Source organism: Syzygium oleosum, unplaced genomic scaffold (genome assembly GCF_021117445.2).
Source record: "Syzygium oleosum isolate NSW1041296 unplaced genomic scaffold, Sole_v2.1 Sole_v2.13, whole genome shotgun sequence".
NCBI classification, from domain to species: domain Eukaryota; kingdom Viridiplantae; phylum Streptophyta; class Magnoliopsida; order Myrtales; family Myrtaceae; genus Syzygium; species Syzygium oleosum.
The window spans coordinates 10,056,734-10,128,822 of record NW_026607497.1 but is presented as its reverse complement, the minus strand read 5'-3'; the positions used below and the strand labels follow the sequence as shown (position 1 = coordinate 10,128,822).

Below are 72,089 nucleotides of genomic sequence, written 5' to 3'. Positions count from 1 at the left end.
ATAAACCCAATAGTCGGCGAGAACGATTCCTACGAATCTCAATGCCAAGGACAAAAGACGCCTCACCAAGGTCTTTCATATCAAAGTTCTTTGACAACATCCGCTTTGTCTCATGCAGTAAACCAAGGTCACTGCTTGCAAGCAGAATATCATCAACATAGAGTATAAGGAAAATGAATTTCCTCCCACTGACCTTGAAGTATATACACTGATCTACTTTGTTCTCAACAAAACCAAATGAAGCGACAACACTATGAAACTTCAAGTACCATTGTCTAGAAGCTTGCTTGAGACCATAAATAGACTTTTTCAGTCTACATACAAGCGTACCTGAATCATCTGCCGCAAAACCTTCGGGCTGCATCATATAGACTTCTTCATTAAGGTCTCCATTGAGAAAGGCAGTTTTAACATCCATCTGGTGTAACTCCATATCGAAATGAGCTACCAATGCCATGATCACTCTCAAAGAATCTTTCGAAGAGACTGGAGAAAAAGTTGCTTCATAGTCTACTTCTTCTCTCTGAGTGAAACCCTTGGCTACCAGTCTGGCTTTAAACTTCTCAATCTTTCCTTTGGAGTCCCTTTTAGTCTTATACACCCATTTGCAGCCAATGGGTCTATGACCTTCAGGTAATTCAACAAGTTCCCAAACTCCATTATGCTTCATAGACTGCATTTCATCTCTCATTGCATCCAACCACGGTTCCGACTGAGGACAAGAAACAGCTTCCGTGTAAGTCACTGGATCAGCTACAGAACCAATATCGTAGTCTTGCTCTCCTATATATACTATATAGTCTGGTGGTATAGCTGATCGTCTCTCCCTAATGGATCTCCTTACTGGAACAACAACAGCCTCATCCTGTACCTGAGAGCCTTGAGGAACTTCATTAGGAGCTGTCTCAACAACAGGATCCTGAGCCTCAACAGGTTCAGTCTGTGGTGTGGGAGTCTCCACAATTATCTGTATGGGAGGAGATAAAGATACAACATTACCCACCGTACTATTATCCTCAATAGTCTGTGAGCAGCTACTTTCTTCGGCCACATCAAACTCCAGAAACTTGGCTGTCTGTGATTCCACAATTCTTGTGCCTCCATTGGGATTATAGAACCGATATCCCTTCGAATGATCAGGGTAAGATACAAAGTAACACCGAGTGGTTCTGGAGTCCAACTTACTTAATGTTGGATTGTATAACTTCACTTCTGCAGGACATCCCCAAACCTTAAGATGGTTTAAGCTAGGCTTACGTCCATTCCATAACTCAAAAGGAGTCAATGGAACAGCTTTAGTAGGTACACGATTCAGAATGTACAAAGCTGTTTTCAAAGCTTCACCCCACAGAAAAACAGGTAAATTTGTCCTACTTATCATACTCCTCACCATTTCCATAAGGGTGCGATTGCGCCTTTCGGCTACACCATTTTGCTCAGGACTTCCGGGCATAGTAAACTGAGCCACTATCCCAGAATCCTCTAAGTATTTGGCAAATGGCCCCTTAAGCTGTCCGGCATCGCCATGTTTGCCATAATACTCTCCACCTCGGTCAGATCTAACAACCTTTATGACCTTTCCCAACTGTTTCTCTACTTCAGTCCGAAAAATCTTGAACTTGTCAAGAGACTCAGACTTTTCTTTAATCAAGTACAGATAGCCATATCGAGAATAGTCATCAATAAATGTAATGAAATAAAAATTTCTACATAAGGTTGCCGTATAGGGTCCACTTATATCAGTGTGAATGACCTCCAACAGGTCAGAACTTCGGACTGCAGTTTTCTTCCTTATCTTGGTCATTTTACCTCTACAACAGTCTACGCATATCTCTAGGTCATCTTTAAGAGCAGGCAGGATGTTAGTCTTTATCAGCCTTTCTACTCTATCCTTAGAGATATGACCAAGCCTTTTATGCCACAATGCATAAGACTGTTCCTTAGGTAGTGGTCTTTTGGAAACAACCTTTTCAGCCGTATAAGCGACGTATATGTCATTGGGAGACAAACACAATCTGTACAATCCGTTGGACATATAACAGCACCCAACCTTATTTGAATTAAGAAACAAAGAAATAACATTGTTCTTGATTTCAAAAGAGTAGCCATACATGTCCAAACACGATACGGAAACTAAGTTCCGTCTAAAAGAAGGTACATAAAAAGTGTCTTTCAACATTAATCTAAAACCAGAGTCTAGAATCAAGATTACATCTCCCACAAACACAACATCAGCTTTCTCGTTATTTCCCACAGTGAGTCTTGACTCATCCTGATTTGGCTTCCTCCGGTTTATGAATCCCTGTATGGTAAACGCAACATGATTAGTTGCACCGCTATCGAGCCACCAAGAACTGGATGGTGCTTCGATAGGTTGGATTCACAAACAAGTGCCAAAGAATCATTACCAGTAGGCTCACGTTTGGACAACCAAGCTTTAAACTTTCCACAGTCCTTCTTTATGTGACCTTTCTTCTTACAAAAGAAGCAGTGGCCACCATCCCTTTTGAAGGATGTTTTCTTTGGACCCATATTGTCAGATTGACCGGTAGTTTCATGAGTACCTTTATGAGTACGATTTCGAACTTCTTATCCTTCTTTTGTGGGAACCGAAACATATAAGGCTAGATGCCCTTTTTCCTTCTTAAGTTTCTCTTCCTCTGCCACCACCCTTGCTATCAAGTCATTCACTGACCAAGTCTCATCTTGGGAATTATAATTTGTCTTTATAATCCCAAAATCAGATGGAAGGGTGTTCAAGGCTTGATGCACAATACAAGCATCAGGAATGGAAACATTAAGAGCTTGAAGCTTCGTCTTTAGGTCTACCATCCTAAGGACATAATCTCTAACCCCAGCAGTACCATCATACTTCATATTGAAGAGCTTTTGAAGAAGTGTACCAACCTCAGCATTAGATGAAATGCGGTTTCTAGCCTCTAAGGCTGCCATCATTTCCTTAGCAGTACAGTCAGCTGGCAAACCACTTTTCAAGTGTTCTTGAATGGATTTCTTCATTGTCAATAAGCAAATCCGATTGCTCTTTTCCCAGGCAGCATAGTCCGTTTTCTCGGCTTGATCTTGGTGGCCATGATATCTCGCTTATCCTTTGTAAGAGCAATGTGAACATCCGCCAGCTCCATTCCAAATAGAAAATCCTCTTTCCATTTCTTAAAGTTCAAACCAGTAAGGACCTCAATGGAAATGGAATTGCCGTTTACAGAAAAGGTGACTGGAAAACAAACAAACAATACAATCAGCATCATGTGAGTACTTATACAGAGAGTTACATACATCATCACATAATCACCTTTGGGCAGAAAATATGACATGCAGTTGTACACTCTCCACATGACAGCGGCCATGAGAACATATTCTAATCTTTCGTGAAATCACCACCTTTGGGTGTATGAACCACTAAGATCAGTCATTTCTCAAGCACATGCTATACATGTACCCCTCCATGAACTAGTACGAGATCACCTCCTTTGGGAGTATGATCACGCAATAGAACAGGAGACATCCCACCACAATATGAGACCGATATTTCTCAAACCCAATCAAGTGTGCCACTTTGGCGGTCACAACCCAACTGAATTCTTGAAAATCTCTCATACCAGGGATATGAGCTTTATGTATCACATTTACTATATGCATGTAATGCCAGACGTAAAGACAGGGGCGTATGTCTTTGAAATTACATGCCATGCTAATTATACTGTTCCATTCATTGATAGATAATGAATTACACTCTACACAGTCCTTATGTGGTGATATATATGTGAGCTACCATATGTATTTCCGAAACCATAGAGAAATACAAGAAAATACGCAAAAATACCCTAAAAATACGCGTATATAGGGTTCTATACGTATTTTCACATCTGTAAAAGCTTCAAACATGCAAAATAAATACACCACAATGTAGAGCATCTCGATACGAGCGCGTCGGTACCAAGATCGTCCAAAACGGACATCGGACACGCCCGCACGCGCCGTCGGAAGACGCGGCGCGTGCGCGCGTGTCAAAACCGGTCAAACCGGTCAGCAAGCCGGTCCGACCGGGCGACCGGTCCAACCGGTCAACGGTCAACGTACCGGTCCGACCGGTCACGGTCAACGGAGATCCGACCGGTTGACCGGTCGGGTCAGGATCCGGGTCGGGTCAACGGTCGGGTCGGGACCGGGTCAAGCCGGATCCGCGCCTCGGCGACGTCATGCGGCGTCGGCATGCGGTTTACGGCGGAAAGACCGCGCCGGTTGGCACGACGCGCGTGTCCGTCACGCGCCGCCGCGCCTAGGGCGCGTGAAGGCGCGTGAAGGCGCGTCCGGCCTCCTCCGGCGACGTTCCGCCCACCATTTTTCTCGTCTCAACGAGTAGATTCCAAATATATAATAAAATTTAAATTTCATCCGACAAAAATTTTCGAAACTGGGCAAAAACCTCTCGGACAAAACGAAAACGGTCCTAATCCGCATGTTTCAGTTCTAATCTATGGCAGGCTCTGATACCACATGTAGGCCACGAAAATGGCACGCCCAGGATCACCATAATCAGAAACCGAAACTCGATAATGGAGAAATTGTCGATTCGCGTACCTGGTTTGGAATCCATCGGACTTAAAGCGGAATTGGCGACGGTTTCAGAACACGAACTCAAGATCTTCTCCCCTATACCCTTCGTTAGAACACTGGCCTAATGAGATTGCCACTCACGAGAAGAAAGTTCTCTCTAGATCCGTATGTGAGTCAAATTGTGCATCATCAGGTTAGGGGAGGGACTTGAGCGCTATTTATAGAGTCTTCGACCACGGGCCCTCTCATTACGGGCCGGGCCGTACTCGGCCCACACCAGCCAGTCCCATATTAGACTTATTAAGAACCCATATATCTTACCTTTATTAGACCAAACTAATTCAGTTAATTTCAATTAATGAAGCCCACATTAGGAAATTCTTACATCCACAAGCTCCCGCAGTTTCTCAGAGATAGGGTCTGAAGATTCTCCAGCAATCCGATAGAATCAGGGAGCTCGCTGGGCTCTCTCTCTCTCTCTGCCGAGCTAAGCTCTTGCCCAGCTTGGAGAGCACTAAGTTCCATCTGGTCGAGAAATAAAGTGGAGATGGATAAAGAAAGCTTTGTCGAATCTGAGAGTCACGACATTGACTCGATCGAGCTGGTCTCTCTCTCTCTCGGCCGAGCTAAGCTCTTGTCCAGCTTGTAGAGCACTAAGTTCGATCTGGCTGGGAAATAAAGTGGAGATGGATAAAGAAAGCTTTGTCGAATACGAGAGTCACGATATTGACTCGATCGAGCTGGTCTCTCTCTCTCTCGGCCAAGCTAAGCTCTTGCCGAGCTTAGAGAGCACTAAGTTCCATCTGGCCAAGAAATAAAGTGGAGATGGATAAAGAAAGCTGTGTCAAATCCGAGAGTCACGACATTGACTTGATCTCGATCGAGTTGGTGAGCGAGTGTGAGTCGGGTTGTCGCCGTGTGGAACTGGTTGTGTTCTCCAAGAAATGGTAGGATAAGATTTGAATTATTACCGAAAATAAAGGATTAAAGTTTGAACATCCACACCAAACATTGATAGAATCTACTAAAAGCTGTATGCTTCTCTCTCTCTCTCTGTCGGCCGAGCTAAGCTCTGGCCCAGCTTGGAGAGCACCATCTGGCCGAGGAATAAAGTGGAGATGGATAAAGAAAGCTTTGTCGAATCCGAGAATCACGACATTAGCTCGATTGAGCTAGTGAGCGAGCGCGGTCCTCGCCGTTGGTTGCTGAGGCACTTCTGTCACTCCTCATCGATCTTCCACGCGTCCCAAGATAAGTCCCATGATGTTTACGCTGTTCGCATAGCTCGGCCCCAACGAGCCCACCACATTTTGCAGATCCAAAGGCCACACAATGCCACTAACTTTTTCATTCACTCTCTGCGATTTAACCCCACTTGCACGCAATTACTCTTAACTCGAGGATTCGATTACAATGTATGATTTGATTTCCCGTGCACACCCCTTCATGAATTCTGACGGGTTTTGAAGAAAAAACAAGGTACACGAGCTCACCACGGGCAACTTAACAACTGCAAGTGGAGATGGTGTCATCTTATTTGTCGGCCAAGTTCATGTAACATTTTTGTAGCAGCTGCTAGTTTATAGCAGAGAAAACACGATATATGTTGTGGTAATCCTTCCATGACCCATGTACATTAAACAAAACTTTAACTGGTGGTCCAAAAGATGTAGACAAACTGATGTCTATTGAGCACATAAAGATTAGGGAATGCAGAGTAGTCTTCTCCGTCTGCAACGAGAGGTGGAGGCCAACTTTTTTGGCCTTTTCTCCTGAGATGAAAGTGGAGACTGGATTAGTCTTTTATCGCATGCTCTTCGTGAAAGCAATCACGAGCAAAGCGGAATGAAAAGCAAACAAGCCTGGTGCTGGTATAGTCAAAGTTGCCTCTTGGAAAGATTCCCGGTTTGGTGCTTGATAGGAGGTAGGCAGGGAGCCCCACCTCCTCTTGGAAAAATGGATTTATATAACTCTTTGACTGGAACTAGAATTCAACCCGTGCTATGCACGAGATATCATAGAATAAATAAAATTATTAGATTTCATGCTTTTAACATATAAGTTAAGTATATGAAGGAGGGGTAATTAGGGATAAATGTACTTGAAGTCTTAAAACTTTCAAAAAGTGTAATAAAGTCCTAAAACTTATCACAAAAGTGCAATTGAGTCTTAAAACTTTTAAAAAGTGCAATCAAATATTAAAACTTGTCAAGTTGGTGCAATCAAGTCCTTCAATTAACTCTGTCCAACTTGACAAACGAAAAATACTAATAAGTTTTAGGACTTGATTGCATCAACTTTACAAGTTTTAGGACTTGATTGCACTAACTTGACAAGTTTTAGAACTCGATTGCACTTTTATGATAAGTTTTAGGACTTGAATGCACTTTTTGAAAGTTTTAGGACTCAATTGCATTTTTGTGACAAGATTTATGACTTTCAATGTACTTATCACAAGTAATTAACAAGTGCATTGGGACTTCCGATTAAAGTCAATACTAGTTATTTTTATTCAATTTTATATCACTTCAAAGCAATCAAAAAATGGGGCTCAACCAATTAAAAATGAAATTGCTTAGGTCACATGAATAAACCGAGCTTACTCATATCATTTCACACTTGAAAGAATTAGATATATACTTCACTGATCTTATTTTCCTTTTAAAATATATTAGTTTCTCACTAGTGCTTGAGGATCCGATAGTTAGATACCGACAACATAGCATACATATACGTGAGTCAAATTATCAAAAGATATATAGTCCTTCAAATCTCATTAGAGAAGATTAAAAATGTTGAAAAAAAGTCAGCATATTAATTCTTGTAGTAGATATTTCATTGTTTATAAGCATCATTGACAGAATTGCATTTAAAATCTTGATAATAAAGTACATTAAACGCTTGTTAGTCAAATCGACCACAATACTACCCTAAAAAAGTTAGGGCGTACATGATAAGCATTATGTTTTTCTGTTTTTTTGTTCCTATGTTTTTCTCTTCCCGAGAATAGGTTTGGAACAGAAATCCGTTTAGTAACACAATTTCATTTTTTTATTTTCCAAACAAATTTTTAGTCTAGAAATAGGTTTGGAACCGAAATGAAAAGTAAAAATTTTCTACTTTTTTGATTCTGAAACAAAAGGAGAAATAAAAACTCTTATCATCACTTGCCCTCGCCTCCTGCCGCTGTTTGTGGACCACTGCCACCCCCGCTGGCCACCGCCACCCCTCGCCGACGGCCGCCCATTGATAAATGGAAAAGAGTGTAATAGGGAGAAATTTTATGTTATTATCAAATGAATTTTTGTTTCGGGAAGATAAATTTTATATCGTTATCAAACGTATATTTTTATTCAGAAACCCATCCAGAGAATGGAAATAGAAAAATTTATTTGTGGCTAGAAATCAATTCCAAAAACAGAATGGTTATCATTCGCGTCCTTAGCTCTTTTCTATGTTGCGAGTAAACTTAAACTTTCATACGAGAAAAACTTTTGAACGACCCAACGCATATCGATTTACAATTAGATAATTACATATATAGTTTTCGTATTTAGTTAAGTTAAATCACATATTGGAAGATTACAAGTAATAATCATTTTCATGTTTATTTGAAAAAGCAAATTGCCACTTTTTGGTAATTTAGGTGTGATAACAATCACAGATTATACCTTCGAAGATTTTTTGTTGCATGGTCAAATTCAAAACTTTTAATTATAGTATTAAAATTGACTAAAAATGAACAATACTAAGACTAGTCTTTCCTATTGATCAAGGATTACTATAAGACAAAACTAGTCTTAAAACCACCTTTTAACTCTAATATAAAAATGAAAGCAAAAGATAAAAATAACAAAAAAGAACTTATCCGCCAACTCTCCACCAAAATGAAAACATAAAAGAATAGAAAAATGAAAAATTTACGAGTTACGTCACATCATCCTTTCACTAATCCCACCCCGTCTATTTCAATATATTGATATCCTTAACCTGGAAAATTCCTACTCAGCGAGTAAACTTTTTTGTGGTCCTATTTCTGATAATCGAAAACCATAAACAAGCGTCAATTTGATAATTTGATAGTAATCAACTTCGGCAAATTGGAGAATAGAAGCCAATGGCAATGCTTAATTGCTTATGCAATGAATAGACAATGGAGGATCGAGAAAGGTATCACACCCCAAATATAGAAGAAATGACAAGGCCTTCCTTATATTCGAAGGATGCAGCCTCATACACATAATCGATCCGAACTTGTTACCAAAATATATATCCATCTATATATTTAATAAAACAATGATTTTGTTACAAGATAAGAGTTCTAAAATCCACTTACACGGATATATACATTTCTGGTAACTAACAAACTGTCACGCCCCGTACCCCACGAAGCGCGAGCATCCTACCTCCAGTCAATTATGATGCAACATCCCAGGAAGCGTCGCCGACCCACGTTCAGAACATGCAGAGATCAAACACATGCGGAAGCAATACATAACAAACCCTGACTAATATAAAATACGAGCCAAGGATAGCCAAGCAATAAACAACTATCAACGCAGAAAATATGTACATACTTATATTACTATTTTAAAACTCTTTTTACAGTGTTCACTACAACCAAAAAAGAAACACCAACAGCTGGGAATAACCAAATAGCCACTTCTCCGTTCTGTTCCGTGCCCACCGGGGTGTATGCTCGACGACCGCCGGATAAAATGCGGTATTCCAAAAAGAGGTGGTGACCTCGGCATCCTACTGCTGGGAGTCTGAAAAGTTTCGGTTTACACAACCGTGAGACGAATCTCAGTAAGTTCAACCCCTAAACCTAGGCTAGGCTAGCATGCAATCTCCTGACCGGAAACAAATACTTAAAACAATAACACAACAACAATCGAATAGCTCTCTAACCCTGCAGGTTAGACAGTTCAATATATAATAATCACGACACATACGTGGCACACCTAGTCACACGTACGCCAATCACATGCTCATGCATCGAGTCTCACACACTCGCATGCCAGTCCACGCATGTTCATGTATGCAAATGTCGTCGACATGTCACGTTCATTTCCCGGCCCATTGGCCCACACTGGCACACTGGCAATCGCCTAATTTATTATTTATTACGACTCGAGTCAACAATATTCACGGCCCGGTACGTCTAGCCTGCTTCAAAGTACATGAGGCGCAGCAACCGATCTGGCCTAGTGTCTCTAGCCTGCTTCGAAGTGCATGAGGCGCAACACTGTTCTCCTTGCGAACCAGAGCCTGCTTCAAAGTGCATGAGGATGGTCGCCTTCCGGACGTACCAGGCATCGTCCTGCTTCAAAGTGCATGAGGACGGTATCGACTCGAAGGTTCTTAGGTGATCACACAACTCATTATTATCTGAACCCACCGTATAACGCTTCAGGGTATTTTAGGTGATCACCTGCTCATGGCAGACATGCATTCTCGCACAATTTCATCACATGCCTCACTCTTGGCATACGCAATGCGTGTCCATGTTATGCAATGCAATGTACCACCAGTACCAACATAATTCAGACACCCAATGTCACAACACGTGCTTAATTGGCCCAATTAATACCTCGTGGCCTAACGTGCGATTCACAAATCAGTAACTAATTTCAAACCAATCATTGGCCAATCACACTCCACATAATTCAACCACACGACATGTGACATGGCAGTACGAAGTCAATCACAATTAAGCACAAATTACGTACAACCAGTCAACCCGGATATACCCGGTAATTTTCCAATGGGCTCCTAAATTGGTCATTTAATCCAATTAATCTCCCCAAATAATTCTCATTAATCCATTAAATTTTCCCAATAATAATTTCTACCAATCAATCCTCATCCCAATTTGAAATACGCACTGATATTACCTAAGCCAGTCCAAAAATGCACCAATAATACCTAAACCAGTCCAGAAAAATGCACTATCAGTCCTAATCCGGGTTTAGGAATTTTACTCACCTAATCCAAGGTCACGACGACGGGGAACGGCGGCCGATCACTGGTGAACAGTGAAACCGGCGGCGGAATTACCGGCGACGGCGTACGGACGGCGTGAACAGTGACCTGTACGGACGTGGTGAACAGTAACCCCTGTACGGGGACACTGCACGGACAGGCTGGGAACGGTGGCCGGCGAGGTGCCAGTGGCCGGCGCGACGGTCGTACGGACGGCGACCGTACGGCGCTACAGTACCGTCCGTACGGACGCTGTACGGACGGGTACGGTCGGCATCGTACAGCGTGGCTGGACGGCTGGGTGGCGATAGAACAGCGATCGAAGCTCCGGCGAAGCTCCGACGAGGCTCCGACGCGGCGGCGGTGCTAACCCGTGAGAGAAAAAGAGAGAAAAAGATAGGGAAAGAGAGAGAGAAATGGGTCGGACAGGGGCTAGACCGTGGCTGGGGGCTGTGGTGGTTGACGGGGAGGCACGGCGGCCAGCGGCGGCGCTCCGACGGCCGGCGGCGAGCTCCGGCGAGGCAAACCGAGAGAGGAAATGAGAGGGAGAAAGCTGGAGAGGGGCTGCTGGGGGTGTTCTGGCCGTGAGTGAGGGTGAGAGGAGAGAGAGAGTCTTATCTGGTCAAACATGGCAGCCTAGGGGCGACACGTGTCGCAAATCCGACGGTTTTGACCAAAATATCCCTAATCTAACGGTTCTAATTTAATCTTATCCAAAAATGAGGGGCAAAAGGGTCAATAGGGCCAATAATTGAGCTGATAACCCTCCATAAATATCCTGAAATTTTCCCAAAATAATTCGGAACTGAAAACGGCCCAGGAGCAAAACCGTTATTTTTCCGGTCCCGGGGCGAAATTCCAATTTTCGCACATACGCGTTCCATATGTGTGTGGCCAACATAATATGGCGTCGGATTCGCGAAATTCACTTTCTAAGCCCTCGAAAATCGACTGCGAAGTTTCGGGAATAAAATAATATTATTTTTCCAATTTTTGTCGAAATTCCCATTTTTGGCCAAAACCACTCTAAATGTGCGTGGCCACCCCAAAATGACCTTGGCCGCGAAAAATAACCTCAAACGGCCTCCGAATCCAGCCTCGGTGCCTACAGGGGCAAAACCGTAATTTTTCGCCCCGGACCGAAATTCCACTTTTTAACCATGCTAACTCAAATTATGCGTGGCCAGCATAATATGACGTCAGATTCCCAAAAATAGTCTCTTAAGCCATCGAAAATCAACATCGAAATCCGGGCCCAATTTCGTGATCAAAACTCGCTCAATTTCCAATTTCAGGGTCTCTCACTAACGGGGGCTGTTTAGAGGTTACGCGTATCGATCTAGGGTTATCCGAATCATGACGGTCCTGATCATTGAGAGAATGAGAAATTATCACTAGTCTCAGAGGTCACGATCGTCCGGTTTAAGTTCAGGACTGGTTGGCCACATGCACTCTCGGTCATGCAGAATCACCTGCGAATCCGATTGTACATCGTTAGCCTTGGCCAAACCAAATCCGTTACCTTTTCTAAGATCGATCCACATTGATTCATAATATTCTCTCATTATTTCTCGTGATCGGTGTCCGCTTCGCGATCGGATCCTTGGTCCACGTACCGCTTTCTAATTAGCCATATCCTATTGGTTAGTATCCCGAGAGTGATCAGCTCTGGGTGAGACTTACTAAAATGAAATGCGAAATATTGACAATTTTATTGATCCCGAAATTACATCGAAATTCGGGCTGTTATAACTCTTCCCCCCTTACAAAAATTTCGTCCTCGAAATTTGTAGTCTACACTTACTCCTCAAACAAGTGGGGGTGCTGACGTCTCATAGCTTCTTCGCTCTCCCAAGTGGCACCTTCCGTTCCGTGATGCTCCCAAACAACCTTGACCATTGGGATCGTCTTATTCCTTAGCACACGGTCCTTCCGATCTTCGATCCTGACTGGTCTTTCTGCGTACGACACCTTGTCGTCCACATCTATCTCCTCATATCTTAGAACGTGAGTCGGATCTGGTTCATACTTTCTCAACATTGACACGTGGAAAACGTTGTGCACTTGGGATAGGTTGGGAGGCAGGGCAAGTCGGTAAGCCATATCGCCAATCTTTTCCAATATCTCGAATGGCCCGACGTACCTTGGACTGAGCTTTCCTTTCTTGTCGAATCGGGATAATCCTTTCATTGGTGACACCTTGAGAAATACATGTTCTCCCACCTGAAACTCTAAGGGTCGTCGTCTCCGATCGGCGTAACTCTTTTGGCGACTCTGCGCTGTTCTCAGTCTATCTCGGATGATCTCGACAGCTTCCACCGTCTGCTGTACTAACTCTGGGCCTGTTATACTTCGCTCACCAACTTCGTCCCAACATAATGGCGTCCTACACGCCCTACCATATAAGGCCTCAAATGGTGCCATCTGAATACTTTATTGATAACTGTTATTATAGGCGAATTCTACCAGATGCAACTGTTCTTCCCACTTGCCTTGAAAATCCAATACACAGGCTCTCAGCATATCCTCAAGAGTCTGAATCGTCCTTTCCGATTGACCGTCTGTCTGCGGATGATAGGCCGTACTGAATTGCAACTTGGTTCCCATAGCCACTTGCAGACTTTTTCAAAAATTTGCAGTAAACCTCGGGTCACGATCCGATGTGATTGTCACTGGTACCCCATGAAGACGTACTATTTGCCTCACATACAATTCGGCATATCTTTCCAGCTCAAAATCCTTTTGCACTGCTAGAAAGTGCGCTGACTTAGTTAAGCGATCCACTATGACCCATATTGAATCATGCCCTCTCTAGCTTCGTGGCAAACCCGTCACAAAATCCATCGTGATGTGCTCCCATTTCCACTCGGGGATCTCTAACGGTCTTAATAAGCTACCTGACTTGCAATGCTAAACTTTTACTTGCTGGCATGTCAAACACTTGGCCACATGCTTGGCCACATCCGCCTTCATTCCATTCCACCAATAATGTTGCCGCAAATTCTGATACATTTTCGTGCTGCCTGGATGGATACTGTAATTGCTCCTATGAGCTTCTGATAATATTTCTTCTTTAAGTTTCATATCATCCGGCACACACAATCGCCCTCGAAACTTCAGAACTCCATCTTCGCACACTTGAAAGTCTGGTTTCCTCTTAGCTGCATCCATCTCAATAATCTTTTGGATTTATGGGTCCGTAGACTGTAGTTCCTTAATCTTGATCTGAATCTCTGGCTCTATCCTCAAGGCGGCTAGTAAATTCGATACATGACTCATCTCCAATTTAAACTCTGAATCCCTGAGTCTTTCCAATAAGGTCCATTCCTTGACCATTAGATGCGCCAAACTAGACTTTCGACTCAGAGCATCTGCCACTCGATTGGCTTTCCTAGGATGATACAGAATGTCGCAATCATAATCCTTTAGAAACTCCATCCATCGGCGCTGCCTCATGTTCAACTCTTTTTGTGAAAATAGATACTTGAGGCTTTGATGATCAGTATAAATCTGGAACTTCTCTCCGCACAAATAGTGTCTCCAAATTTTGAGGGCGAAGACGATTGCAGCTAATTCCAAATCATGCGTCGAGTAATTCATCTCATGAGGTCTCAACTGACGCGACGCATACGCAACTACTTTTCCATGCTGCATCATAACACAACCGAGTCCTCTTAGTGACGCGTCGCTATAAACCTCAAATCCACCCGGTTCAGACGGAATGGTTAAAACCGGGGCAGTTGTAAGCCTATGCTTCTACTCCTGAAAACTCTTCTCACACTTATCGTCCCAAATAAACTTGGATTCCTTCTTCAGCAATCGCGTCAACGGCATGGCTATCGACGAGAATCCTTCTACAAAACGTCGATAATAGCCAGCTAATCCTAAGAAACTCCGGATCTCAGTCACCGAGGTCAGTCTAGGCCACTTCATTACCGCCTCGATCTTAGCTGGGTCTACAGAAATTCCATCTCCAGAAAACTATGTGTCCAAGAAACCCTACTCGGCTGAGCCAAAACTCACATTTACTGAACTTGGCATACAACGCGTGTTCCCTTAAGGTCCGTAGCACTACAGCCAAGTACACCTCATGCTCCTCAAGGCTCTTAGAGTATACCAGAATATCATCGATAAAAACTATCACGAACTGATCTAGGAATTCTTTGAACACCCGATTCATCAAATCCATGAAAGCAGCTGGGGCGTTCGTCAATCCAAAGGGCATAACCAAAAACTCGTAATGCCCGTATCTGGTCCTAAAAGCAGTCTTAGGAATGTCCTCATTTCTGATCCTTAGCTGATGGTACCCAGTCCTCAAATCTATCTTAGAAAATACTGAAGCTCCTTGTAACTGGTCAAACAGATCGTCAATCCTCGGCAGTGGATACTTATTCTTTACTGTCACTTGATTCAACTGCCGGTAATCTACGCACAGCCTCAGAGTTCCATCTTTCTTTCGCACAAATAGGACTGGCGCTCCCCATGGAGACGCACTAGGGCGAATGAAACCTTTGTCCAGCAATTCCTGTATCTGCACCTTCAGTTCCTTCAATTCAGATAACGACATCCGATATGGTGCCTTAGAGATCGGTTCAGTTCCTGGTGTCAACTCTATCACAAATTCCACTTCTCGCTCGAGCGGTAAACCAGGTAATTCCTCAGGAAAGACTTCGGGGAAATCGCATACTACGGGTATATCCTCCAACTTAGATTCCACCACTGTCGGATCCACTACATTTATCAGATATCCTTCACACCCATCATCCAATAACTTGTTCACCTCAAGCGAGAAAATCCAAGGGATCGAGGTTCCTCCTCGGTTTCCCTGAAATACAAAGCTAGGACGTCCATCCGGATTAAATTGGATCGTCCTATCACTGCAATCCACTACAGCTTTCTGTCGGACTAACCAGTCCATACCAATAATCACATCAAAATCGAACATGGCTAATATTGCCAAGTCGATACTCTCTTCCTTACCTCCAATAATTATCTTACAGTTAGGACATCCAAAAGAAACTAGCAACCTATCATTCACAGGTATCGACACGCAAAGCACATGCTCAAGTAGCATTGGTTTCATACCAACCAACTCAATAAACTGCTCTGAAACAAATGAATGGGTTGCCCCCGGATCAAACAAGGCATACGCGACATGATCACACAAGGAAATCGTACCTATGACCACGCCCGGCGCATTCTCAGCTTCTCTACGCGCCATAGCATAGACTCTTCCTTGAGCGGGTGGTCGTCCTTGGTTAGCCGGTGGGGGAGGTCCGACTTGATTTCCAACGCGCGATGGCAGCAATCTGGGCGGTCCTGAGGGTTGCATCTGCGGGCAAGTGCGAATCTGATGCTCCATACTCCCGCACTTAAAACACGCTCCGAACCTGCCCGACTGGTTACTTGGCTTCCCGATATTTCGCCTGGCGGGTGGGGCAAACCTCTTGTTCCCAATTATAGGTTTCTTTCCCAAGCGGCAGTTGTCTCTGATCTGGGTAAACCACGATCCAGATGCGGCTGTCCTGTCCACCTGGTCCCGCTCAAGAACCCGAGCTCTATCATAGATGTCCTCATAGGTTCTCAGATTGGACGGTATTAACAGGGTACGAATGTCAGGTCTCAATCCTTCTCGAAATTTTCGCGCCTTATCCTCGGGATGTTCCACCATCCTCGGTGTAAACTTAGACAATCTAGCGAATTCCGCCTCATACTGATCGACAGTCATCTGACCCTGGCGGAGTCGCACAAATTCTGCTATCTTCCTTTCCCTGGCACTATCCGAGAAGTATTTCCCATAAAAATTTTCAGTAAACACGGCCCAAGTCTGAGCGACACTTTCCGGAAATACTCTTCCCTTGGTGGTCTTCCACCAATCACTCGCATTGTCCTGCAACTGATAAACGGCTAGGGTCACTTTCTTCTGCTCGGTGCACCCCAACACTTCAAACGCCTTTTCCAGTTCCTCTACCCACTACGGCGCAGCCTCGGGGTCACCTTTTCCCGTAAACTTAGGCGGCTTCAATTTCATAAATTGCTCCACTAGATGGGGCATCAATCTAATCCCTGCTGGTTGGGCCTGCCCTGGATTGGCCTGATTCCTTTTATTACTAGCTATCGGGGCGGCCTCAGCTGCCTGAGCATAGGCTGCGGCCCTTTCCTGAGCCTGCAATCCCATAACACGCCCTATTTCCCGTTGGGTATTCATTACTTCATCAAACCTGGGATCTCTAGCCTCACGAACTCCCTCGCTAGCCTGGGCTTAGGGCTCCTTCCCCCTTCTCCTACTTGGAGCTTGAATAATGTCCTCTAGTCGGCGGTCTCGGCCCTCTTGGCCTTTTGAACTAGGCTGACCTTGGGGCTCCTTACCCTTTCTTCTACTCATATTGCTACCCGGCTATACACTACCTGCTATAATTCCATCAAGGAATTAAAGACTTAAACCAATCTATCCCAGTCTAAGTCCTAGGCAGGTATCAAACAACAATTAAGCAATCAGCATGCGGCTTAATAAGAACCAATCAACACATCACCTAAGGAGTTCGCGTATTCACCTCTGGTCCTGCCGTACCTGCACTTTACGGGTCATACCAGTAAGCACTCAATCAAACACAACTGTCAGGAGATGCATGTAGCACACAAGGTCACCCTACTGGCTACCCATGGTCTCATCGCTCCTTATCACTCCAGGCTTCGACCAGATTGGACCGAGCTGACCTTGCTCTCATACCAAATCAAACGGGGATGTCACGCCCCGTACCCCACGAAGCGCGAGCATCCTACCTCCGGTCGATTATGATGCGACGTCCCAGGAAGCGTCGCCAACCCACGTTCAGAACAGGCAAAGATCAAACACATGCGGAAGCAATACATAACAAACCCTGACTAATATAAAATACGAGCCAAAGATAGCCAAGCAATAAACAACGATCAACGCAGAAAATATGTACATACTTATATTACTATTTTAAAACTCTTTTTACAGTGTTCACTACAACCAAAAAGGAAACAACAACAGCTGGGAATAACCAAATAGCCACTTCTCCGTTCTACTCCGTCCCCACCGGGGTGTATGCTCGACGACCGCTGGATAAAATGCGGTATTCCAAAAAGAGGTGGTGACCTCGGCATCCTACTGCTGGGAGTCTGAAAAGTTTCGGTTTACACAACCGTGAGACGAATCTCAGTAAGTTCAACCCCTAAACCTAGGCTAGGCTAGCATGCAATCTCCTGACCGGAAACAAATACTTAAAACAATAACACAACAACAATCGAATAGCTCTCTGACCCTGCAGGTTAGATAGTTCAATATATAATAATCACGACACATACGTGGCACACCTAGTCACAAGTACGCCAATCACATGCTCATGCACCGAGTCTCACACACTCGCATGCCAGTCCACGCATGTTCATGCATGCAAAAGTCGTCGACATGTCACGCTCATTTCCCGGCCCACTGGCCCACACTGGCACACTGGCAATCGCCCAATTTATTATTTATTACGACTCGAGTCAACAATATTCACGGCCCGGTACGTCTAGCCTGCTTCAAAGTACATGAGGCGCAGCAACCGATCTGGCCCAGTGTCTCTAGCCTGCTTCAAAGTGCATGAGGCGCAACACTGTTCTCCTTGCGAACCAGAGCCTGCTTCAAAGTGCATGAGGATGGTCGCCTTCCGAACGTACCGGGCATCGTCCTGCTTCAAAGTGCATGAGGACGGTATCGACCCGAAGGTCCTTAGGTGATCACACAACTCATTATTATCTGAACCCACCGTATAACGATTCAGGGTATTTTAGGTGATCACATGCTCATGGCAGACACACATTCTCGCACAATTTCATCACATGCCTCACTCTTGGCATACGCAATGCGTGTCCATGTTATGCAATGCAATGCACCATGAGCACCAACATAATTCAGACACCCAATGTCACAACACGTGCTTAATTGGCCCAATTAATACCGCGTGGCCTAACGTGCGATTCACAAATCAGTAATTAATTTCAAACCAATCATTGGCCAATCACACTCCACATAATTCAACCACACGACATGTGACATGGCAGTACGAAGTCAATCACAATTAAGCACAAATTACGTACAATCAGTCAACCCGGACATACCCGGTAATTTTCCAATGGGCTCCTAAATTGGTCATTTAATCCAATTAATCTCCCCAAATAATTCTCATTAATCCACTAAATTTTCCCAATAATAATTTCTACCAATCAGTCCTCATCCCAGTCTGAAATACGCACTGATATTACCTAAGCCAGTCCAAAAATGCACCGATAATACCTAAACCAGTCCAGAAAAATGCACTATCAGTCCTAATCCGGGTTTAGGAATTTTACTCACCTAATCCAAGGTCACGACGACGGGGAACGACGGCCGATCACTGGTGAACAGTGAAACCGGCGGCGGAATTACCGGCGACGGCATACGGACGGCGTGAACTGTGACCCGTACGGGGATGTAGTGAACAGTAACCCCTATACGGGGACACTGTACGGACAGGCTGGGAACGGTGGCCGGCGAGATGCTGGTGGCCGGCACGACGGCCGTACGGACGGCGACCATACGGCGCTACAGTACCGTCCGTACGGACGGGTACGGTAGGCGTCGTAGAGCGTGGCTTGACGACTGGGTGGCGACGGAACAGCGATCGGAGCTCCGGCAAGGCTCCGACGCGGCGGCGGTGCTAACCCGGGAGAGAAAAAGATAGGGAAAGAGAGAGAGAAATGGGTCGGACAGGGGCTAGACTGCGACTGGGGGCTGTGGTGGTCGACGGGGAGGCACGGCGGCCGGCGGCGAGCTCCGGCGAGGCAAACCGAGAGAGGAAATGAGAGGGAGAAAGCTGGAGAAGGGCTGCTGGGGGTGTTCTGGCAGTGAGTGAGGGTGAGAGGAGAGAGAGAGAGTCTTATCTGGTCAAACATGGCAGCCTAGGTGCGACACGTGTCGCAAATCCGACGGTTTTGACCAAAATACCCCTAATCTAACGGTTCTAATTTAATCTTATCCCAAAATGAGGGGCAAAAGGGTCAATAGGGACAATAATTGAGCTGATAACCCTCCATAAATATCCTGAAATTTTCCCAAAATAATTCAGAACTGAAAATGGCCCAGGGGCAAAACAGTCATTTTTCCGGTCTCGGGGCGAAATTCCAATTTTCGCTTATACGCGTTCCATATGTGCGTGGCCAACATAATATGGTGTCGGATTCGCGAAATTCACTTTCTAAGCCCTCGAAAATCGACTGCGAAGTTTCAGGAATAAAATAATATTATTTTTCCAATTTTTGTCGAAATTCCCATTTTTGGCCAAAACCACTCTAAATGTGCGTGGCCACCCCAAAATGACCTTGGCCGCGAAAAATAACCTCAAACGGCCTCCGAATCCAGCCTCGGTGCCCACAGGGGCAAAACCATAATTTTTCACCTCGGACCGAAATTCCACTTTTTAACCATACAACTCAAATTATGCGTGGCCGGCATAATATGACGTCAGATTCCCAAAAATAGTCTCTTAAGCCATCGAAAATCAACATCGAAATCCGGGCCCAATTTCGTGATCAAAACTCGCTCAATTTCCAATTTCAGGGTCTCTCACTAACGGGCGGCTGTTTAGAGATTACGCGTATCGACCTAGGGTTATCCGAATCATGACGGTCCTGATCATTGAGAGAATGAGAAATTATCACTAGTCTCAGAGGTCACGATCGTCCGGTTTAAGTTCAGGACTGGTTGGCCACGTGCACTCTCGGTCATGCAGAATCACCTGCGAATCCAATTGTACATCGTTGGCCTTGGCCAAATCAAATCCGTTACCTTTCTTAAGATCGATCCACATTGGTTCATAATATTCTCTCATTATTTCTCGTGATCGGTGTCCGCTTCGCGATCGGATCCTTGGTCCACGTACCACTTTCTAATTAGCCATACCCTATTGGTTAGTATCCCGAGAGTGATCAGCTCTGGGTGAGACTTATTAAAATAAAATGCGAAATATTGACAATTTTATTGATCCCGGAATTACATCGAAATTCGGGCTGTTACACAAACTAAACCCAATAATAAAACTATCTCAACTAGGGGTGTAAACGGTTCGGTTCGGTTCGGTTTTATTGAAAAATCAAACCGAACAGAACCGTTAAGGGTGCCTCCTTGAACCGAGCCAAATAGGAACCGAACCGATAAGCCGATTTGGTTCGGTTTGGTTCGGTTTGGTTTTCGATTTCTTCTTCTTTTATCTTTTTTCGCACTTCTTCCCTTCCCCCTCCTCGTTTTCTTCTTCCGCTCTCTCTCTTCCCTTCTCTGCGAGACTGCTTCTTCTTTCTTCTTCCCGTCAAGAAGCAGGTCAATTGATGACCCGCCACCGAAAGGCCCTACCAGATCACTGGAGTCGGCCATGGACACTCGCCGGAGACCGAACTTCCGGCGACTAAACCCACTCTAACAACAAAAAAGCGAAGACCGGGACTCGGACGACCCGTTTGGTTAATGGCGGCCATCACAAACACCTCGGAGCCGCCGCCGTCACCGGCCCAGGTGGACTCGGTCTCGATGTCGGCATCGGCTGACGAGCTGACGGCCGAGGCCGTGAGCAAGCGCTACAAGGGGCTTGTCATGCTACGGCCAAAGGCCGTCAAGGGGAAGGGCGCGTGGTACTAGGCGTACCTCGAGCCCATGCTCGTCCACAACGCTGACACTGGCCTCGCCAAGGCCGTGAAGCTCCGGCACTCCCTCTACGAGGCCATCTTCTCCGCCTCCAACCCGTCGCGAACCGCCTTTGAGTACCTCAAGCACGGCACCTGGCCCAACTTCAAGAAGCCAGAGAGAAAAATGTCTTTCGTCACTTTTTGGGAGATGATAATGATGTGAGGGAAGAGGAAGAGAGAGAATAAAGCAGGAAAGAGAGAGAGAGAGAGAGAGAGCGGTGAGAGTGCGAAGACAGAGGAAGAGAGAGAATAAAGTAAAAAAGTGAGAGAGAGAGAAAAGTCAGTGAGAGGTGAGCAGTAGTGAACAGTGAGATTGAGGAGAGAGAGCGCGCGAAGGGAAGAAAACCACATTAAAAAATCGAAATCCGAAACGATTTGAACCGAACCGAACCGAACCATTATGTTAACCAAATTCATTTATTTATTATCCGAACCGAAACCGAACTGAATCGAAAATGCATGAATTTTCGGTTCGATTCGTATCTCGGTTCGATTTTTCGGTTCGGTTCTGACACCCCTAATCTCAACCGATACCAAAATCCAACTCTTAAAAATCCCCAATAGGTATACTCTCGTCGAAGTTGTTGATAACTGTAGAACCTAAAAAAGAATTGAGACAAGTGGTATAAGAAAATCATTGCTCAGCGAGTGGTATAAATCTTTTCTAAGTAGATAGAGCATCGACTATGCATATTTATAAACGGTACTAGAAACACATTTATTCAAATTTAGCATATAGCATAAGTACAAGATTAGAAATCAGTCATATCACTTCAACAAAAGGACAATATTAAAACAAACATCAATGGTGCAATCCACTAGTTGATTTAGTGCTCAAAATCAAATTATGACCACGATTAACGTCTTATGACAATAACTGCCGAAATTCCTTCCTCAATGAAGGGCTCCACCTATATCAACCGGTAGTTCGATCCAACCAGGACATCTTAAGAGAGTATGCATACCAATCCCTTAATGGGTCCATAATGTAGCTATAACTATTACGGCTAGCGTTATCACTTAGAGAGGGGTGAATAGGTGATTTTATAAAATTGTATGATTTAAACGTCCGGAATGAATATAGTCGAGGTCAACAACTCGTATGTACAATATCAAATGGATGCGAATTACAAATTTGCATATAAGTTGTCGTCAGATGATTGCGTCTGATAACTAAGATGATGTTATGAAAAACTTGTTTGACAGATGTGTATGCAGTATAATGTTAGCAATAATAAAAGAAAGTTTAGAGATAGACAATAATACACACAGATCTTTATAGTGGTTCGGCTTTATCAAGCCTACGTTCACTCTCCACACTGGTAGCCTGTTAGCTGTTTTTCACTATTGAATCACCAGAAGATTACAAGAGCAGTACTTCTTAGATGATAGACTGCACTATCACGTACACTCTTCACTTAAGTAATTTTCTTTCTAAAATCATAACGTGGAATACAGTAATCACAAGTGTGTAAGATCGAAGCTCTATTCAAATTTTGGAATTCTTGATTCCGGTTATTCTTCTTATACGACGTTTGCACTCCTTTTATACTTCTCCATTTCCAATCTATCCGTTGGATAATCTTCAGAGGATTGATCTCCAAATCACATCGTTGGAGAAAACTTCCCAAAAGAATATGCATAGCCGTTAGAAGAAGAACCATTATTTCCAGGTGATTTGATCGCCCATACAATCAAATCAAGATTTCCATAAGTGTAGTTCTTTGTGTTTAACGAACAATCTTGTGATTGCCAATCAGATTATCTTGAGATATCAGTTTGATTATCCTGCATAAACTTATCAAAAATAACACTTATTGAATTTGACGAGTAATTTTGAGTCTGATGACAAAGTCCTTTCATCGACTAAGTCTGATGACTCAGCATTTACCTGCATCAAATAACTTAAGTGTAATTCTGATTAATAAAAAAAAAATTTGTCATTCGTTAAAACTAATTAGGGATTTTGTTCAACATTCTCCCCCTTTTTGATGATGACAAAACTATCCATAAACGTTAGAAAAATATTCAGAGGATATAACATTTAAGGCATAAAATATTGTTAAGTTCTGCAATCAGCATAATATTTTTAAGTATGTCAATTCTCAGTCTGCCCGCTTACGTCAACATTTGCATTCATAATTTGTATAAACCTTATCCTCCTTTTTGACATCAGCAGAAAGGATAAATAGCAATAAAGTTCACACCAAGTGTCGAAGCATAAGTAATAATAATAATAGTAAGAGTTCAGCATCGAACAACCAGTGTCGAATCATAAGTGAAAATCCAAAGTTCAAACACATAACTGAAATCAATATTGAATGTTAAAACAAATAGCTTATGAATGAAAAGGTACGAAGATAAGTGATCAATTTGGCTGATTTGCTCAAGGGGCTGAGGGTCCTGAGGGTTCAGATGAAGAGGTTCCAAAAGGTGCAGATAGGAAAGGCACTTGGACAAGACTGAAGCTAGAAAGTTGGTTCAATCGTTGCTCAATATGTGATGAGAGCTAATGAAGCTGGCCTGCAGTGTTAATTGCTGCAATTTGTACATCAGTTCTAACTTGAATCTTTAAATTGTTGATTCTTGCTTCCATTAAGTCCTTGATCTCTTGAATTCCTTCTTTAAGTTCATTGCGGAGTTCCCGGACTTCATTCTGAACTGCAGCTTGTGTCCATCTTAGATCGGTAATGGCTGCATGGTCTGACATGGATGAGGAGATATTGTATCCAAAAGGAGTGTGAGTGGTCTGAATATCAACAGATGCTGCTTCCTTCCCTTTGCCTCTCTGTTGAGCTTCAGATGGACTGTTTTCACAATCATCTCCTTCGAGAGGAAAATCTGCAGAAGTTGCTGCTGAAGGAGTTGCCTCTTGTGCATTCTGATTGTGATCCTCCTGTATGTCAGGCAGATTAAAGTCCTCAACATCTTGAGCATTATCTTGCTCATATTTCTCCTGCATATCATCTTCTATGACGTGTTTATTCTCAAGCTCCCCCTGTCTCCTAGAAGGTCCTTCCTCAGGTTCTTTTTCTGCAGTAGCCATGTTTTCTTGCTGATTTTCCATGACTATTTTGTTAATGATGTCACTTAGTGATTTCATCAATTGTTCCTCCTCATCTCGCAGTCTCTGAATTTCAAGCTGAGTGGTAGCATGTCTGTCTGCACGGACTTGATGCTTGGCATCTTGAATAATTAGCCATTGCATAAACCTTGACTTCTCAAGGCTCCTATCATCAGCTTGAGATTGTTCAGCAGATTGTTCATTGGATATTTCTATCTCATTAGAATCACTGGCCACAGCTTGAGTTCTTTTGGCTGGTCTGTCAATTCTGGAGGCTGTCCGCTGCACTTTCCTCTTTCTTACTAAAGGTTCAATTGATTCCTCATCATCAGACTCATGAAAAATGTTAACAGAGTCCTTGTTCTGTGCATTCATCATTTCGGCAAGAATAATCTTACCCTTTTTATCCTTCCAATTTTCACCATCAATCTGTATCCCATCTTAGTCATCATGAGTTCTCCAATAGTCATATTTTGAAGAGGTTTACCTTTGAGTTTTGCAGGAATTGAGATTTTCAAATACTCAAAGATAGCGGTGATCAAAGCTCCATAAGGGAGTTGACCTTTACTCTTCTTGACAATTCTATACATTTGAAAAAGAATCATATGGGACAGAGAAATGGGAAAAGTGGTTTGAATTGCCCACATCAATTTTGCCTCATATCGAGAGACATCAGTTTTGGAAGATCCTTTGGGTATGAGACAATTGATAATGATTTTGTGCAGAACAATGGAATTGAGAAGAAAAAGAGAATGAGACACATGAGATGTGGAACCTCTGATAAAAGAAGAGTTACCAGACAGATATCGATATGCCAAATCAGAAGTGGTAGAAATAAAGGAAAATTCAGTATATTTCACTCCTAGAATGGCAGAGAGATCAAATGCTGTTAACTTATAATTTTGTTAAAAAACAGAAAACTCAATTTCAGCAGGAAAAGTGAAAGACATATTAGAATAAAAGCAAGCCGTGAGTTTAGGATAAACTTTGTGAGAGAGAGAGCGCATTCTTTGAAAATCAAGATTTTCAATCAGACTCTAAATCTTGATTTTGAAATTCTCAAAAAAGTTAAAGTCTACAACTCTGTTATTCATTATTCCTCTTGCTAGAAGAGAGTTGTAAGCAACTTGATGAGTTTTGTTTCTAAACAAATTGTCGTTTTTCTTGTCATCAGGTGGAATTCCAGAGATGGGCACAAACTCAGTGTAAAGTTTCTCATCATTATCCTCTTTCCTAGAGTCAATGGTCCTGCTTTTCTCTACAATCTGAGGTTCCTCTTCACCAACAGATTCATCTCCTCCAACATTCGATTGTTCTCCTACTTTCTCTTTTCCTTTTCAAGAAAGTCCTTTCTTCATAGTCACAGGGGTTTCCTGAACATTAGAGGTTTCTTTAAGAACTATCCCCTTTTCAGCAACAGGTGATCTTCCAAGCCTTATACCCTTCTCATATTCCTCCATAACTTCATGTTCAGACAGAAAACCTAATGTTTTACACACGCATTTACAGCAGTCTGGTCACTCCGATTTTCTCGAAGTACTAACGATTTTTATCAGTCGTCTTGCCACAACAAAACAATCACGTTCTTGAACAGGGATTCGTGGAGATTTATTACCTTCAAACGACTCTTTCTCAGAGCCCGAGTCAGAGATATCAATTTTCTTTGCTTCTCCATCTTTGTTTGCTCTAGTGAACATTCCCGCGATTCGATTCGATCAACTGGAACCCTTGATTCGTTTCTTTGATTCAATGGTCGATTTCGGTGCCATTTAAGAGATTTTTGAGTTTCCGAAGAGAAAGATGAGATCTTTTAGGGTAAAACGTGTGTTTGGAGATCTTTAGGGTTTCAAAGAGTAGAATGTGTGTTCGGAGAGAGTGTGAGAATGAGAGAGAAGATGAAAAAGGTTTCACACCGAGGAGTACAATATATCGGTTTTTACAAAACCCTTTTTGGAAACCGTCAATTGACAGTTATGGGAAATTTCGAAAATTATATTCCGAAAATTTTGGGATTATAATTCTCAAACTGTATCAATTAAGACAACTAATTTCAAACAATCATAATATTAAAAAAAATATGAGATATATATACTTTTTATAAGATGAATTGCGCGCCAAAATCAGACACTTCAAATATATGCTTGATCAAATAAGTCATCAGATGTAATGAGAGTTTATTCTGCACATCTCAATAAAGTGGGTTAATGATGTTTAGTTTATCTCTAATAAGCTCAAAACTTTTCTTCTCTAAAGGTTTTGTAAAAATGTCAGTTAATTGCTGTTTAGTGTCTATAAATTGAACATTAATATCTCCTTTTAAAACATGATCACAGATAAAATAATGCTTAATATCAATATGCTTAGCATTGGAATGTAGAATAGGATTTTTGGTCAGATTGATGGCGCTGGTATTGTCACATTTGATCTCCACAGTTAAGTCTTTGACGTTGAAATCTCTTAATTGTTGTTTCATCCAAAGGATTTGAGCACAGCAACTACCAAGTGAGACATATTCTGCTTCTGCCGTTGAAAGAGCTACAGTTTGTTGCTTCTTTGAATACCATGAAACAAGCATGTGTCCTAACAATTGACACGTTCCAGAAGTGCTCTTCCTGTCTATTTTGCAACCAGCATAATCAGCATTAGAATATCCAATAAGAGTAAAATTTGATCTCTTAGGATACCACAATCCAAGTGTAGGATTGGTGCCAACATATTTGATAATCCTTTTGATTGCAGTAAGATGAGATTCTTTTGGTTCTGATTGAAATCTGGCACACAAACAAACACTGAACAGAATATCTAGTCTTGAAGCAGTTAAATATAAAAGTGAGCCAATCATGCTTCTATATAATTTTTTATCTACTGGTTTTCCTTTTTCATCCTTGTCTAGTTTAATAGAATATGACATTGGAGTTTCTGTCTTTTTGCAATTTACCAAACCAAACTTTTTCGTAATTTCCCTGACATACTTTTCTTGACAAAGAAAGGTGCCATTTTTTATCTTGTTGAAAAACAGAGAATTCAATCTCAGTAGAAGAATTGAAAGACATATTGGAATAAAAGTAAGCTGTGAGTTCAGGATAAACTTTACGAGAGAGAGAGAGCACATTCTCTGAAAATCAAGATTTTCAATCAGACTTTGAATCTTGATATTGAAATTTTCAAAGAAATTAAAATCTACAACTCTATTATTCATGATTCCTCTGGCTAGGAGAGAGTTGTAAGCAACCTAATGAGTTTTGTTTCTAAACAGACTGTCGTTTTTCTTGTCATCGGGTGGAATTCCAGAGATGGGCACAAACTCATTGTATAGTTTCTCATCATTATCCTCTTTCCTAGAGTCAATATTCCTGCTTTTCTCTACAATATGAGGTTCCTCCTCACCAATATATTCATCTCCACCAACATTCGATTATTCTCCTACTTTCTCTTTTCCTTTTCGAGAAATCCTTTTCTTCTCTGTTATAGGGGTTTCCTGAACATTAATTGATTCTTTAAGAACTATCCCCTTTTCAGCAACGGGTGTTCTTCCAGTCCTCATACCCCTTTCATATTCCTCCACAACTTCTCATTCAAACAGAAAACCTAATGATTTACACACCGCATTCACAGTATTCTGGTCACTCCTATTCTCTCGAAGTACTTTAATGGTTTTTATCAGTCGTCTTGCCATAACAAAATGATCACGTTCATGAACAGGGATTCTTGGAGATTTATTACCTTCAGATGACTCCCTGTCAGAGCCCGTGTCAGAGATATCAATTTTCTCTGGTTCTCTATCGTTTTCGGCCCTGGTAAACCTTCCCGCAATACCCCTTGATTCCTTTCTTTGATTCAGTGGTCGATTTAGGCGCCAATGAAGAAGTTTTTGGGTTTCGGAAGAGAAAGATGAGATCTTTAGAGTAAATCGTGTGTTTGGAGAACTTTAGGGTTTCAGAGAGTAGATTGTGTGTTCGGAGAGAGTGATAGTGAGAGAGAGAAAAAGAGTTTTAACCGAGAATTTCAATATATCAATTTTTACAAAACTCTTTTTGGAAACCGTCAATTTGACAGTTAAGGAAAATTTCGGAAATTATATTCCGAAAAATTTGGGATTTTAATTCCCAAACGGTATCAGTCAAGACAATCATATCATACAAAATATATGAGATATACATACCTTTTATAAGATGAGTTGCACGCCAAAATCAGACACTTCAAATATGTGCTTGATCAAATAAGTCATCAGATGCAATGTGAGTTTATACTTACATCTCAATAAAGTGGGTTAATACTATTTAGTTTGTCTCTAATAAGCTCAAAACATTTCTTTTCTAGAGGTTTTGTAAAAATGTCGGCTAATTGCTGTTTTGTGTCTATAAATTGAACATTAATATCTCCTTTTAAAACATGATCACGAATAAATGATGCTTAATATCAATATGCTTAGCTCTTGAATGCATAATGGGATTTTTGGTCAGATTGATGGCACTGGTATTGTCACACTTGATCTCCACAGTTGAGTCTTTGACGTTGAAGTCTATCAATTATTGTTTCATTCAAAGGATTTGAGCACAGCAACTACCAAGTGAGACATATTCTGCTTCTGCCCTTGAAAGAGCTACAGTTTGTTGCTTCTTTGAATACCATGAAACAAGCATGTGTCCTAACAATTGACACGTTCCAGAAGTGCTCTTCCTGTCTATTTTGCAACCAGCATAATCAGCATCAGAATATTCAATAAGAGTAAAATTTGATCCCTTAAGATACCACAATCCAAGTGTAGGATTGGTGCCAACATATTTGATAATCCTTTTGACTGCAGTAAGATGAGATTCTTTTGGTTCTGATTGAAATCTGGCACACAAACAAACACTGAACAGAATATCTGGTCTTGAAGCAGTTAAATATAAAAGTGAGCCAATCATGCTTCTATATAATTTTTTATCTACTGGTTTTCCTTTTTCATCCTTGTCTAGTTTAATAGAATATGACATTGGAGTTTCTGTTTTTTTGCAATTTACCAAACCAAACTTTTTCGTAATTTCCCTGGCATACTTTTCTTGACAAAGAAAGGTGCCATTTTTGGTTTGTTTAACCTGTAATCCAAGGAAGAAAGTTAACTCACCCATCATGCTCATTTCGAATTCACTTTGCATCATTTTAGAAAAATTCTTACATAATTTTTCATCCGTAGAACCAAAAATAATATCATCTACATAAATTTGAACTATTAAAATGTCTTTACCTTTCTTTTGATGAATAAGGTAGTGTCTACATTACCTTTTGTGAAATCATTTTGTTCCAGAAAACTGCTCAGTCTTTCGTACCAAGCACGTGGTGTTTGCTTGAGACCGTATAATATTTTCTTGAGAGTATATACCTGATCAGGCTTGTGAGGATCTTCAAAACCTGGAGGTTGTTCTACATATACTTCCTCTTTGATGTAACCATTCAAGAATGCGCTTTTGATGTCCATCTGAAATAGTTTAAAATCACAAAAACAAGCATAAGCCAGTAAAATTCTTATTGCTTCTAACCTGGCCATCAGAGCATACGTTTCATCGTAATCTATTCTTTCCTCTTGTGAGTATCCTTTGGCCATAAGTCTTGCTTTGTTTCTGACGACTTTTTCTTAATCATCCAGTTTATTTCGAAATACCCATTTTGTTCCAATAACTGAATGATTTTTGGGTCTAGGAACAAGCTCCTATACTTGATTGATCTGGAATTGTAAAAGTTTATCTTGCATGGCTTCAATCCAGCTTTCATCTTTCAAGGCATCTTCGACATTCTTTGGTTCAACTTCAGAAATGAAAGACATCATATTTATGACTTCTTTCGCCTTTGCTCTAGTTTTGATCTCTTCATTTAAATTTACAATGATGAGGTCTTTGGGATGACTAGATTTTTGCTTCTAGTTTTTGTTGAATCTTTCATCGTTTTCATCATTGAGATTTAATGATTCTTCATTGTCTTGTTGGTTTGATGATTCTTGAGCTTCATCAGATCTTTGATTTTGATCATTTTTACTTACCGTCAATTCATCAGATGCTATGTCAGATTCTTCATATGTTGAATTTTCAGTATCAGAATCATCTTGTTGAGTCTAAATTGAGTCTTCAAACTTAACATTTAATGATTCTTCGACTGTTTGAGTATTTTTATTGTATACTCTGTAAGTCTTGCTGGTTGTTGAATATCCAAGAAAGATTCCTTCATATGACTTTTCATCAAACTTGCTAACACGATCATTAGGTTTTTTGAGAATAAAACATTTACATCCAAATATCCGAAAATATGAGACATTGGAAATTTTACCTTTGAACAGTTCATAAGGGGTCTTTTCAAGAATTTATCTTGGAAAAATTCTATTTGAAATATAACAAGCTGTTGATACAGCTTCAGCCCAAAAATGTGCTGGAGTTTTGTTTTCAAATAGAAGAGTTCTAGCCATTTCTTGCATTTCTTTCAACTACTCCATTTTGTTCAGGAGTATAGGGTGAGGAAAAAGTATGTTGAATACCATTTTCATCATAGAAATAAGAAAAATTTTGATTTTCAAATTCTGTTCCATGATCATATTTAATGCTCGAAATAGTATGGCCCTTTTCATTTTGTACTTTTTTGGTAAATTTTGCGAAATATTCAAATATTTCACTTTTATGAGCCAAAAAGAATACCCAAGTAAATCTTGAATAATCATCTACAATAACTAAGCTAGTCATGGCCATGGGGCGGTTTTGGCCTGGAACTGGCCCGTTGACCGGGCCAGCAATTCGGAACCGGAACCGGAACCGGCCCGTGGCCTACGGGCCCGGTTCCGGTTCCAACAATTTTGGAACTGACCCGGAGCCGCCGGTTCCAAATTATTTAAAAAAAAATTAATAATGAAATTTAAAAAAAAACTCATTATTTAAATTTTTTTTACAAAACAATTTGAACTCAATTGCCATGCATTGTAAGTGCATTGATCTCTAATTATAATGCTTGGCTTGGGTGTATTGAACTCTAATTACAAGGCTTGGCTTGGGTTTTATACACAATGATTCTAATGCCTCTTCGTTCCCATTCGATGTAGGATTCTCGGCTTGCCTTGAACACCTTCAATGTGAGACTCTTGGCTTGTCTTCATGAAAATGTCAAGAGTCCCACATCGAATGGGAATGAAGAGACTATCAAAGGGGTTGTGTATAAAACCCAAGCCAAGCCATGAGCATGTGAAGTTGTATGTCTTTTGTGGCTACGATCCTTTGCTAGTTAAGAGCAAAGGGTTCCATTGGACCACCTAGAACCGGACCGGGCCAATGGTCCGGTTCCCGGTTCTATGATTTGCCGGTCCGGTTCCTAGTTCTAAAATTAAGGGACCTGTCTTACCGGTTCGGTTCCCGGTTTCGAGCATAACCGGACCAAACTGGGAACCAATCACCCCTACAATTTACATTTTGATTACAATTTATATTGAACAATTCATTATTTTTTTATTTCATAATTTATTTTTAAAATTTTTAAATTACGAACCGGAACCGGCCGGTTCAAAATCGGAACCGGAACCAGCCGGTTCCGGTTCACACATGGCTACGAACCAGAACCGCCGGCTCCGAACCGTGGCCATGACTAAACTAAGCAGTATTTCTTATCTCCAAGACTTAGAGTTTGAGTATGACCGAAAATGTCCATATGAAGCAACTGCAAAGCTCGGTTAGTGATGACATAATTTATTGATTTAAATGAACTTCTTACCTGTTTACCTTTAGAACAAGCTGAACATAACTCTGTGCTCTTGAATCTTCATTCGGGCAATCCTTTGACAAGTTTCTTTGAAGCTATTTTGGATATTAACTTGACACTAACGTGTCCAAGCTTTCTGTGCCACTGATCAGATTCTTCTTTTATGGAAACGAGAAATTGCAAGTTGTTAGACTTCGTGTCTAGTAGATAGATGTTTCCATGTCTTCGACCCGTGAATGATTGTTTGTTGTCTTTACTTATTCCAGAGCATTTGTCTTCTTGGAAAGTGATTCTATAACCAATATCACATAATTGACTAATGCTAATTAAATTGAAGTTCAAACCTTCAACTAGTGAGACTTCATTGATGATGAGATTTTCGATTATGATAGTTCCCTTGCCAACTATTTTTCCCTTGTTGTTGCCTCCAAAGGATACACTTCCTCCTTTAATTCTTTCTAAATGGATGAATTTCAAAGAATCTCCGGTCATGTGTCTCGAGCAACCACTGTCAAGGTACCACTTGTTCTTTCTTTTCTTTGGTACATGCAAAAGATAAGTAACTCACTTTTTCTTTGGTACCTATATTTTCTTGGGTCCATTTTGGTTAGGATAAATCATTCTCAGATTGTCTATCTGAACAGGTCTCCAAACTTTACGACAATCACTCTTAAGGTGATTTAAATCACCGCAATTTAAGCATTTATGGGAAGTTTGACCATTGAATTTCACAAATTACTTTTGAAAGTGATTTTGATACTCAAATTTGGGGGGTCTTTTCTTTAATCTTTCTTTAATATTGGGAAAAGCATTTTGCAATTCAGTATTTTTCTCAAAATCGAGACCTGATTTATTATAGTAAGGAACTTGAATTGACAAAATATGTTGAAGATTTTTCAAACCCATTGAGAATTTCTTGGTTATATTAGAAATGTCATTTTTCAAAAGTTCTTTTTCATTAGAGATGCGATCAATACTTTCCTTAGAAATATTTTTCAGATCAGAAATTTCCTTTTTCAGTGATTCATTTTCTTTTTCAAGAAAATCTTTATTTTTCTTGATAAGATTAAACTCTTTTTGCAAGAAATCAATCTTATCCTTTTGCGAAATATCTTGCTGTTTTAAAAGATTGTTTTCCTTTTTTAAACATTCAATTGACTCATCAATTTTCTTGTTTTGAGTCGTACTTCTTAGAGACACAATCTCCTTCTTCAATACAGAAATCTTTTTGAAGTCAGTTTTATTAAAAAAGATTAACTCATCAATATAATTTGCAACTGCTTCTGGAATATTTGAATTACTTACCTCATCTTCTTCATTAGAACTTGATTCTGAGTCTGATTTTGCCATCAAACAAATATTAGCAAATTCTTGTTCACTTTCATCATCCTCTGAGTCACTCCATGTTTCAGCTTTGAAAGCCTTTTTATATCGTTCATACTTCCTTTTGTTCTTTTTGAGAAGGGGACATTTTGGCTTTATGTGTCCGTTCTTTTTGCAGTGGAAATATATCACGTCTTTATTTTCTTCATCTTCAGCACTTGATTTCTTCTGAAAGTTTAGCTTCTTGGCCTTTGATGACTCAGAATTCTTAAATTGCTTCTTTGACTTATTCATCTTCACCTTCTTTGCCATCTTTCTCAGTTTCTTGACCATTAGAGCCAATTCTTCATCTTCATCTTCATCTTCATCTGAATCTGTATCTATGTCATCAGAATCAATGTTAGTTTTTAAAGCAATGGACTTTTTACCTTTGGGTTCTTTAATTTCTAAGAACTTTTCAGTTTTATAGGATTGAAGAGTTCCGATGAGTTCATCCACTATGAGTGGTCTGATCCCCTGAGTTTCTCGAATAGAAACTTTGATGTTGTTCTACTCTTTTGAAAGAGCTCTCGGCAACTTGTTCACCTTCATAGGTTCTGAGATGGGATTGTTTTGGAATTCAAGGCCATTTACGATCTCAGTGAATCTGCTCTGCATCTCAGAAATTATTTCATTTGGTTTCTGAGTGAAGGACTCGTACTGCCCGAGAAGAATGTTGAGATTTGTCTCTTTGACTCTCTCTATTCCTTCATGAACAAGCTTTAGACAATCTCAAATTTCTTTTGCAATTTTGAGATTTGCAATTCATTTGTATTCAACACTTGCAAGACCATTGTATATGGCCATTCTAATCTTTGCATCAAGATGGATTCATTTGGAAATTTCTTTGGCCAAGAGTGGTAGAACTTGAGGTCTGATTTGCTCTCTAATTTCTTCACTAGAAGGTGTCTCATTTTGCCCTTTTGAAGTTTCTGGGGATTTGTTTCGGTTGGAATGATTCAATGTTCAACGATGTCCCATATATCTTAATCTATTCCCATTTATAAATAAGCCAAGCTTGGAGAAGAATCCAAGCCATTAATGCATGCCTCTAAAGTTAAGGAAGCCTTAAAATGCATTAATGAACTAAGGCAAAAAAGAATGATGAAAGGCCATTAAGAAACTTAAATGTGGCCTTATCCCTTGGTCTCTCTCTCTCGGCTTCTTCTTTTTTCCTTTGGTCGATTCCCTCTCTCGGCTCCCTCTTCACTTGGCTGAATCCCCCCTTGTTTTGTGTCAATAATTGATAACCATGAGTCATCTTGCAGCCTTAATAACGCTGAACATCTCAGCTGCCAAGCAATAAAGGAAGATGACACCTGAGGGGGTTCGATAATAGTGGCCTTAAATAGCTTTTAATGAGCATTTGACTTGATCAAAAAGTTTTGTCTTCTTATCCTCTCCATAGCTGAACCGTAAGAGTCTCCTAGGCATGCTGGTTTCCTTCACAACTACTTGGGCCATTCGGTTTGCACAAAACCGACTAGTCAATACTACATTTGCAACCTCGCATCATACTTGTTCAACTTATTTTCTGAGGGTTTTTCCACGTTTGGTATACCCGCTCAACCCAAGGTTCAGTGCGAGAATGTCCTCAAATATCACCTAACACAACCAAACCAAGGTCCAAGTTAAATGGAATAAGCCCAAGCTAACCGGCTGGCTGAGCGCATAGTCGGGTCTGACTGGGCATGGGGCCTGGCACACTGCCGGGCCATACGGGCACGCAACTAGGCCACACAGGCACAGGGCCGGGTACATGGTCGGGCCGCACGGGCGCTGCGCCGGGCTACACGGGCGACGTACTGAGCACAACACCGGCTGCACGAGCAACGTGCCGAGCACCATGCCGGCCACACGAGCAAAGTGCCGAGCACCATGCCGGATGCACGAGCGAGGGATCGGTTCACGGCCAAACACGCACATTGGCTCATGGATGGCACAATGCACGGCTCATGGCCATATTTCTTGGGCACGGGACTTGGTCGGAGCCGGATCTGACGGGCACGTTGCCTGGCACAAGGGTCAGGCACAATGATTGGCACATGACTGGGCACGTAGACGGTCCGTAGCCCAGCTGACGGGCATGATGGCCAACCATGTCCGGGCATGATGGCCGATCATGTCCGGGCATAAGGCCTAGCCGGCGTGGCTGGCACATAGCCTAGTCCGCGGCCAAGCCATTGGGTTCGTGACCTGGCACATGGCTCATCCATGACCTACCTGACTTGGCACAATGATTCGTGGCCGATTCGCGACCGGTCCACGTTTGAGTGTCAACGACCCATGGTCGACCCTCTGTTGTTATGTGGCCTTATGGAATCCAGTACCCCGGAATTAACTCATGGTCATCCATGATCGATGCATGGCCGTGCGGTATCACCCGCGACCGACACATGCCGACACCAGACTGATCCACAGCCATCCCGATCTATTCCACTAACGGCCCTTATGATCGAAGGGTCACTTCACGATCATATTACTCTAATCATTTTGCGTAATCAGGTAATCATTCCACTGTTGATCCATAGGCCGATCCATAGGCCAATTCATGGACAATCTTTCGATCGAACCATGATCAACTCTCAATACACTCCTTCCCATCATATTGTCCGTTCCGTTACCGACTCTCGGCTCAAATTACCTGCTCATTCATTAATCACTTGCCCTTGGCTCCTAGGCCCAAATTCAGGGATGTCACAATTCTCCCCCTCTAATAAAATTTCGTCCTCGAAATTTAAACATGTACTTGATTCCTTGAATAAATGCGAATACTGACGCTTTATGATTTCCTCACCTTCTCAGGTGGCTTCTTCTATGCCCGGTGTCGCCATAGGACCTTTTCTACGGGAACAGATTTATTTCTCAACACTTGCTCTTTACAGTTCACGATCCGCACAGGCTCCTCAACATAGGACACTCTGTTGTCCAATTCGACCTCGTTGAAATTCAGCACGTGTGCCGGATCGAGCTCATAGTTTCTCAACATGGATACATGAAATACGTCATGCACCTGAGCAAGTTTCGGTGGCAATGCCAACCGATAAGCCAAATTTCTTATTTTTTCTAAAATTTCAAAAGGTCCTACGTATCTGGGACTGAGCATGGGTGACACTTTAAATTCCCTATTTTAGAAAGAATAGGGAATTTGACACTTTAATGGCTTGGCTTCTTCTCCAAGCTTGGCTTGCCTATAAATGAGCAAGAAGCTCACGTGAAGGAGCTCCCCCAACTAGCCATCATCTTCTCCTTTTTTTCCTTCTTGCTTTCTTGATTCACGCCCAAAAGAAGCCCCACCAACCTTTCCTTTTGTTCGGCCAACTAGGAAGCCACATTAGAAAATCGCCCAAGGCCCCGTTTTTTCCGAACTCAAGCTTTTTCCCGTGCTCAAGCCCAAGCTGCCAGCCACTTGTTTTCTTTAGACTCTCGTATTCTAGTGTTTCGTTGAGTAAGTGAATTCCCTAATATCAGAAAAGGAAGTTGCGATACATTGTAACATGGTTTGCTTGGCCTGTTTCTTGATCGTTTGGTCGAATATAGCTTGTTCTTTCTTTAAGAAATGATGTTCACATGTGACAATCATGTTTGATGTTCTTTGTTGTTTCGTAGCACAAACTTTGCTATTAATTTGCAATCGATGTCGGTACAGTAAGAGCCAACTTATGTGAACGGCGATTGTATCATCCTCGCTTGCTATTAGTGTTTTCATTTATTGAGTCTCCCCAACTCACTCTCCGTTATTTTTCCTCTTTTCAAGTCCGTAGTATGGCGTCTCCCCCGACCCGGTTCGGAAACCTCATCGAGATGAGAGCGGAACTGCTCATGGTTATTGATGCCCGCAAAGGCCGAGCCTATCGTAGGATCACCACGTACGTGATGGTGGATGAGGGTCGAGAAGAATTGGTCCCTCATACGTACATGGCATGGTACCGTTTGGCTAACAGAGATTGGGTTGGACCCCTACGCGGGTTCAACGGTCCATTCAACGGCATGGACGGGCCAGCTTTGGGGCAAGCCACGGGTGGAGCGTGAGATGGCTGGACGGACGGGGAGCGGGAGGAGCGAGAAACAAGAAGCGAGAAGCCGTAGTGGAGTTAGGGACCCCAAGCCAAAGTTTTGTTTGTGAATAGTTGACTTGTTTTTCGGAATCGCTCTTGAAATGGGCATGTAAAATATATGTGTGCGGTTTGCATGACCTGAGAGTAAGGCTTGTGAAAATAAGCATGTATCATGTAAATATACCGTGCGAAGTTTGCTTAAGTTGACATTGTGTTGTTCCGTTTATATTTGCTTCCGCTTGCGTATTGATTAAAATGAACGGGACGCACTAATTTATGTCCACGAGTCACGGTTCCGTTCCGGTCATGTTCGGTCATCAAGCATCGAGCGTGAGTCCGGGTCGGGACGTGACATCAATATTATCAAAATAAACAATGATCTAGTCCATTGATAAATCTATTACTCAATATCAAACTATGGCTATGCTTAATGTCCTGTGTTAAGGCCTACCAATATTCCCTCCCAGGTGTAGGTCAATATGCATAGAAACAATCTATAAACATTTCATAAATCGAGTTCACAAACCAAAATATATAACCTTTCACAATTCAATTCATAGAGCGGAATGCATATTATATAACATTTCTCAAACCTTTTCGCAAATAATCAACGCGTAAACTTTCTAAGAAATGCTTTACCACATCAATTCAAATAACCAAAATGATAGTAAAAGCTCATTCCAACTTTATGTAACAAATACACTCCAAAACACTTTTTCTTAATAAATATCATGCCGTGCTATGCCTCTTTTATAACTTATTGCATATCTAATTCCTATCATTTGCAAGACATAAGTCCATAAAAATCATAAAAGATAAAAGATATAAGCATCACTAAGCTGAAAATGCGAAACCAAACAATGAAAGTTACCTTGAGCAGAAAAATTCAAAATCTTATCAATTAAGTGAGAAATGGATATCGAATTGAGTAAAGCAAGGGAGGATTTCGTATCGAGAGTATAGGGATTACTTGTGCAATTTTTTAAAAAGAATGGGTATTTGCTCTCCTCTGAAATTTATTTGACCCCGGATCTTAAATTTGAACCTGGATGAAGTCCTTTAGGTTCTGAATCAAATGAAAGCTAGGGTTCAAGAACTACAAGTTGAAAAACAATACAAGGAAGGACATACTATTATTTATAGGAAGCGTTTTCATTGACAAAATTATTGCCAAATTCATGCCAATTAACTATTTTTCTTAAAATTTTGACAAAAAAACTATTTTCTTAATATTCTTGTAAAATAAGGAAAAGTCACGTTATAATGGACTTTAAATCAAGATCTCCATGTCCATGCAATGCACTTGTTTTTTGAAAATACGAAATAAAATAAATCTACTTCTAACTTGAAGAATATTGCATAATTTAATTAAAATTTTTCATTTTAAAATATAATCTACTTTAGAGCAGATTGCGCGGTATATTGGGCTTCTTGCTTGTATTACCGTTTTGATTTGCTACATGAGATGAGTCCATTGCCTAGCCCAGCCCAGCCCATCCCAACCCAACCCAAGTAAAATGATTTAAAACCTCCTAGAGGACTTGAACCGGGAAGATACCACTAGACCAACATGTTCCTGGCCCGTTTCATCTTCAAGTACTATAGGGCAATCTATTAAGGTGTCTTGCCTAATATAATGCCGCAAATAATGGATTTCAAAAGTGCAATAATGAAGAGAATAATTAACCCAATCTTCGAGGCAGACTTCATTTGGTCAATTTAAAACATTTTTTCTCTTGTAGTGCTCATTTTTTTAATCAATTTATAAACAATTCACCCGTTTTCCAACCAAGACTTCTTTTCGTCATTTTAAATAATTTATATTCGGTAATGGTGATATTTTTATTAATTCACGTGTCGCAAGCCTCGTATAAATATGTTATCCTTCTGCCAAAATTTGCGAGAACCTGTCAGGATATGGGAAAAAAAGGAGGGGACAAAAGAGAGCAACTATTTTGGGAAAGAGGGAAGGTGGTGGGGAGGAGAGCTCGTGGCCCTCACTTCGTCTTCTTCCTCCTGTGCAGGTGCGTGCCAGTGTCAGCGTCTTCCACGCCTCCCAAACAGTGTGGAGTGAGTGAGTGAATGATGACCGTCAAAGCCTGTTGGCTTGGCATTGGCATTATGCATCCATCGACTGGTTAAACTTGGACATCGTGTCTATCAAGGTTCATGAATGGTGCTATCATTTCAAAAAAGAATGGGTATTTGCTCTACTCTGAAACTTGTTTGACAGCGGTTCTAAACTCCGAACCCAGATACAACCCTCTAGGTTCTGAATCAAATGAAAGCTAGGGTTATGGCACTCTGCAAGAACCATAAGTTGAAAGACAATACAAGGGCATGCTATTATCTATAGTGAGCATTTCATGGACAAAATTAGGTATATGTATTCATTGCCAAATTCGTGCTCATTAACCAATTTTCTCAATCTTCTTCTGGAAACATGAGGAAAACTCCCATTATAATGGACTTCGAATCAAGATCTCCATGTCCATGCAATGCATATGTTTTTCAAAATTTTAGTAAGCCAAAAATATTTGCACAGTGAATTGTCCTTTAAGCACAATATGTTGCTTAAACTAAATTGATCTCTAATTAGAAGAATTTTACATAAATATAGCTAAAACGTATCACTTTGAAATATAATCTACTTTAGGGCCAAAGCGGTGCGCGCAAACACATAAATAGTTGGAATAAGTTTAAGGATTTCTGACTTAGATGAGTCACTTGCCCGGCTTAGCCCTATCCAATCCAACCCAAACTAAGTAACACGATTCAAAACCTTCGAGAAGACTTGAACAGGGGAGATGCCATTGGACAAGTATGTTCTCGGCTTGTTTCGTCTCTAAGTACTCGGTTGTAAGATGCCTTGCATAAGATAATGCTGCAAAGCTCTGGCTTTCAATAGCGCAAGAATTGAAAAAAAAAAAAATAGTTTACCCATTCTCTCTGATGCACTCTACATTTGGTCATTTTAAAATAATTTTTTTAGGTAGTAGTAACTTTTTAATTATTTTTATTTTTGGATGACCAATATTTTATCAATTCATAAAACAATTCACCCACTCTGTGACATAGACTTCTTTTGGTCATTTTAAATATTTTTTATTGGACAATGGTGAATTTTTTATCGTCCAGAACAAGATTGAGAAAATTGGTTAATGAGCATGAATTTGGCAATGAATAAATCAAGGTCAAGGTCAAGCAACGCAACGAAACGCAAGTGACACGCATGACTTGCGAGCCCCCTCTAGTTCATTTACTTCCGGGGGTCCACTTCGGGCCATTGGTTCGGCTTTTCAAATGCTACTTGGAGGAATCCAAATACCTTTAGGTGAAAGTCACTTGACGAAATACAAGTGGTGTTTGGTAAAAAATCATTTGAAAGCCACTTAGGGAAATGCAATTGTGTTTGGTAAATTCCTTTTTACAAATGGGCTTTGGGAGGTTTTTTTTTTTTTTAAAGTACCCTTCGCCGGCTCCGGCGAAGGGCTACGGCCGCCGACGAGCCAGATCTGGCGCCGGCGGCCATCACCCGAGGAGGCCTGAGGTCGCACGACCTCGGGCCGTCACCGCCTAGGTCGCGCGACCTCGGGCGACGGCCGCTTGGGGTCGCGCGGCCGCCCAAGCGCCGCGCTTGGGTCGGGTGACCCGAGCAACAACGGCCTGGGTCGAGCGATCCAGGCGCCAGGCCGTCGCCGACGGGGTCGCGCGAACCAGGCCACGGAGCCTGGGCGGTCGCGCGACCCCAGGTGGCCGTCGCCTGGGTCGCACGACCTTGCCGGCCCCTCGCCGGCCACGCTTTGCTTAAGAATTTTTTTTTTTTTTTGGAAACAGTCAGCATTTGTGGAATGCCAAAAGCCCAAAGCTGGTCCGGACCAGCTTTGGGCTTTCGACATTTCAAATGCCAGCATTCGGCTTTCCGAGTCTGGAAAGCTGAACCAAACGGTTTAGCATTTTGGGAAGGGGCTTTCGAGATCGAAAGCCCCTTCCCAAAGCTGAACCAAACGGGCCTTCGTCCTTCACGCGTTTTGACATTGGCTCTCTCCTCGATGAATGATGTGATGCTATACCGACGGAGAGATATGATTTTGTATATGTCTATGCATTGATAAGGAAGACATGTCGAATCGATCCTTTGATAGGGTCGTCATCTTTCGATCAAATCTGCTCCATCATTATCGACAGCCTCACATAAAAGTGGAGGAGGTGCACAAATAACGGAGGAATGGACCACACATATTCATTAGGTTTGGAAAAATTGGAGTGGGACTGAGTCCCACTCAGACTCTGTACGAAAAGAAAAACATCACATGATGATGAACAGTTATAAGGACAATAAATGAAAGCAGCATCCAAGTGTCAGCGTCTTCCGCGCCTCGCTCAGCACGTCCGAGAGGACTTGGACAGTGGAGACCACTAGACCGAACATGTTTCGTCTTCAACTACTCTGGAATCTTGGAAAGTAGTTTGCGTTAGATAATGCTGCCAAATGGTGGCTTTCGAAAGTGCAATAATTTTGAATGAAAAAAAAGTGCAATAATTGAAAAGAATAATTCACCCCGCAGACTTGGTTTGGTCATTTCAAAACATTTTCCTTCGGTAGTGGTCGTTTTCTCTTAATTATTTCTCTTTTCTGATGACCAATGGTAACTTTTTATTAATTAATAAAATTAATAACATGAAAAATCTCAAACTAATAAATTTATGACAAATCTATTCCGAACTAATCATTCGACTAATAAAAACCCCAAACCGGTACACTTGTGACAAATTTACCCTTCGTTAAATTAAATTAATACCACGAAAAATCACAAATTGGTAAACTTGTGACAAACGGAAGGTAAAACCCCAAACTAGTATACTTGTCAATTGCCACGTGTCATCCAACTCAGCAATTTGACAATAAAATTTAAGGAAACTAACGGATGGTAAATTTGTCATTATACTAGTTTGGGGTTTTTTGTAGCCAAAAAATTAGTTTGGGATAAATTTGTCATAGGTGAACCAGTTTGGGATTTTCGTGGCATTAACCCTAATTAATTAATAAAACAATAGACCCATGACAGAGACTTTTTTTGGTCATTTTAAATATGTTTCCTTCGGTAATGGTCGTTTTTTAAAATTAATTCCCACATTCCACGACTCATAAATATTATGAAATTGTCAATTATTGTTGATCCTCATCAATCCTTGGTGGTTTGCTTTTAATATAACCTATGGCTGATTTTATAAGCAGCTATTGAGCAAATGGGGTCTTTTGGATCACGGGATGGATGGTTTTCGAGCAATATTTAACAAGAAATTCTCCTAAAGATCGTAACTGTTGATGAAGTTAGTTTCAGCTTTAAGTGTGTTTTACATCAAATAGATAAAAAGTCTAATCACCACGAAATATTGTTACATGATTATACAGTTGCTGTAAAGTTAGAATATAATAGAAAAAAGAAAGGAAACAAACGAACTGAAACTCCAACAGAATGCAAGTCATCGTCCGAACTCTGAAGCATCTTGCATAAACTTCAATTGCAGGTTACAACTAAACATCCATAATCTTCGGCTCCATGACCACGCCCCATAACCGCATGTTAATGTTATCCATATGCTGTGGTAAATCCCCAATTGTTGCTAAGCTCGATCGCACGTCTGCAATTTCTGGCTCCACAATTGATCTCCATAATTACACGTTGATCTTCTCCACGAATTGCTCATGGGACTTCAATCAATATCTTTGTTGTCTTCAGCTCTGCCTTCAACTACTAAATAAGTGTCAATTGTCAATCAATCATCATCATATGTCGATAACAATACTTCGTCATTGATATTCACAATTATCGACAAGCCGATAAGCCCTCTATTGACAATATATTATTGACAATCTACTTGTTTGACACGAATTTTTTTATTGGCATCATGTCGATTGTTGTATTCGTCGATGAGCTTCTCTATAAATGACCACTTATCGACAATTGTAATTGATTAACATTGAACTCTGTATCTGCATTATGTCGATTAACTAGACCTGGTTATTTTTAAGTGTCGACACCAACACAATTTGTTGTTCATGTAACAAAAATAAAGAGCAAGACTTATAAGCGAATTGCAACCGGGAAATAAGCTAGATGAAGAATGGTCCGAGAATAGTAGATTTAGAAGGGAGAACGAAATCCATAGTGACTTTATCAAAAAATTTCAAACGAACTTACAGATTTTCTCACTCTTCGATTTTAGAATTTACATCGCATAGCCAAATTGATAGGATAGCCATGAGTAAGAAAAAACACAGTTTTCGATTAGTTTAATCTCACCCTTCCTCATAAATTGGCCAATGGACAAAAATAACTGGGATTTAGAATTACTCCACAATTTTTTTGCTCTCTCCTCGGTCATGTTACTTGAAAATTAAATACTCAAATTCATGACAAAATTAAAACGACAAAAAATAGACGATTTTGGATCGATCATTGTTTAAGACGGTAATGCCTGTAAATGTAGTTCTTAAAAGGGATACATGCACTTAAAGTTTTAAAACTTATCACGAAAGTGCAATTTAGTTCTAAAATTTTCAAAAAGTACGATCAAGTCCTAAAAATTTATCACCAAAATGCAATCGAATTCTAAAACTTTTAGAAAGGACTTAATTGGATCAATTTGACAAGTTTTAAAACTCAATTGCACTTTGGTAACAAGTTTTAGAACTTGATTACACTCTTTGAAAGTTTTAGGACTTGATTGCATTTTCATGATAAGTTTTAGGACTTAATTGCATTTTTTAAAAGTTTTAGTACTCAATTGCACTTTCATGACAAATTTTAGGACTTCTAGTTCACTCATCCCTCCTTAAAAATATCGTCATCTTCTTCTTCACCCACAACAAACTTCACTCTCTCTCCATTAAATTTGTCTCTTCGATCGCAATTCTTTTTCGTGCTTCGAGCTTGTTCAGATCCGAGGTGGCAAAGACCGAGAGCTCCATTCTTTTGCCGATCGATTGAGATAGTTCATGGCTGACATGGGGAAAAACGTGCTCGGTAAATCACAAGTTCGATGTCGATGGAAATTGCTGCGTGTGATTATTCGTTTCCAATTTTTCGTCATGACTTTCTCCATGAAGATGTCGAGAATTTTTTCTGTGCGCGATGCGCGTGCGTCTTTCTTTAGCTGAAGTAACAGTAGCTTGAATTGGAGTTTATGTGGAGGGTGTCGTTGTGGTTGTTGTTCTTTTGCTCTGTTTTCCTCTTCTTCTTCTTTTTTGTGTCTCCTGTACTTTTCTAATTTGCAAGGAATTAGCGAGTCTTGACAAATCCTCGTCTTGGGTGTTCTGAGCTTTACTTTAATTCGTTGGAGGCAAGGTATCCTTTTTTATGCTTGATTCTTGGAAATGATATAATGAAAAAGTGTCTCAAGAATCATTCACAAACCCCTCGCTGTCAGCTTCCATTCTCTGTGGCAGGTCACTTTAGTTGTTTGCTAGGCAATGCCAAGAGGCAATGGAGGTTAATTAGACACATGCAACTTTTGGTTGAATTCGGGAGGTGTTGTGATTTAGTCAGTGTTGCAAAAGACGAGGGTATCCTCAATGAAAGATGAGGCAGTCTTACAACTAAATTGATCGATGATTTCTAGGGCAGGCCCTCATGCACCATCTGAAATTTTAATATTTAGTGCTACAGCTTTGACTGCATGTTCTTTTAAACGAAGCCCATATACTCTTACTAGATCTTTTCCCAAATATCATTCACTTCGAAACAAAGTTCCTCACATTCCTTTCTGGGTGCTTAACATGGTCACCGAAATGCACTTGCACTCATACGACAATTTTGAGCAGTCAATATACTCCACGTAAGGTGTAAATCAAGAGTCATCCATGGTTTCTCTCACAACAAGAATTCCCTTGTCATACACCTCCTTTTCTGGGGCAACACAACAATGATCATTTGCTTTTGTTTCCCGACTACACTTCCTGGAGCATTATACTGGCCAAGATAGAGCTTGGAATCAAACTGTACTTTATAGGGATTTGCGATGCCCCCATTGGAAAGAGGTGGACACAAAAAAAGTACCGGCCCCACCTGCATCTGGCATTTCTACAGGGTGCTTGCCAACCAGTCTGCATCTACTTGTCTTCTTTAAGAGATTTGTTCTTCGAACCACCAACATTTTAGGGGGGTTTTTTGCATTTTCATTTGGCTAATAATAATGCGCTAGCATGGCCTCACACTGAAGAGGTTTAGGAGGAGGTTCATTTTTTTTATTGTTATTTGGCTGCTTACCGTCAACATTAGTTGAATCGTCTGACTGCAGCTAAAAAGGAAAAAAAAAAATTACCATCCCTTGTCGGTTATTATAATGCTGTGGAAAATTTACACTCTGGTATCTCAACTTTAATTTTACCAGTAAATAGAAATAGGTCAATTTTTTATATTTAATTTCCAAAGATAAATGAAATTTTTCAGCAATTTGAAATAATTTTACAGATTGGGATATGATTTGATGCAGATATTCAGCAAATACTTCTGGACGCATAAGATCGGTGGTTACGCCCAGCTGAAATTTATGAAATTCTTAAAAATCACAAACAGTTTGAAATTCCACCAGAGCCTCCACATATACCTCCAAGTATGTTGGTTTTCCCTATGAATTGGGTAATTTTATGGTTAGGTTTATCACTTTCAGATTCACGGTGTAACCTTGATCTTTTCTTATAAATCTTGTATTTCTAAGTGAGTGTGCTTTCTATATGAAGTAATAATTGTAGATAGCATAAATAATTCTATGTAGAAGCTGATTCTTGGTGAGGAGCAAGATCTCTACATCGTGCTGATTCATATTGGATTCCTTTTTCATTTTTCCTACTTTGTAAGTTACATGCCTATGTCACGGGTCAATCGATTAACAACGATCCCACACCCGTGCGGCCTTAGGATTTCACCCAAGTCAGCCTTACACACACACTCGAACTCACAAGAATGGAGAGAAAGCTGCGTAGTTGTATTTCTTGCAAGAATGAGCAAGTACAAATGAAGGGGGAGGGTATATATATATATATATATATATATATATATATATATATAGTGCGGGTCTAATCTGATCCGCTGATCCCCTTATGATCCAACGGTGGTGTTTGAACCGATACAATCATTACATAGCTACTCAAGAAGTTGCAGAGGCCCTAAGGGCGTGGGGAAGCTGCAGGGACGCCTGCCAAGGAAAGCTGCAGGGACGCCTGCCAAGGGAAGCTACAAGGTCATGTGTTAGAGGCAACTGAAGGGTCGCGGATGATGTTCGTGCCTAGTCATGGATGGGCCACGTCCCATGTCACGCCCTGAACCCCATCGAGCGCGCGTCATCCCTTACTCAGGTCGAATCAGTGCGACATCCCAGGAAATCGTCGCCAACCCAAAGATTCCATCAGAGTAAATTCGCGGCGAAAACAAATCATATTATCCCGGACAATAATATTGGAGAACCAGGAAGAAGCAAACTACTAAACCACCAAACAGAATACTATACCTCGATATATAAATATACAACATCCAATTCTTTACAACCAAATACTTCCAACACTCCTCAAATTTACATCAACTGATAGTACACACCCGAACGGATTTCCTAATTATACCACCAACTATTCACATCAAACACTCACTAATTTAATATCAAACTTATAATACACGCATACCAACTGGCTTCTACGGATCGCGTCCTCGACCTCAAAAGGGATTTGCAGCCAAGGAATATTCTACTCCTGAATCCTCGGTGTGCATCGGGATCCCAAAACGCTGCGGCGGTAGCGGCAGAAGGTTCAAGGCTCGGGCGGGTGCTCTGAAATAGTTTGGTTGAAACAACCATGAGACACTTCTCAATAAGTCATAACCTAAACCCTACCTAGGCTACCACGTATTCCAGACAAGTTCAAACCCTCAAACGAACAACACGAACAAAAACTATCCACGCAATCATACTTACCTAGACTCTTGGCATACTCAGCCTGCACGTTAGTTCATAATCACAACATTCAAACTCGCACGCATTTCACACTTCGCGCACCACAAACCCCACACATTTCCATGCCAAAAACACGCATTTATCACGCACTATCGCATCAATTTCATTTACTTTCCTCGTCTTGCCCCACTAGCTCAATCACTTTCTCGGCCCGCGTAAACACGCCTCAGGCCCACACGATTGCGCCCCGAGCATCACACGCCTCGGTTCAATCCCACTTTCTCTTACCATACCACGCACCCTGTTCTCAATCACATTCCTCGCCCCGTGTAAACACGCCTCAGGCTCACACGATCGCGCGCCGAGCATCACACGCCTCGGTCCGATCCCATTCTCACTTTCTTTTCTCAGCCCGCGCCAAATGCGACAGGCCTACATGATCGCAACCCGAGCTTATCATGCCTCGGCCCGATCCCATTCTCACTTTCTTTCCTCAGCCCACGCCAAATGCGACAAGCCTACATGATCGCGACCCGAGCTTATCATGCCTCGGCCCGATCCCATTCTCATGCTCACACACATTCGCATTAAATTCCGTGCACACAATTGCACCCAATACATCACGACACACAGTCATATCACAAACACGCGATCAACACATAAACTCGCATTTTTCTACACCCAAACGTTATCAAATCAATTCAGGCCCTTCATAACATTTTCACGAAATCTCGAACCGGACCTAACGGTACCAACCACGCAATACACAGCAACCCACAACACATAAAACATCACATCACAGCCATCAATCAGTCTTTTTCGCCTTCAAAATTACCATATCTCACTCCCGGCTCTTCACGACACCTTCATAAAATTCCGAGCCGGATCTCACGGTGCAAACCATACGCCAAACAGCTCATCACAGCACATAGAACAGCACAACACAGTCATCAATCTACCATTTTTACACTCAAAGTCACAATATTTCACTCCCGGCTCTTCACGGCGCTTTGGTAAAATTCCGAGCCGGATCTAACGGTACCATCCACGTACCCAACAGCACCCTACAGCCCTTCAAACAGACCATCACAGCCGTCTCCCGGCCTCTAAAATTTCTCCAAAAATTCCCGAAATCAATCCTACTGCCCGTTATTCCGTTCAGCCCCTAATTTCTATAAAACCGCGTCTAAACGGGTCCAAATTTACCCGATAAACTAGGCGAGGTTTAGATCGCGACTTACCGACACTCTAGACTAACGCGGCTAGAGCGAAAAGCGGCGGCGATCGACGGGGACGGCGGCGAACGGTGGCGTGGCTTGGCGGCTTGGACGGACGGCGATGGTGGCTAGGGGCGGCGGCCTTCCTTGGCCGACCAGCTCACGGCCAAGAGAGAGAATCGGGAGGGAGAGAGGACGGTGTGAGGGTCAGGGGCGACTCGGTGGCGTGGTACGGCGGCGGTCCGGGCGGCGGTGACCGGCGTTGATGGCTCGGCGGCAATCGGCAAGAAGAGAGAGAGAGAGAGAGTCCACGGTGGGGGGGGGGGGGGGATGTTGCCGTGAGGGAGAGAGAGGAATGAGGAGAGAGAGAGGGAGTCTTGACTCAAATAGTGGAATTTGGACTAAAATGGCAAATTACAACTTGCCCTTCCCTCACAAATTCAACCGACGGCCCATATTCGATCTTATCTTGAAATCAACGGCCTGGATAGAATCTTTTCTAAAATATCTAAGGGCAGTCTGGGAATTTCTCAAAAAGTCCAAGGGTAAAAATGTCTTTTCCAAATTTTGGGGCAAAATTACCAAAATGCCGTTGCTTCATAAAACTAGCCCTTTAGAAATTTCCAAGGGTAAAATGGTCACTTTCCCATTCTCTTGCCAAAAATGAATTTTTCTGAAGAATTCGGGCACATCCAAAATTACACGTTCCAATCGCAACGTCGTCCTAACGTTCTGCATTGACTTCCTAATTTTCCGATGCCCAATTTAGTCTCAATTTAATAATTGAATTCTATATAATGTAACTTGTGCATATCTCAGACTAACGGGTGGCTTTCGGGGAAATTCGCAAAATCGACCCGTGACTGATACTAAATCAAGTCACGTGCAAGTTCGTTCTGATCGTGTCGACCTCGGTTGTCAATAAAATCGAGAAGATCGATCACTAGTTCCGATAGGCACGATCGTTCGGTATAGGTTTTGGATCGTTCGTCAATTCACTTCGTGGTCAAACGGAATCACCCGTGATCCACTAGTGTGACAGTGACGAATCGGCCCTTCACTATCCTAAGATTGGCCCTTGTTGGCTCAAAATGTCACCTCGACGATTTTCTGATCGAAAGTCGGCTCACGATCGAATCTCTCTAGTCGTACGAATTTAAATCCATAATTAGCCTTTCCCTATAGGTTAGTATCCCAGGAATGATCAGTTCTGGGCTAGACTGACTACAAGTACATTAATAAACTCAGTCATTTCATAAATCCCAATTGGGCGAAATTTCGGGATGTCACAATTCTTCCCCCTTACGAAATTTTCGTCCTCGAAATTTACAATCTGACTAACTAACAACAATTGGGAGTAATGACGTTGCATCAATTCCTCGCTTTCCCAAGTTGCGCCTTCAGTCCCATGATGCTTCCATACCACCTTGACCATTGGGATCGTCTTGTTCTTCAAGACTCGTTCTTTCTGATCCTCGATCCTTATCAATCTTTCAGCGTACAACACTCTGTCGTCAACTTCTATCTCTTCATAGTTCAACACATGTGTTGAGTCCGGTTCATACTTCCTCAGCATCGATACGTGGAACACATTATGTACTTGCGATAGGTTTGGCGGTAATGCAAGGCGATATGCTAAATCCCCAATCCTTTCCAATACCTCAAATGGTCCCACGAACCTCGAACTCAACTTGCCCTTCTTACCAAACCGGGATAATCCTCGCATGGGCGACACCTTAAGGAATACGTGATCCCTCACTTGAAATTTCAAAGGTCTTCGTCGTTTGTCTGCGTAACTCTTTTGACGACTTTGCGCTGTCTCCAGCCGCTCGCGTATACTCTTAACAGCCTCAACCGACTGTTCTACTAACTTTGGCCACTTGCCCTGAAAATTCCAACACACACGCCCGAAGCATGTTTTCTAGAGTCTGAATCGTCCTCTCAAACTGACCATCCGTCTGCGGATGATAAGTAGTACTAAACTGCAATTTCGATCCTAACGCCGTCTGCAGACTTTTCCAAAAATTGACGGTAAATCTGGGATCACGTCCGACGTAATAGTCACTAGCACCCTGTGCAATCTAACAATCTGTTGCACGTACAATTCTGCATATCGATCTAGTGCGAAATCCTTTCGCATAGCCAAGAAATATGCCGATTTAGTCAATCTATCAATAATCACCCATATATAATCATGGCCTCTTTGGCTTCTTGGCAATCCCATCGCAAAAATCCATTGTGATATGTTTCCACTTCCATTCTGGGATTTCCAAAGGTCGCAACAATCCTCCTGGCTTACGGTATTACGCTTTCACTTGCTGGCACGACAGACATCTAGCCACATGTCTGCCTAGGTCTACCTTCATACCATTCCACCAATAATACTGTCTTAAATTCTGATACATTTTTGTACTCCCCGGACGGATACTATAACTACTACGATGCGCCTCTGATAAAATTTCTTCCTTAAGCTCCACATAGATAGTGTCGCCAAATCTTCAGGGCAAACACTATTGCTGCCAATTCCAAATTGCGCGTTAGATAATTCAATTCATGTAGTCTCAACTGCCTTGATGCACAAGCTACTACTCGCCCATGATGCATCAACACACATCATAATCCTTTCAGCGACGCATCACTATAGATTTCAAAACCTCCATATCCTGATGGAATAGTTAATACCGGTGCCATCGTTAATCTATACTTTAATTCTTGGAAACTCCTTTCACACTTGTCAATCCACTCAAACTTCGTTTCTTTCTTTAACAGATGTGTCAATGGTGTTGCTATCGCTGAAAACCCTTCCACTAAGCGTCTATAATATCCGGCTAAACCCAAAAAGCTTCGAACTTCAGTTACTGCCATTAGCCTCGGCCATTCCATTACGGCCTCAATCTTCGCCGGATATACCGAAATTCCATCTCCCGAAATCACATGTCCAAGAAACGCGACTCGGTTGAGCCAGAATTCGCACTTGCTAAATTTAGCATACAGTGCGCTCTCTCTTAAGGTCTGCAATACTCTCCTCAAATGAAACTCATGCTCTCCTAGGCTCTTCGAGTACACCAATATGTCATCTATGAAAACAATCACAAACTGATCTAAGAATTTCTTAAACACCCGATTCATCATATCCATAAAGGCAGCAGGGGCGTTTGTCAATCCGAACGGCATTATTGTAAATTCATAATGTCCATATCTCGGCCTAAATGCCCTCTTCGGTGTATCGTCCTTCCTAATCCTCAACTGATGATACCCCGCCCTCAAATCAATTTTAGAGAATACCAAAGCCCCTTGTAACTGATCAAACAAATCATCAATCCTCGGCAAGGGATACTTATTTTTTATAGTCACCTGATTCAGCTGCCTATAGTCGATGCATAACCTCAACGATCTATCTTTCTTTCTCACAAATAAAATAGGCGCTCCCCACGGAGATGCACTCGGATGAATAAATCCCTTGTCTAACAACTTTTGCATTTGCACCTTTAATTCATTTAGCTCCGATAGCGACATTCTATAAGGTGCTTTCGAGATTGGCTCAGATCCAGGTGCCAACTCGATTACAAATTCTACTTACCTTTCTGGTGGCAATCCCGGCAATTCCTGAGGAAACACATCGGGATATTCGCACACCACGGCTATATCTTCTAACCTCGGCTCTTCAACCGTCGAATCAACTACAGCCACTAGAAATCCTTCACATCCTTCTTCCAACAACTTTATCATTTCTAGCGACGAAATCCAAGGAATCAAGGTTCCTCTCCGACTTCCTACAAATTCAAATCTAGGGTGTCCAACGGGATTAAATTGGATCACCTTGCTACTACAATCTATTACTGCCCTCTGCTTAACTAGCCAGTCTATACCTACTATCACATCGAAGTCGTACATCGCCAAAACACTAAATCAATTCTTTCCTCCCTATCACCAATCACAATCTTACAGTCCGGGCATCCCAACGAAACTAAAATCTTATCATTCAATGGGGGGGGGGGGGGGTAACACATATCATAACATCAAGTAGTCGCGGCTCCATACCAGTCAATTTAACAAACTGATCAGACACGAACGAATGCGACGCCCCCGGATCGAATAAAGCATAAGCAGCATGATCATGGAGAGAGACCATACCTGTGATTACGCCTGGTGCATTCTCCGCTTCCCTTCTAGCCATCGCATACACTCGTCCTTGTGCCGGTGGCCTGTTCGGGTTCGGGGGTAAGGGCGGTCCAACTTGATTTCTAGCTCTAAGCAATGGTGGCAGTACAGGCGGCCTATCCTATCTATTATTGGGGCAGTTCTTCACTCGGTGGCCCACTCCGCCACATCTATAACATATAATGCTCCTACTCGGACAGGGTCTAGCCCCATGTCTTCCCCCACATGACTGGCATACTGCGCTCTGGTAACGATTTGGCTTCCCAATATTCCTCCTAACCGAAGGGACAAAATGCTGATTTTGTGACATTCCAAAATTCCACCAATTGGAATTTATTGAATAATTGAGTTTTATGAGATGTGCTCGCAGTAAATTCTCGCCCGGAACTGATCATTCCTGGGAATGCTAACCATTAGGGAAAGGCTAATAGGGGAATTAAATTCGCGCGACGAGAGAAAATTCGATCGTGAATGGATTTCGACCATTAAATCGCGGAAGTGATATTTTGAGCCACTGTTGACCGATCCAAGGATAGTTAGGGGTCAGTTCGTCATCGTCCTAATAGTGGATCGCGGGTGATTCCGTTGGACCACGAAGCGACTTGACGAATGATTCCGAAATTATACCGAACGAACGTGCCCCTCGGATCAAGTGATTGATCTTTGCGATTTTAATGACAACCGAGGTCGTCACGTACCGAACGGACTTGCACGTGACTCGATTTAGTATCAGTCATGAGTCGATTTCACGAATTTCCCCAGCAAGCCGCCCGTTAGCTCGAGAAACGCTCGAGTTGCGTTTAATAGAATTTAATTACTGAAATTTTGCCCAAATTGGACACCGGAAAATTAGGAAGTCACGACGGAACGTTAGGACGACGTTGCACGTGACACGTGTCAATTTTTGGTGCGCTTAAATTCTTCGAAAAAATTCGATTTGGATGAGAAATGGAGAAAGTGACGATTTTGCCCTTAAGGATTTATAAAGGATTAGTTTTAAGGACAAGGGGCATATTGGTCATTTTTTCCTTAGATATTTCTTGGGTCAAAGACACTATTTAAGTCATATTGACCTCTCTTTCTCCCCCGTAGAAACCTCCCCTCCCATTCGGTTCCTTTTCTTTTTTTTCCACCGTGAGACCTCTCCCCCTCCACCGATCACTCTCCCTCTCCCTCCGCCGTTCACCGCCGCGCCCCAAGCCGCCATCCGTACGTCCGCCGGACCGCCGCCGCACCCAAGCCGCCGTCCTCACCGCTTCATCCCCACCCAACCGTGACACACACTCTCTCTCTTTCCATCTCTGGCCGTGGGCCCTCTTAGCTTCCGTGGACACCGCCGCAAGCCGCCGCTCGCTGATCGTCGCTGAGTGTCGCCGCCGCCGCAAGCCTTCGTCGGATTTCAAGTTTTACCGCCGCTTTTGTTCTAGCCGAGAGAGTCTAGAACGAGGTAAGTTGTGATCTAAACCCTCGCCTAGTAGATCGGGTTGTTTCGGGTTTAGATAGACGCGGGTTGTTGTGATTTTGCGGGCTAAGTTGAATTACGGGCCCTAGGTTTGAATTTCGAGGATTTTGGTGGAAAATTTGGGGCCGATCAATGCTGTGAATTGGGGTTTAGTGTGCTGTGGTGTGCTATTGGGTATGAGAATGGTCCCGTTGAGTCCGGCTCGGAGTTTTATGTAAGTATCGTGAAGAGTTGGAAGTGTGATTTTATGGTTTGAGTGCAGAAATTACTGTTCACGAGCTGTGGGTGTACTGTGCACTGTGCTGTGGTGAGTCGTTTGACGTGTAATTGGTGCCGTGAGGTCCGTCTTGGAATTTTATGAAAATCCCGTGAAGGGCTGAAAATGATTTGAAAACATTTGAACAAAGAAAAATACTGTTTTACGTGAGAATGTGTTTTTGTGTGAAAATGGTGATGTGGTGAAGTGTGGGGTGCAAGTGTGCACGGAATTTGAGGCAATGGCATGAGAAAGTGAGGTGGGATCGGGCCGAGTATCATAAACTCGGGCAGCGATCACGTAGGTCTGTTGCATTTGGCACAGGCTGAGGCTCGAAAGAGCATGATTGAGTGCGGTCCGAGGCACGATCAGCTCGGGTGAGACCGGGATTGGACCGAGGCATTATAAGCTCGGGTTCCGATCATGTAGGCCTGTCGCATTTGGTGCGGGCTGAGTGTTGGTCGCAGTGTACCTGAGGCGTGTACGTTTACGCAGGTCACTGGCGAGTGATGTGGGAGGTAATGAGTGGTCGCAGTGTACCTGAGGCGTGTACGTTTATGCGGGTCACTGGCGAGTATTATGGGAAGGAAGAATTGAGAATGGAAAGAATGAGAAAGTGGAGGTGGAATGGGCGTATGTTGAGTGGATCGAAATCGTGTTATGTTCGTTGGGTGAGTGATTTGTGGAAAATTTGTATGTTGTGTCTTGTGTTTTCAAAATAAATTTTTATAAGTGGACTATTGTGCAGGCTGCGTGTGTCGAGTGCCCAGGTATGTGTATTCGTGTGTTTTGTGGTGGTTTGTTTGGTCATGTGTTTATCTATGTCTGGAATAACGTGATAGCCTAGATAGGGTTTAGGTTACAACTTATTGAGAAGTGTCTCATGGTTGTATAAACCAAACCATTTCAGATCCCCCGCCTGAGCGATAAATATTCCGGCGCCGCCACCAGAACGTTTCGGAACCCTCAGTAGATGGGACGATACAAGGGGATTCCGACTCAGAGGACGAAGAATCAGATTCAGAATGGACGCCTAGTAAGGGGCGTAGGGAGTAATATCCGAATATGGAATAGGTTTTTGCGAGTACCATTTTTGGATGGAAAGTTGACTAGGTCATAGGCCCTTTTTGTTACTGACCGTAGTGGTGTGGCGGGTACTTGTATTTATGGTGGCTTGTACGTGTTGGGGTGGCTTTGTAATTGTAAATATTTTGGTATAAGTTTGGAAATGAGATATAGATATGTATATTCTCCCTTAATGCCTCCCCAATTTTTATATTGTCCGGGATTAATTGTAATATCCGCTGTGGTTGTAAATCTCTGATGATTATTTGAGGTTGGCGACATTCCTGGGACGTCACACTCATCGACCAGGTAAGGGGCGTCACGTGCCCATTGGGGTTCGGGGCGTGACAGATTTCCCGACATCGATCTCTTCCCAAGATTACTATTGTCCCTGGCCGAAACATACCTCGATCCAGAAGCGGCGGCTCTATCTACCTGATCCCGCTCAAGAACTTGAGCCCTATCAAATATTTCCTCATAAGTCCTCAGATTCACCAGTAACAACTGGCTGCGAATGTCAGCTTTCAATCCATCCCGAAATCTTCGCGTCTTGTCCTCGGGATGCTCTACCATTCTCGGCGCAAACTTAGACAATCTAGCAAATTCCGCCTCATATTGGTCTACCGTCATCTGGCCTTGGCAAAGTCTCATAAATTCTGCTAGCTTTCTCTCCCTAGCGCTGGCCGAGAAATATTTTTCATAAAAACTCTCAGTAAAGGCAGCCCAAGTCCGGGCTGTACCTTCTGGAAATATCCTATCTTTGATGGCCTTCCACCAATCATTCGAGTTATCCTGTAATTGATACACTGCCAGGGTTACTTTCTCGTTATCAGAACACTCTAACACCTCAAAAGCTTTCTCGAGTTCTTCTACCCATGGAGGTGCAGCCTCAGGATCACCTTTCCCAGAGAACTTAGGCGGTTTTAGCTTCATAAACTGCTCGACCAGATGGTGCATTGGTCTATTCACATTCACTTGCCCCTGCCCTTGATTTCCATTATTATTAGCAACAGCGGCCGCAGCGGCCTCGGCAGCTTGGGCAATCGTAGCAGCTCGTTCCTGAGTCTGCTGTCCTATTATATTACCAATCTGCTCTAGGGTCCTCATGACCGCTTCCATTCTAGGATCCTCCACAGGTCTAACATCAACTCTGGGGTCCACTGCAACTCCAATATCAACTCCAGGGTTTTCTATCACTCTAGCACCCATTTCGAGGTCCTCTACAGCTCTAGCTCGAGCACGACCTCCACCTCTTGCTCCTCTTCCTGCGCCCCTTCTTGAGACTCTTTCTACACCTCTTCCTTCGCTGCTCATCGTCTCAATTCTACCACTCTCCTACCTGCTGTAATTCCACTAAGGAATTAGAGACCTAAGCCAACTGATCCAGTCTATCCCTAGGTAGTGAATTAACACAATAATCCACTTAACAGGCAATCAATCATACAGCACCAAACCACATCAATTGGGTTCGTGCACTTACCTCGAGTCCAGATGCACCTGCAATCCAACCATTATTACAATTAATCATTCACAATCACAACAAACAGTCTGGAATACGTGTAGCACTAGGTATATCTATGGCTCACTAAGGTTTCTCCAACCTGCTATCACTATCCTGGGTTTCCACTCCTTATCACTCCAAGCTCTGATCATCTTAAATCGAGCTGTCCTGCTCTGATACAAATTAAACCGTGATGTCACGCCCCGAACCCCATCGAGCGCGCGTCATCCCTTACTCAGGTCAAATCAGTGCGACGTCCTAGGAAATCGTCGCCGACCCAAAGATTCCATCAGAGTAAATTCGCGGCGAAAACAAATCATATTATCCCGGACAATAATATTGGAGAACCAGGAAGAAGCAAACTACTAAACCACCAAACAGAATACTATACCTCGATATATAAATATACAACATCCAATACTTTCCAACCAAATACTTCCAACACTTCTCAGATTTACATCAACTGATAATACACACCCGAACGGATTTCTTGATTACAACACCAACTATTCACATCAAACACTCACTAATTTAATATCAAACTTATAATACACGCACACCAACTGGCTTCTATAGATCGCGTCCTCGACCTTAAAAGGGATTTGCAGCCAAGGAATATTCTACTCCTGAATGCTCGGTGTGCGTCGGGATCCCAAAACGCTGCGGTGATAGTGGCGGAAGGTTCAAGGCTCGGGCGGGTGTTCTGAAATAGTTTGGTTGAAACAACCATGAGACACTTCTCAATAAGTCACAACCTAAACCCTACCTAGGCTACCATGTATTCCAGACAAGTTCAGACCCTCAAACGAACAACAAGAACAAACACTATCCACGCAATCACACTTACCTGGACTCTTAGCATACTCAGCCTGCACGTTACTTCATAATCACAACATTCAAACTCGCACACATTTCACACTTTGCGCACCACAAACCCCACACATTTCCATGCCAAAAACACACATTTATCACGCACTATCGCATCAATTTCATTTACTTTCCTCGTCTTGCCCCACTAGCTCAATCACTTTCTCGGCCCGCGTAAACACGCCTCAGGCCCACACGATCGCGCCCCGAGCATCACACGCCTCGGTCCGATCCCACTTTCTCTTACCATACCACGCACCCCGTTCTCAATCACATTCCTCGCCCCGCGTAAACACGCCTCAGGCTCACACGATCGCGCCCCGAGCATCACACGCCTCGGTCCGATCCCATTCTCACTTTCTTTCCTCAGCCCGCGCCAAATGCGACAGGCCTACATGATCGCGACCTGAGCTTATCATGCCTCGGTCCGATCCCATTCTCACTTTCTTTCCTCAGCCCGCGCCAAATGCGACAGGCCTACATGATCACGACCCGAGCTTATCATGCCTCGGCCCGATCCCATTCTCATGCTCACACACATTCGCATTAAATTCCGTGCACACAATTGCACCCAATACATCACGACACACAGTCATATCACAAACACTCGATCAACACACAAACTCGCATTTTTCTACACCCAAACATTATCAAATCAATTCAGGACCTTCACGGCATTTTCACGAAATCTCGAGCCGGACCTAACGGTACCAACCACGCAACACACAACAACCCACAACACATAAAACATCACATCACAGCCATCAATCGGTCTTTTTCGCCTTCAAAATTACCATATCTCACTCTCGGCTCTTCACGACACCTTCATAAAATTCCGAGCCGAATCTAACAGTGCAAACCATACGCCAAACAGCTCATCACAGCACATAGAACAGCACAACACAGACATCAATCTACCATTTTCACACTCAAAGTCACAATATTTCATTCCCGGCTCTTCACGGCGCTTTCGTAAAATTCCGAGCCGGATCTAACGGTACCATCCACGTACCCAACAGCACCCTACAGCCCTTCAAACAGACCATCACAGCCGTCTCCCGGTGTCACGTCCCGCTCTCCTCGGCGCGCCACATCCCTCGCGAAGGTCGATTCGTGTGCGACGTCCCAGGACGCGTCGCCGACCCAACACCAAACACCCAACACAAAGATTGAAAGCACATGCGGAAGTAATTAAAACCACCCGTACAAAGATAAATACACAACCAAGGATAGCCACAGAAACCAACAACAACGATTGCACTAATACTGGAAATCATATACAATATTCATATACAACCCGATCATCAAAAATCAAAAGCGGGTCAAGGCCACTACTGACAAAAGGGGGTAAGTGGCTCGGGGAGGGGTCAATCTACTACTAATGGTGGGGCGCCGGTCAAAAAGGTACTAGCCCTACCCCATCTAAGACGGACACTAAGCCCTACGGTGCCCGGCCTGGGGTCGGAATCGAAGACTCAGAGGATGAAGAGCTCGCGCATCTCCTCCTCGGACCCCGATGAGTCCGACTCGACTCGACCTCAGCAGCCTCCTCCTCTGAGACCATATCCTCCGGCTCGGCCTCCAGAACAGGATCCTCTTCGATCGGCTCCGGCTCTTCGTCTTCCACGTCCATATCCACCGGCTCGAACTCATCCATCTCGTACTCTACTGGAACTCCGTCGGAACTCAGACCTTCCTCAGATGAGGAACCAAGGTCCGTCACCTCACCATCGGGGCATCGGGGATATCTCGTGCCCATCCCGGTGAACGGGACATCAAAAGTCCGGAGAGGACCATACTCTCCGAAGCCGTCCCTGAAGCACCATGCCACGTACTCGTGGGTCTGGTAATGCGTCGCCCCCACCTCCACCCAAACAATAGAATGATACCTAACATACGATTCCCCGTTCCCTACGGGGTGTATCGTCCTCGTCCGCTCTACTAGGAGCGGAATCCCAAAACGAACCGGAATCTCGGACATCTAAATGCTGGGGGTATGAAAAATTGGGTTTCAACAACAGTGAGAATAAATCTCAGCGAGTAATTCCCTAAACCTAAATTAGGCTAAAGTGCATCTCCTGACGAGTACTAAATCAACACACCAAGCAAATCATAATTGACTTAGGCCCTCGGGCCCAAATCCAACACTCACCTTGCCCTGCAGGTTAGGCACTTACAGTTCAAGCATAAAACATAGGACCCAATCGCAGCACACATACACATCATTTGGTCACAACGCATATCATGCTTATGCTCGTGCTCATACGCGTGCTCACGCCTCATCAATGCATTTTCGCACGCTTGCACTCAGCACACTTGCCATTTATCAATTTCTCCTCCAACCCGCGTTAAACGCATCAGGTCCGACTCGCGTAAAACGCATCAGGTCCATCACTTCGAGATCGATCTCTGGCCCGCGTAAGACGCATCAGGCTCATGACACATTACCCGCGTAAAACGCCTCAGGTTGGTCATCTTCCGGTAAACCGGGCATCGTCCCGCGTAACACGCCTCAGGACGGGTTCACTACCCCGCGTAAACGCATCGGGGTTTATTGTGATCACACATTCACAAGCACCAATTTTCATCGAACCCCGCGTTAAACGCATCGGGGCATTTTAGGTGATCACAATGCACATGTCACTCGAGCACACTTGTAAATGCACATGCCGTGCCAATGCTCGTGATGCAAACTCATGGCCATAAACTTCACACTCGGGCATTCACGATTTCACAATGGACATTCAATAGCACAACGCCAATTAATTAGTTCATAGTGCATCATGTCCAATCAACATTTCAATATGCCCGACCCACATATTAGCACGACCATGAAATTCAATTCAAGCACTCATGCACGGTACACAATTCACGCGTATAAATCACACAATCAGTTCAGCATGAATCCACAGAAATTGAGGCCCATCACATTACTCCCTTCCTGATAGCATTAGGCCCATGTCATGGCACTACAAAATCACTCGCATTTAGGGACAATTCAACCACTAGTTCGGTCAATCCATCATTTCCGGCACTTACACTCCAAACCTCAATTCAATCGCGCCTTGTCCGACTAATTTCCAAAGTGGACAACCACTAAATCAATTGCGCTGGGCCATTTAATGACCTCAAAATGTTCCACTAGACTCCCCAAGACACCATTTTAATCAGCCACCATAATGCCAAATAAGGTGCGCACTAGAATCCACATTTTAAACCCGAAACTTCCCAAACTTGGGCTAATCCGATCCAAATCTGTCCAGCCAATACTCGGAGCTTCTCAGGCTACTAAACCTCCATTTATTTATCGCACTAAGCCCGTAGAACAGCCACCAAGACAGCCACCACCCGGTCTATCAATTTCATCCACTAAGTTCGCCATTTTGTCTAAATCTCGGCACCCATGCTTCGCCATATCACAGCACTATACCGGCCGCTAAACCTCGACTAAATAATGATCCTTGGTCACCAAAAACACCACAGAACCAGCCCATATCACCCTCCACCATTTAGCCCCTAATTACCCTAATTAACCCCTAAAACCCGTCTAGAAATGCAAATTGTCCTAATTAGGGCTTAGGGTCAAACTCACCGGATGTCCTAAGCTTGAAACGGGCCGAACACGCGACAAAAAGGGGCTGGGCAGCGGCAGTCCCTCGCCGGAACAGTAACGGCGGTGGCGGCTCCGGCGAACGGCGCGAGCGGCGGCGACGGTCTAAGCTAATCCACGACCTAGAGAGGGAGAGAGAGGCACGGTCAGAGAGAGAGAGAGAAATGGAACGGCTGGTCAGCTAGGCGAGGCGACGGATCCGCGTCGGAACAGTGACGGCGGCGGCGGAGCTCCTCCGGCTCAAGGCCTCTCACGGCCAAACCGAGAGAGAGAGAGAGAGAGAGAGAGGAGAGGGGGCTTGCCGGCTGCTTGGGGTGCAACACGGTGGTGATTGGCGGCACCGGAGGCGGCGACGGCGACGCGGGGCCGGCCGGCAAGCTGGCGGACAGCGGTGGCCGGCGTGAAGGGCAACAGCCCAGCGAGCTCGGCTAGCTGCGCGCGCAGTAACGGAGAGGAGAAGGCGACGTCGGGCGGCCGGCGAGCGGGCCATGCCGCGACGCGCGCGGTCGAGCTGAGGGCGGCGACGGTGCAGCACCCGGCGGTCCGGCGGGCCCAGGCGATCGGCGAGCTGGGCAAAGGTGAAGCAGACCCAATCGGCCGGGAGGAGGAGAGAGAGTGGGGGCTTCTGTGGTGGCGGCGAGAGGGTGGCGGCAATGGTCGGGCGGTGTGCGGTGGCGACAAGCGGCAGTTGGCGTCGAGCGGGACGGCGTCGGGCGGAGCGGAGTCCAGACACGGCTCGTCGGGGAGGAAGAAGACCGAAGCAGAAAAAAGAAAGGAAGAAGAAAGAGAAGAAGAAGGAAGAAGAAGAGAGAGAGGAGAGAGAGGGTGTCAGAGGAGGGGGGGAGAATGGGCGTGAGTGGACTTCTGCATGGGGGGTTGCGTGCGGTCAGAGAGGAGAGAAGAGAGAGAGAGAGAAGGAGGAAAGGACAGACGTGATGATGGGGGAGAGAGGGGTGCGTGCGGGCAGAGGAGAGAGAGAAGAGAGAAAGAAAGAAAAAAGAAAAAGAGAGAGAGAGTAGGACGGACGCGCGGCCAAGGGGGGTGTCTTCGGCGCGAGAGAGAACAAAAGAAACAAATAATTTTCATTCAAATATTAATCGCGATCCGAAGGCCCAATCTCAAAATCGAAAACGATCTACCGGTCTAAAATAAGCCTCGAATATAAAAAGGGACAAAGGCCAAATTAATTAAATCAAACTATAGCGAGGGAGGTCTACTAGTCCAAATTTGCACCCGGTTAAAAACTCCCCTTTTTCCATTATTCCTGACAATCTCAACGTTGGCCCCGACCATATCGACACCGTCCAATTTATTTCGTCCCGAAACTTCCGAAAATCGACTACCAAGTTCAGGATCTAAATAACGGCCAAATTCGATCGAGTGCGATTCTAGCGAAATCTCTATTTTAAAATGATAACCGGGAGTGATCAGTTCCCGGGCGAGATTTTACTATAAGCACACTGACAAATTACGCGTTTTATAAGTCCCAAAAATGGGCCGAAATTCGGGATGTCACACCCGGTCTCTAAAATTTCTCCAAAAATTCCCGAAATCAATCCTACGGCCCGTTACTCCGTTCAGCCCCTAATTTCTATCAAACCGCATCTAAACAGGTCCAAATTTACCCGATAAACTAGGCGAGGTTTAGATCGCGACTTACTGACACTCTAGACTAACGCGGCTAGAGCAAAAAGTGGCGGTGATCGATGGGGACGGCGGCGCGGCTTGGCGCCTTGGACGGATGGCGATGGTGGCGAGCGGCGGCGGCCTTCCTTGGCCGACTAGCTCACGGCCAAGAGAGAGAATCGGGAGGGAGAGAGGACGGCATGAGGGTCGGGGGCGACTTGGTGGCGTGGTACAGCAGCGGTTCGGGCGGCGGTGACCGGAGGTGATGGCTCGGCGGCGATCGGCAAGAAGAGAGAGAGAGAGAGTCCACGGTGGGGGGGATGTTGCCGTGAGGGAGAGAGAGGAATGAGGAGAGAGAGAGGGAGTCCTAACTCAAATAGTGGAATTTGGACTAAAATGGCAAATTACAATCTTGTCCTTCTCTCACAAATTCAACCGACGGCCCAGATTCGATCTTTTCTTGAAATCAACGGCCCGGATCGAATCTTTTCTAAAATATCTAAGGGCAATCTGGGAATTTCTCAAAAAGTCAAAGGGTAAAAATGTCTTTTCCAAATTTTGGGGCAAAATTACCAAAATGTCATTGCTTCATAAAACTAGCCCTTTAGAAATTCCCAAGGGTAAAATGGTCACTTTCCCATTCTCTTGCCGAAAATGAATTTTTCTGAAGAATTCGGGCACATCCAAAATTACACGTTCCAATCGCAACGTCGTCCTAACGTTCTGCCGTGACTTCCTAATTTTCCAATGCCCAATTTAGTCTCAATTTAATAATTGAATTCTATATAATGTAACTTGTGCATATCTCAGACTAACGGGCGGCTTTCGGGGAAATTCGCAAAATCGACCCGTGTCTGATACTAAATCAAGTCACGTGCAAGTTCGTTCTGATCGTGTCGACCTCGGTTGTCAATAAAATCGCGAAGATCGATCACTAGTTCCGACAGGCACGATCGTTCGGTATAGGTTTTGGATCGTTCGTCAATTCACTTCGTGGTCAAACGGAATCACCCGTGATCCACTAGTATGACAGTGACGAATCGGCCCTTCACTATCCTAAGATTGGTCCTTGTTGGCTCAAAATGTCACCTTGACGATTTTCTGATCGAAAGTCGGCTCACGATCGAATCTCTCTAGTCGTACGAATTTAAATCCCTAATTAGCCTTTCCCTATAGGTTAGTATCCCAGGAATGATCAGTTCCGGGCGAGACTGACTACAAGTACATTAATAAACTTAGTCATTTCATAAATCCCAATTGGGCGAAATTTCGGGATGTCACATCCCATGCTCAAATGGGTCATATCCCATGCACGTAAGAGCCATGTCCCATGCACAAAAAGGGCCATTTCTCGTTCACAGATGGGCTCGGAGCCCTTCGCTCCCTTGGGCCTTGTCATTCTCCCCCACCTAATCGGGTGACACCCTCGTCGCGTCTTCGGCATGGAATGCGTCAATGTGCTTCCGGAACTGCCAAAGGGCTTCGGAGGGTTCCCAGCTTGCTTCACTCTCCGGAAGGCCTTTCCAGCGGACCAAGTATTCTCGCCTTGGCGCCCGATACTTTTTCCGTATGATCCGATCAACTATGATGCCTTCGACGTCTCAGTCATACGAGGTTTTAGCCCCAAGCGGTGCCCGCTGCGATTCTCCTCAGTCCGGATCTTCCTCATCTACACGGAAAGGCTTAAGCATACTTACATGAAACACTGGGTGTAGCTTGAGCTTCGGTGGCAAGTCCAGCTTGTATGCAACCTTCCCAACCCGTTTGAGCACTTGAAAGGGTCCTTCGTAGCGACGAATCAAGCCTTTGTTCATGTCTCTGTATTGGAGGACCGCGTGTAGCTTGGCCAACACTAGGTCCCCGACTTGGAATTTTACATGCCGTCGCTTCTTGTCGGCCCATTTCTTCATGCGCTTGGAGGCCTTGTGTAGGCATGCTCGCGCCAAGTCCGCTTGCTCATGCCACTCTTTGGCGAACTTGTACGCAGATGGGCTATTCTCCCAATAGCCCGAGGCAACCATGCTCGGAGTGAGCGGCTGTTGCTCCGTCACGATCTCGAACAGGCTCTAATTTGTGGACTCGCTCCGCTGCAAGTTGTACGAGAACTGAGCTACATCGATTAGTCTCGCCCAATTTACCTGTGTTGTGCTCACATAGTGCCGGAGATATATCTCGAGAAGTGTATTCACCCTTTCCATCTGTCCATCAGTTTGGGGATGCAAACTCGTAGAGAAGTTGAGGTTCGACCCCAGCAACTTGAAGAGCTCGGTCCAGAACCGCCCGGTGAACTGAGGGTCACGATTGTCAGTAGGACTCCACAGTATTTGACAATGTGCTTGACGAATAGCTTGGCCGCCTCCTCGGCCGGACAATCCTTTGTCACAGGTACGAACGCAGCGTACTTGGAGAATCGGTCCACTACGACCATGAGGGTCCGACATTCTTCGAATTTGGGTAGATTCACAATGAAATCCATGGAGACACTCTACCATGGACGTTCCGGGACAAGAAGGGGCTCGAGGAGCCCCGACGGTGAACGTTGCTCGATCTTATCTTGTTGGCACACGAGGCATGTTCTCACATATGCCTTAACGTCGTCCCGTAAGTGAGGCTAGTAGTACTGGTCCTCAATGAGTGCCATGGTGCGGTGGATTCCCGGATGTCCCGCCCATTTGGAATCGTGGCACTATTGCAGCACTTCCTTCCTTAATCTCCCGTAAAGCGGCACATATAGTCGCCATCCCTTGGTGTAAAGGAGATCGTCCTTCCACTAGAATTGCCTAGTTTTTCCTTCCCGCGTGTACTCAAGGAGTTGTCGGGCCGTTGGATCATGCTTGAGCCCCTCCTTGATACGGTCGATCCATGGGCAGCTAGGTCGGCTTATAATATTGGCCAACTCCGTCTTCCGGCTCAAGGCATCGGCCACTGAATTGGCCTTTCCGGGTTTATACTCCAGCACGTAATCAAACTCGGCCAGGAAGTCCTGCCACCGAGCTTGTTTCGGACTTAGCTTCCTTTGGGTCTGAAAGTAGCTCATGGCCACGTTATCCGTCCACACGATGAATTTCAATCCTAGGAGATAGTGCCTCCAAGTACGAAGGCAGTGCATCACCGTGGTCATCTCCTTTTCTTGGACAGTGTAACGTCGCTCGGTCTCATTCAGCTTCCGAGACTCGAACGCCACCGGGTGTCCATCCTGCATGAGAACACCACCTATCGCAAAATCGAAAGCGTCAGTCTCTACCTCATAAGGCTTAGCATGATCGAGCAGTATGAGCACTGGCTCCTCGGTCAGGGCCCGCTTCAACCGATCGAACGCTTCTCGGCATCAATCCATCCACTCCTACGGCCTTTCTTTCTTCAACATGTCCATGAGTAGCACGATGATACTTGAATATCCCCGAATGAAGCGTCGATAGTAATTTGTGAGGCCGAGAAACGACCTCAGCTCAGTTACCTTAGTCGAAGGCTCTCATTCGACAATGGTACAGATCTTGGCCATATCCATCCGTACTTGTCCGTCCCTAACGAGATGCCCTAAGAACGGTACCACCCGTTGGGCAAAGGCACACTTCTCGCATTTAACAAACATGTCGTTCTCACGCAATACCTGGAAGACTCGCCTCAAGTGCTCGACATGCTCCTCTAGCCTTCGGCTATAGACAACAATGTTGTTAAGGTAAACCACAACAAACCGATCAAAAAACGAGTGAAGTACCATGTTTATTAAGGTGCAGAATATGGCCGGCGCATTGGTCAAGCCAAATGGCATGACGAGGAACTCATACGATCTGTATCGTGTTACACATGCGATCTTCGGCTCGTCCCCTTCGGCGATCAGTAGTTGGTAGTAAACTAATCGAAGATCAAGCTTGGTGAACCATCGAGCTTCCCCAAGCTGATCGAATAAGTCTGCAATAAGGGGGATCGGGTACTTGTTCTTTATGGTGAGCTTGTTCAATGCTCGGTAATCAATGAACATACGGAGGGATCCATCGTGCTTCTTTTGAAACAGTACCGGGGTGCCGAACAGAGCTTTGGACGACCGAATGTATCCCGTATCGAGCAGCTCCTTGAGTTGCTTCCGTAGTTCCTCCAACTCGGGTGGGGCCATGCGATAGGGTGCCATGGCCGGTGGTCGAATATCGAGCATCAGCTCGATCTTATCATCCACCTCTCTTCGAGGTGGCAGCTTCTTGGATAGCTCGAGCGGCATCACATCTTGGAATGAGTCGAGGACGTAGGCCACCTCGGTTGGGACTTCACTCTCCTTGCCCTTGCCCTTGTCATCCTCGACCTTCAAGGTTGCCAAGAAAGTCACATCGCCCTTGTTTGCTCCCTTCTTAAGCTGCATAGACGAGAGCATCTTCCGATCGCGTCCTGACTCGCGATGGATCAGGACCACGCATTGGCATCGCGTGTCCAGAATATATATACAATCCGCAAAAGGCATTACGCTCGCATTTATGCGATCAAGGAATCCCAAACCCAACACAAGATCATAATTATCAAGGGGAATTACCTCAATGTTTTCCTTGCTGGTCCATGGACCAAGATGAAGCTCCACGTCCCTAGCCACATCGCTAGTCGGGACTTCTTTGGAGTTCATCATTTTTGGCCACCCGGCTCCTCCCTTTTCGACCCGAAGATTTAGCTCCTTCGCGGCCTCTCGGGATATGAAGAGGTCGGACATACCGGTATCCACGAGCGCACTCATCATGATACCCCCGATTTTCATGTCCACAAACATTATCCTTTTGGACTCCTTGGCCTTCTTGGCCTTAATGGAACTAAGGATTCGCAGCGACCCCAACCGCGCCTCCTCTCGTGGCTTATCTTCTTTGCATAGGGCTGCCAGCTTGCCCCTCTTAGGACATTCCCGAGCCATGTGTGGCCCATCGCAAAAGAAGCACTTAAAGGTGCGTACCTTTCGCTGCCCCCAACCGCTCGACTCCGGTTGAGCCCTAGGTGGTGCCAGTGTTGGCTTGCCTCCATTCAGGCGTTTGTATTTGTTCCATTCTCCCCCACCATTGGCCCTATCCCTTGGACGAAAGTCGAGCTTGGCTATGAACGAGGCTTTAGGCTCCTCTAGGGACTTCGCCACAGAAGTGGTTGTCTTGAGATCTTTCATGTTGCACTGCTTGAGCTCTTGTTTGGCCCACGGCTTAAGGCCACTCATGAACTGATGATACGCCTCCGTGTCGTTCATTGACGGGATCTAGAGTAGTAACTCCGAGAACCGCTTCACATACTCACGAACGATGCCCCTTTGCTCAAAGCGTTTGAGCTCGACGCGAGCTTCCTCCTCTGCATAAGCGGGATAATAATTCCACCGAAATTCTTCGACGAACTTAGCCCAGGTCTTGATAGGGTCGCCACTCCTTTCGTCTGACCTGCGACGCCACCACAGCAAGGCATTATCAGCTAAATACATTGCTTTCGTGTTTACTTTGGTCGTATTGTCGTTCGTTCCCGTGGCCTGGAAGTACCACTCCATGTACCATAGGAAGTTATCCACGTCTTTCGCCACTCGCGAGCCTTTGAACTCTCTTGGCTTAGGTGCATCCATACGTGGTTGCGCGATGATCACCCCATTCACGCGTGCTGCTTCTACTTCCGCAAGCTTCCCCTTGAGCTCGGCCATCTCCGTGCGCATGGTCGCCATCGCGGCCTCCCAAGTCTCGTCCCGCTGCTGTAGCTCATGGGTAACGGGCCCCAATACTTCGTCGCGGAGCTCTCCCATGCCGGTTTTGAGCTCTTGTATCTCGGCCAAGAGCTCCTCTCTTCCAGCTTCCACTCCTTCGACGGTCTGTTATTAGTCATCGACTATCCCTTGGACATCCATGATGGTTCCCTCTAGTGTCATCATGCGACGTTCCAAGTCACCCATTTGATCCCTCGAGCTAGAGGCAACACGACTCCTCCTGGTTTGGACACCGACTCTCTCGGTCGCCCTTCCACGATCCTCGCAGTCCTCACCTTGGACATTCGCGGCACTGGAACGTGGATCAGCCATTGTGCTAATGAAGGCTCTGATACCACTTGTCACGGGTCGGTCGATTAACAACGATCCCACACCCGTGCAGCCTTAGGATTTCACCCAAGTCAGTCTTATGCACACACACTCGAACTCACAAGAATGGAGAGAAAGCTGCGTAGTTATATTTCTTGTAAGAATGAGCATGTATAAATGAAGGAGGAGGGTTCCCTATATATACAAGTGCGGATCTAATCTGATCCGTTGATTCCCACTTGATCCAACGGTGGTGTTTGAACCGATACAATCATTACATAGCTACTCAAGAAGTGCAGAGGCCCTAAAGGCGTGGGAAAGCTCAATGGACGCCTGCTAAGGGAAGCTGCAGGGTCATGTGTCAGAGACAACTGAAGGGTCGCGGATGATGTTCGTGCCTAGTCATGGATGGGTCACGTCCCATGCTCAAATGGGCCATGTCCCATGCACGTAAGGGCCACGTCCCATGCACAAAAAAGAGTCATTTCTCGTTCACGGACGGGCTCGGAGCTCTTCGCTCCCTTGGACCATGTCACCTGCATACTCCAAATGAACGGATAATAATCAACAACTGTGGAACCTTTTGGATACCATGTTAATAAGTTTTTGCATTTTCTATAATATCATAATACAGCTAACAAGTTCACAATGTTGGACTTTACAGTAATAGTTACTTTTGTTGTATACTGTTGGTGCTATGAGTCATGCCTTTTGAGTTCTCGTTGTCTCCTCAAGGCTTAATGCTTCTGTGGTTTGATTGAGATGTCATTGAAGGAGGTGGAAGCAATCACTCACATCACGTTGAATGCAGGCAGTATCTACTTTTCATTGTCGGCTATTGTTTGAAGTATTTTCTCATCTTAAAGATCCACTCAGAGATGATTACTGCTTGCTTGGTCTTTTTAGATAGTTAATCCTCAGTCCTCCTTCACGGTGTTTCCTGTTTTTTTCTTTGTCTATAATTAGTGTCTGTAGCTGCTTCCGTCTGAATAGTAGATGGAATTGTATTTCCCTCTTTTTTTCTCTGGTTTGGTGTTTTAAAATGCTGATTTATTGATTGCTTTTGCTTACTTTCTCTCTCCTTTTGTACTTGATGTCGCTTTTGACCAATGCCAAATTATGAAGTACTAATCTCCTTTCTTTTTCGTGTGAAATGAAAAACTTCTGACACCTGTCCCTTGTAATGTCCTCGGGAACGACCATGTCAGATGAGATGGGCTTTGTACGGTAGACTCTCTCAATGCATGCCTCACGTGGTCATACTTTTTGTATGCAGGTGGTTCTCTATTTCTTTATGATCGGAAGACACTCAGATCCATCAGAAAGGATGGGTTTGAGTGGAGGAAGAGAAGAGATGGGAAGACAGTGATGGAAGCTCATGAGAGACTCCAGGTAAGGATATATGATTTTGTAGCTATACCCTGAAGGTCTTCTTATGCTGTCTTTAATAGTAGATGAAGTATAATCATTTCAGGTGGGAAATGTTGACGTGTTGCATTGCTATTATGCACATGGAGAACATAATGAAAATTTTCAGCGACGCACCTATTGGATGCTTGGAGAGTGAGTTTTCTGTAAGATCTTAATAGATAATCTTCAAAGAATAAGGTTATTGGGATAAAAAGGCTATTCATTATGGATATTTATCTTCTGTGCGTGTGTTTGGTGGGGGGATGTGGTTTTGTATATGTATATGTATATGTAGATAGATAAGGCACATAGTTGACAGCTAAAAAAAATTTGCTTTTAAGTATGTTAGAGTAATTACATATTAAACAACGCTTTCATATAAAAGCTTAAATTTTAAAACAGTTGACTGTGGTCCCACAAAATTTCATATTATATCAAAGTCACGAGATCCTGAGTTCAAATCTTTCTGGACTCCATTTGCCTCCCTAATTAAATATGTCAACGCTTAGTAATAGACAAAAAGACCATATTAAGCGTAAAAGAGAGTGTTAGAGCAATTAAATGTTAAATTACGCATTTATCTAAAAGTTTAAGTTTTCAGAATAGTTGATTGTGGTTCCACCAAATCTCACGAGTTAATTACTTTAGTTAGTTTGGTATTGTTTCGTTGGAAATGTCCTCACGACGAAATATAATTCACCGAAAGTCGTTCTTCGACTCTTAATGAAAGGAGACTGAGTTCTAGATCCAATTCCGGACAGGAGCAATCCAAGCGTGAATAAAGAACTTGATTTTTACAGAATATTCAGGTGAAACCATCCAATTGCTAATGGCGTCCAAAGTTCACAAAGACCTAAACAACTACAGCTAGGGAAACTGAAAGTGCGAAACTGGAGAGTAAAGACTACAGCTATGGAAACTGAAAGTGCGAAACTTGTAAGTAAAGATAAAAGACAATATTTGTTTTGTTCATGTGTGCGGGGGGTTCTTCTGTTGATAATCAGACACTATTTATAGCACAGACTTGGTAACCGTTCTTGGTGTTGTATTCGATATCCATCATTGATTTCATCTTCACCGTTCATTTAATGACACCCGTTTATCAACTGTTATCGATCTTATCTTTTGTATGAAGTGATAACCGCTCTTGAGCCCTTTTAGTCTCTGAAACGATAACCGTCATCGAGCCCATCGGTTCTCTAAGGCGGCAACCGTCATCGAACTTTTCTCCGTTTAACACCTGTCTCTTGGGATGATAACTGTCATCGAGCTTTCTCTCCGTCTGACATCTATCTCTCGGGATGATAACCGTCATCAAGCATTTTCTCCGTTTGACACCTGTCTCTCAGGATGATAACCGTCATCGAGCCTTTTCTCTGTTTGACACCTGTCCTTTGGGACGATAACCAACATCGAACTCTTCTCTGTCTGACAGTTGTCTCTCAAGACGATAACCGTCATCGAGCATTTT

At 43.6% G+C, this 72,089-nt stretch overlaps 1 long non-coding RNA gene across 1 annotated transcript; it reads left to right on the top strand.

Annotated features, from left to right (window-relative positions):
* The first annotated feature begins 44,337 nt into the window (after positions 1-44,337).
* LOC115693000 (uncharacterized) lies at positions 44,338-71,011 on the top strand. The gene is made up of 4 exons (XR_008817834.1): positions 44,338-44,513; positions 45,982-46,101; positions 70,417-70,600; positions 70,683-71,011. It is a non-coding gene; the product is annotated as an uncharacterized LOC115693000 (long non-coding RNA).
* The last annotated feature ends 1,078 nt before the right edge of the window (positions 71,012-72,089 follow it).